This window comes from Aythya fuligula, chromosome 1 (genome assembly GCF_009819795.1).
Source record: "Aythya fuligula isolate bAytFul2 chromosome 1, bAytFul2.pri, whole genome shotgun sequence".
Taxonomy (NCBI): Eukaryota; Metazoa; Chordata; class Aves; order Anseriformes; family Anatidae; genus Aythya; species Aythya fuligula.
In genome coordinates this window covers 197639367-197711455 of record NC_045559.1, presented here as the reverse complement: position 1 = coordinate 197711455, position 72089 = coordinate 197639367, and the positions used below count along the sequence as shown (strand labels likewise).

At 39.2% G+C, this 72089-nt stretch overlaps 2 protein-coding genes across 5 annotated transcripts in view; both read left to right on the top strand.

Moving 5' to 3' along the window:
* LOC116489852 (putative N-acetylated-alpha-linked acidic dipeptidase) overlaps positions 1-19041 on the top strand; it is a 24661-nt gene extending 5620 nt beyond the window's left edge. Inside the window, exons 5-19 of one of the 3 annotated variants that reach the window (XM_032188559.1) lie at positions 2187-2312; positions 3531-3717; positions 4572-4665; positions 5926-6024; positions 7114-7199; positions 8260-8379; positions 9728-9810; positions 10054-10117; positions 10660-10727; positions 12343-12434; positions 13228-13318; positions 14114-14378; positions 15095-15176; positions 17184-17276; positions 18296-19041. In XM_032188559.1, the coding sequence (XP_032044450.1) occupies positions 2187-2312; positions 3531-3717; positions 4572-4665; positions 5926-6024; positions 7114-7199; positions 8260-8379; positions 9728-9810; positions 10054-10117; positions 10660-10727; positions 12343-12434; positions 13228-13318; positions 14114-14378; positions 15095-15176; positions 17184-17276; positions 18296-18485 (1740 nt within the window). In that variant the 3' untranslated portion in view covers positions 18486-19041. Of the gene's footprint in view, positions 1-2186; positions 2313-3508; positions 3718-4571; positions 4666-5925; positions 6025-7113; positions 7200-8259; positions 8380-9727; positions 9811-10053; positions 10118-10659; positions 10728-12342; positions 12435-13227; positions 13319-14113; positions 14379-15094; positions 15177-17183; positions 17277-18295 lie in introns of those variants that run through there. The other 2 variants (XM_032188574.1, XM_032188566.1) reach the window with 2 other exon arrangements.
* Positions 19042-26481: 7440 nt separating this feature from the next.
* Positions 26482-64226, top strand: LOC116489875 (N-acetylated-alpha-linked acidic dipeptidase 2-like). 2 transcript variants are annotated; one of them, XM_032188587.1, is made up of 19 exons: positions 26482-26563; positions 28258-28369; positions 31738-31924; positions 33230-33331; positions 34214-34339; positions 34995-35181; positions 37261-37354; positions 37630-37728; positions 39831-39916; positions 44504-44623; positions 45057-45139; positions 47690-47753; positions 50400-50467; positions 54945-55036; positions 56400-56490; positions 57143-57407; positions 60711-60792; positions 62608-62700; positions 64037-64226. In XM_032188587.1, the coding sequence occupies exons 1-19, from the start codon at positions 26482-26484 to the stop codon at positions 64224-64226; spliced, it is 2223 nt and encodes a 740-aa protein (XP_032044478.1). The 2 variants fall into 2 exon arrangements, with proteins under 2 accessions (XP_032044478.1, XP_032044487.1); XM_032188596.1 differs by lacking the exons at positions 26482-26563; positions 62608-62700 and having other exon boundaries at positions 28277-28369.
* The last annotated feature ends 7863 nt before the right edge of the window (positions 64227-72089 follow it).

Genomic DNA, 72089 nt, shown 5'->3' with positions numbered 1-72089 from the left:
ATACTCAAAGGAAGCTGGAGAACCAGGCAGGTAGCCTCTCCCCTTAGGATATGAAAGCTTTGAGCATTTCAAGAATTGCTGTGGGAATTTTGGAATGTAATGTAAGGTAAAATTACTGGATTCTGACTTTGTGTCTTAATATAATATCCCCAAAGAAAGACAGAATAACTTCACTGCTTTATTTGGTTTCTTCAGAGCTATGGTAATGGATGTGATATGAGAAATAATAAAAACAAGTTTAAAAAGCTGCAGCTTCCTTCTTCAGAAAATGATTTTATTTTAATTAAATGCGAGAACATTGTTTCTGAATGAAACAATACCTAAAAGACAGATTATCTTTTCAAAATACATTGCTTATGTTTCCCTTAATGCGTAGTACTTTGACAAAAGCTCCAGGTACCTAGCTAGTGCAGTTAGCAATAATGTTCTTTGGTGAGCACTTGTCTGCATCTATACTGCAAATAGCATAGGAGGGAGCGTGTATGTAGCTCAGCAGTGGGAATGCTCCATGGGTTATGGGCTCTTCTGAGTTTTCCCATATCCGTTTCTGTACTTCATGTTAAAAGCCATTCTATTAAACAGATCTAAGCTGTGGAGAGAGAGGTTTGCAACTTGCCAAGTGCATTCATCAGTCTCTTGCTTTCTTTGTGCTCACAAATCTTGCAAACAATTTCTGCATAAAGGTCCAAATTCAATGAAGGGAGACGGCTATACAGTACCTGCATGCCAGGGTAACTGCAGTCTTACAAGCAGGACACCCCCCTGGAAAGTGGGAGAAATGGATCAAAGTTCTTCACACTGAGAGAGACCAGGAGCTCAGCTCTCATGTTTTCTGAGTGAGTGCTCTAATCAGGGAGTTGTGGAAATACCATTGGGCACCATTACAGTTTCCTGCAGTTGCTCTTTAAAAATAAGTGGTAGTGACTGTGTTTTGAAAGTTAAATACTGCCACAGTAGGATAGTAGCTACTTGCCAGTTAGAGTGAGACCCTGCAGAGATGTAGAAATAGCTGCTACTTTCTGGTTCTCGTTGAATGGTAGATGGAATATATCCTGGTCTCCGATACGAATTGTCATAATGCATTTTTGTTCTGTGTGGTGTATTTCAATTAGATCCCAATAAACAGGAAAAAAAATAAGCTTTGAGCAGAAGTTTCTTTTAATAGAATTTTTTAGCAAAAAATATACAAAGTGGTGAAGTCACATTCTTAAACAGCAGTACTAATTTCTGTTCCTTCCTTCCTTGTTAAGTGACTGCAAAAGTACCCCAACTCGGTAATAATGGTCACAGATAAGATGTGTGTTTGAGACCTCTAACTAAGCTGAAAGAGACCAGACAAGGCATTTTATGAGTCCACACTACATACTCATAGCTTGTATTTTTTAATACTTTTTAAGGGGAGTCTCTACAAACATGAGGGATTTTATGACACTTCTAGGAAATTAAATTGTTGCAGTGCTCTGTTGAGACATTGATACCATTGGTGTAGTTCTTAGTCCTTTTAATGAAAGTTAAAGATGAAGAATTTTCAGAATGTTAAATTAATTTCATTAAGGATGCCTGATGTGCTGTGTAATCACAGAATTGGAGGGGTTGGAAGGGACCTTGAAAGATCATCGGGTCCAACCCCCCTGCCAAAATGTATCAAGGAATGACAGAATCTCCAAATAAGTACCTTTGAATGTAGTTTCGGAAATCTAGAGATTAAACAATACTGTAGAAGTTCCAGATGATTGACAATCAAAATAAATACACATTACACATAAATAAAGTATTCATGACTGTGTTTCAAACATGTTCTACAATAGTTGATGTGTCATTCTAGTGCATAGGATGCAATTACTATTTACTGTGATGTCTGGATCTAAAATACCTCTGGCTGTCCAAGACTGATTACAGCTTAAATAGACTATGAAGAGAAGTAAGGGCCATGCTCTAAGCATTTACACTCAGTTTCTGTTTCAGAAGTCACATCTTGTATTCTCCATAGAGTCTGAGGTCACACAATTTTTGATGTTATGAATCTATTAGGAGTCACTTACCTACCTAATTGTCTTAGGATCAAAGAAAAATTCATACAAGAACCTGTCCTGGAGCCCATTGTTCTCAGCTTATTCTCTTCTAGGTCACACCTTCATGGTATGTTTATTGACATTCTTGTTTCAAATTCTGCCTCTTTCTATCAGGGTGAGTTAGTATATGTGAATTATGGCCGCACAGAGGACTTCTTTAAGCTAGAACGTGAAATGGGAATTAACTGTACAGGAAAGATTGTTATTGCCAGATATGGGAAGATCTTCAGAGGAAATAAGGTAAACTCTAATAAACTCTATATAAGAATATTACTTGTGCTGTCCTTTGGTTGATTTCAAGAGACTGAAACTCTTAACTAAGGTCTTCTGGAGCTTTTAGTGCAACTGAGTTTTTCATAGAGGTGCATTCAAAGTGGATTCTTTAGTAGGAAATATAAAATACTTATTTGATACGTATATAATGCATCTAAAAGATAAATGTAATTAAGTTGGAAAATGTTAAATATTGTAGTATTCAGCTGCATACTGTATTTTTTTCCCCAAATGTAACTAATAAGCTTGGGTGATACACTCTGAACTAAGCTTTTCTTTCCTGTAGATTCAGATATGCTTTAAGATCCCCATGTTGTAGTTATTGATAATGGTTTCTGTACACTAGACAAAGGCAGATCTACATGGAGGTTATTTTAAATTCTGTATTTATTAATTCCATATCCCTATCATGTAAACATTTTAAAATGACATTTTTCTGCAAATTTCCATGGCCTGACAGGAAAGTACATAACCATGTGCATACTTCAGGTGCACACTCAAGTTATTTCCTCAGAAGGGTTGTAAAGAGACAGTCTATTGTAAGCGTGTTTGCCTTTTGTATGAAAATTAGTTTGACCATAACTTGGACAGGGCTATATTTTTAATTTCTTGATTACTTCAGAGTGTCACACCAAATCTCTTGGAATCTCATTGGAATGCCAAATCTTAACACTCTTGACTGATCTTCGGCGAGCTTTAAGTGGATAACTCACTGTTTTACATATATGCCATTTTCAGCAGTGAGAAGTGACATTTGACTTTTATTCTGGATCAGGTAATAATTTCACTAAATTTTTAAAGGTTACCACTCTTAAAGATACTATCTGAATGGAAGAGACTAAAGAAGGTATCACTGTCTGTGAATCATTTATTAAAATGAAATACAAACACATCAGAGTTACTAGTATCTAGAGGGAGGGGCAGTTGTCCTTTGATTTAGAAGTGAAATGTCCTCATTGACACGAAAGAGTTGATACCTGATATCTATATATGTACAATAATAATACATATCTATATATGTATTTTCCGGAAATTTTATGATATGAGACTATTATGGGACCTTTACTTAGTCCAAGCTGTGTAAAAGGCCTTGAGCTCTAATCACTGTAATTTTTAATACTTTCTTTTGCCCCTTGAACATTTGTGTCAAACTGTCTGGATAGGAACCAGAGATGTGCTTTGCAGGTGAGGAATGCTGAATTGGCAGGTGCCAAGGGAGTTATTCTCTACTCAGACCCTGCTGACTACTGTGCCCCAGGAGTAGATCCCTATCCAGATGGCTGGAACCTTCCGGGTGGTGGAGCCCAGCGTGGAAATGTGTTAAACCTGAATGGTGCAGGGGATCCTCTGACACCAGGCTATCCTGCAAAAGGTGAGATATCTGTACCCTGGGCCATCAAGTACTTTCTAAAGTGGTGCTGGAAGTTATTGTGGTACTTGAAATTCATCTATTGTCTGTACAGTTGCAAAGAAAAAAGCTAGAGTTGGTGATCTTACAGATGGATCTCTGTCTGCCCCCTCAATAAGGGTTCCTGTGAATGCTATAGGGAATAGGGAGAGGAATGCAGTGCCATAGGGAGTATGAGGAAAATCCATTCTTTTCCATACCTGCTAGAGAAATGGCTTCTAAATGTTGATGGTTGTACATACTGTGAAAAGTAATATCCTGGTTTGTAGAAAAAAAAAAATCATTTGTAATTTAGCTGTGTCCAAACAAAACCTGGACCTTATTTTGTTCACAAAAACAGCAAAACAGAATATTAGGTAGCCTAGTATATAACATTATATTTGCATCTCTCTGGCAAATGCTTTAGTTCCCAGCTCAGTGTTCCAAGCATCAGGATATGGGGTCCCTTTTTGTTCTTGTAGTTTCTGTCTGGCTTTTTCTGAAGTTCCTTCAATGGAGAGAAAAACATCTATCAAAAACCTTTTCAGTGCAAAAAAAAAAACCAAACACAAACCAAGAAATAATTTTAAATTTTCCAGGCAGTTCTGAATGCATAATTGTAGATGTTGTGGGAGATTGGGAGATTTTTTTATTATTATTATTTTGTCTCTGAAAATATGTTGATGAAGCATAAAGAAGGCAGTCACTGAGGAAATGTCAGCCCAACTTCTAGTGAATTGAAATGATTATCCCTGACTCTTATGTTAAGACTGTGCTGTAAATTGTACAGACACCTTCTGGAAGTTGTAAACATGGAAATACCTGTCTTCTGCTTTCAGAATACACTTACCGATTAGACAAAGCCAGTGGTGTAGGTCTCCCAAAAATTCCAGTTCATCCCGTTGGCTATCATGATGCCGAGTCATTACTGCGGTAAGTATTTGGGAGACATGAGGAATTATAAACAGACTGTTTAGTGAAAGTGTTAAGAGTATTTGAAAAGAAAGGTAAAAGACTTTTTCACTTTGCTTCCACTGTAGTTGTTGAAATAGTATGTTTGTACTTAGGTTCTGTGTAGGAAGTGGACATTCTGTTACCTATTACTGCATATCAGATACGTGCAAAGGGATTTAGAAAAGGTCCTTTGTAACACATCAAGTATGAACTGCAGTTATAACAATTAGCAATCAAGCATACTGAAGTTATAATATAACTCTCAGTTTGAGTAAAGGCAAGGATTTGTGGAACTGCCATGGTACCTGCCTTGTGAAAAAGACCAAAAATAAAATCATTCATTTATCCAGGTAAATTCATACCATGTATCTTTGAGGGGACATTATCTGCACTCTGGTTTTAGTTCTATGAAGCTTTCTTTCATCTTTTGTATTATGTTGCATAAATATGAAATGATGCTAGCAAACCAATATAACGATACTGGAAAAAAGGCAGTGTCACAGGAGATTTAGCAGACATGTATGTTTCACTACTTTATATACTAAGTATGCAAGTGACATGAAGACAGGCTCCCATCTTTCCAGAGGATGGTATTAAAATTCATAATTATCTAAACAAACTAAATAAGTTGAAAAAAAAACAAGATGCAGTTGAGTTAGCAGGTGCAGCATTGTCCTTGTATATTCACCTTAGAACAAGAAAAGATGACTTTAACTCATATTTCTTCAATTTTAGACATCTTAAAATCACATCAACTCTGTCTATGGCAACATACTAAAAAATGTCCAGAGGCAGGCACTGAAAGACAAATGCTTGTCCTGTTAAACTGTTAGAATGGCCCAAATAACTCACTCCTGAATAAACTGTAAATGCAGTTCAAGACAGTAGAAAGATCCATGGGCCATTTTCAAGAGGTGGTTTGCTTGCAAAACCCTTGCAAACGAAGACTGCTTTCCAGGATAGCTGTAGACCATTCCAAGCTGACCTCAATGTGCAGGGGAATTCCTCTATGTTAATTTACTAATATTAAGGTAGCTAAAAATACAGATTAATCCCTGTGAAAGCTTATAGTACAAAATATTTAAGACAGTGACCCATTACTCTGGTCTACATTTGTATGGGACTTAAAAAAAAATAACAAGATGGGGTTCCTGGTTCCTCATTTGTCTTTGGTGTTCTTGTAAGATGACTATAATTAATAATGGTAATACTTTTTTTTTTTTTTTTTTTTAATAATAGTAATATGGGAGGATCTGCACCACCACATAGTAGCTGGAAAGGAAATTTGAATGTGTCTTACAACGTTGGTCCTGGTTTCACATCAAATTATTCTACAAGGTCAGTTTTGTTTCATAAGGAACTTGTTTGAGATCAGAGAAATACAGGTAGAGAATCTGATGAAAAGTAGAATAGTTGGGGCTATTTGCATCATTCCTTTGATTCTGACCATTTTCTGGGACAAAATGCTCTCACTGCAAAGCTGCAGTAGGTTTTCATCTCATTGGGTGGATATGACCGAATTGCTTTAGTTTCAAGCTAATCTTGAGCCAGGTTCACTTGGAAAACATCTAGCTTTTCAAACAAAATATTTAATCAGAATGGTTAATTTTTAGAGAACTGAATTTGTCTTCTAAATTCATGTGGGTCCAGCTTTTGATTTTACCAATTGCTGTATGTAAAACATTATAAACTACACGTTAAGTTTTCCAGAAAGAAATGCTTTAAGTGCAACCTCATTTTTATTGGTTTAGTTTTGTATTTAAACTGATTTAGTAATTACAGTTTAGGATTAAGTCCAGGTATTTCACTATTGGCTGCACTTCTTTTTTATTTCAATGTGAAACATTTGACCTTTTCTCTCTGTCTTAGTCAAACCATGTGAAAAATTCTTCCTGAAAAAATAAAATTAAAAAAGGCAACCCTTGAGGATGAGTTGTTGCACCTTCAACTGTGTTGCGGATAAACAAAGTCTCTGACACAGCTCAGGCTTTCTGATTCTTGTGGTGTCTGAGGTGGCACATCAGTATGATCACACTGACTGTGTTGGAGTTGGTTCTGATTTATACCAACCTCTAGATTAGATTGAACTATTTACCTTTTTAATATTAGATGGTTTTCGTTTTTCTTTCACTCTAATTTAAGAACTAGCTCCTAGCGAAAAAAAAAAAAAAAATTGGACCTCTTGAAATCATTATCCATATAAATCCTACTGACATCACACTAAACACTGTTCTCAATAGCACAAGTATAAATCTGGGAAAAAAAATTACACTGAAATATTTTCAAATTTACTTTGGTTTAACAGTGGGTAAATTTAGCCGAAATCCTTTCATTACACTTTATATTTTACAATTTTTAAAGGTGTTGATGTTTTAATATCTAATCTGATGGATATATTCTGTTTGGATTTTCTTCCCAATGCACTAGAAAGGTGAAAATGCACGTTCATAGCAACAACAAAGTAACAAGGATTTACAATGTGATTGGTACCATCAGAGGCACAGTGGAACCAGGTAAAATAGTTTGTCTTCAGTGTAATGTGAGTGTGCAATGACTTCTACATACACTTCAGAGTTAGGGGAAATGAGGAAGATAATTTTCTCTGAAATACTGGACCATGTGATCCTTTGTGTTGAAATATTTACTGCAGCAGATTTCATATGTCTCAGAGTATGTCAGCACTTTCACTATACATGCTGATTTTTCAAGGTGGAGTCATACTCTAGACAGAAATATTTTGCTTCAGGCAGGTAATTTTGCAACTGAAAGAATACCCTTAAGTGGATATTTTTCCCTACTAATGGAGGAACAGTATTATCAATCACAAGAGTTCAAAACCAAATGGAAATGGGGTATAACAGTACAAGTCCTGAAAGAATTTGCATTCCATCTGAACACATCATTTCCACCACTATTAATTTATTGCCTGTCTTACAGTCTCCTGTAGTCAGTGTGATCTTTACACTATAAAAAACCAGATATATAGACATCCCTAGAATGATAACAGCATTTCATCTGTAACTGCAGCACTTCTCTGTTGCCTAAAACAAAACTGTTAACCGTATTGTAGTATCACGTAGATCTAGTCTGATTTGGATCATATTAATCACATTTTCATCATGATTGTAGGCATTCCTTTTTATGATTGGTAATACATATACCCATTGAAATACACGTTTTAATGCTGTGAGTTGTCATGCTGTACAAAAATAATTAGCTGGTCAACTTCACCATGAAACACAGTATTGTAAAATGTGAAAAAATGGTTCTGTCTTCAGAGGAAAGCCACAGTATTTCTAATAATACAAGTAGCATTATGGAATTTAGGAGATTTTATGTATATGGGGTTGAATTACTGTGCTTGACAAGTTTTTTAACACTTGCTGAAAATGCAGAAAAATGTCTTTGGAGATTTAAAATGTCTTTTGCGTTTCCATTAAATGTATGATAAACTAGTAAGCTTTGTTACCTGATGCTTACACATTTATATGGAAAACTAAAAATTACTTCCAACTAACAACACTATGGGGGAAAAAAAAAGTTTTTTCTAAGTAAACTTCCCTATTTCTCTAGACAGATATGTTATCCTGGGAGGCCACCGTGACTCGTGGGTGTTTGGTGGTATTGATCCTCAGAGTGGAGCAGCTGTGGTTCATGAGATTGTGAGGAGCTTTGGAAAACTGAAAAAGGAAGGTAATTGTAATGAAAGACTGAAGTACTCTAAAACCACCACTGTCAACAGTGCCCATTGATATGGCTGGGATTGAAGCATGTGCTTAAAAGTAAACGTGTATCTCTCTGATCTCTCAGATAAGCACACTGCTCTGCAGCTGTTAACTAGTTTCAGTTACAACCCATCAGTATTTCTGAATTATTTCTACTCAAGAGAAAATAGATCTGAAAGAAAACAAAACACAAAGTAGAAGATGTGAGGATAAAATAAATGAGACAGTTGGATACAATTGATTGCTGTGTATTTGATGCTGATCATACCAGATGTTTCAGTGGTCCTACTAAACTGATACCATGGTGATCTTATCAACAACACTTCAGCAGGGCAGCATTGGGAGTCTTCTCATCACTTGACTCTAGTTTGGAGACAGACTCAAGAATGAATAAAGTCTGTGCAATGCAAAGAATGAGGTGTGCAAGCATAGTATAGGAGGTAATGGTTAAAAATACCTCATGCCTAGTTCATTACAATAGGAAAAAAATGTCAACTACCAAATTTCTGTTGTTGTCAGAGCAAATGCTGTTACTGTCCCTGACATCCCATGGAAATAAGCTTTGACATAACTCAAATACTGTGCTATAGGAGCTTTCTTTGCCTACCCACTGCACTTAAAACCTATTAGCATTCAGTTTCCTTGCCATTCCATGGAAGTTATTCAATATAAGGGGAAACTCTCCTTAGAATACAAGTGGAAAATAAAATAAAAAAAATAATAAAGTTGAAAGGGAGCAAAGTTTGAAAGGTTCCAGTAACCTCAAACTTTGGGCGAAGACAAAGGCAAGGCAATATAGAGCCATTTAGAGGCAATATAGAGACGTTTGGTCTGGGTTTAAATGCAGAACTTCAAGAGAAAGATCCTTGCTTTAAAGGTTACAAGGAATTTTGTAGGTATGGAAATCTGGTATTTGGGAAACAGGTCAAAGAAATTCAGTAATGGATATGAAAATTTGCCAAACACACTTTTCTGACGAAGCAGACATCATTTAAAAATATGCACTAAGTTGAATTGAGCAAAAAGAAAAGGTTTCTTTCAAGGATTTACGCACATGCACATTCTTTTTTCTTGTTCAGAGTTAAATTTTAGAAGTTTCTGTTGAGAGAAGAGCATGTAAACATTTTTATCACATTGAACCAATAGATTGCTAAAAAAATTAGCAAGGCATTATTAGATTAGTAAGGAAGTTGTTTTTAAAGTTCCTTAAACATACCTCTTTTTCCACAAATCACTATTAAAGATCACACACACCCTCCAAGTGACACAAGCTATCTTTATTTCTGTAACACACTTTTCATGGTCTTTTATTGCAGGATGGAGGCCAAGGAGAACAGTGATATTTGCAAGCTGGGATGCAGAGGAATTTGGCTTGTTAGGATCGACAGAATGGGCTGAGGTAAACTGACAGTGTTAAAAGAGAAGTTTTCACAGTGGCAGATCTTTGAGAAATATGTGCCAGAAAGCAGCACTCCTTTTTTCCCTTGCTCTCTCTCTCTTTGTTGCACTTAGGAACTACCAAGGCTCATTTCAGTAGGTTATATGATGTTTTTCCCAGAAACAGCTGTTTGTTCTGGGGGTGGGAAAATCATTCTGGGAGAAAAAGTTGATCAACTTTTTCTTTCTCTATTCCTCCTCACAGGAAAATGCCAAACTATTGCAAGCACGAGGAGTAGCTTACATCAATGCAGATTCCTCTATTGAAGGTATATGGTTTCAATTTGCCTTTAGTAGTGGTGGTATATACAGGTGACCAGGAGGCAGTTTAACTTGAAGATCTATGAAAGCTCCAAAATGATAATGTTGTTGCCTTAGTCCAGGAGTAGATATGGAAGAAAACTGTCCCAGAATCATAAAGTATCCTTCAGGTATTCCTGTTGCTTCAGGAAAGATGTTCTTTGCAGCAGCTGAACTATTTGGGAAATCATGGGGAGGGACAAGTGTTGTGCCTCTGTCAGCAGTTTTATAGCAACTCTCGAATCTGCATCCACTCTCATAATGTATGTAATCAACATAGGGACATAGGAAGAGCTCTGAGAGTTGCTTCAAAAGGTGGGCTGTAATTCATCCTAATTAATACAAATGCATTAATTAGATCACAGGAGGAGACCCCTTCTGCAGGGAGAGTCAGCTTGTTCCTTGTAGTGTGTGTAACTCTCTAGTCCCTTTCTTATTAACAAATAATGGCACAAAGCTTTGGCTGAGAAGACGGTACTTGTTTGTACAAATAATTTTTCCTGTTTTTCAGGAAACTACACACTAAGAGTGGATTGCACGCCACTGATGTACAGACTAGTGTACAGTGTGACCAAAGAGGTAATATTGCTTGAAATTTTTAGCCAGAATATTTAGTACTCACTCACTGGCTGGGGCTCTGTGCATAAAATATGATGTCAGACATTGCTTTCTTTTCTAACTGCAGTCACCCTTTTTAAGTCAACAGCTTTTTTCCCAGAAGTGGCAAAGGGATTTCAAATGTATACCTTTAAATTATTGGCTATTCATGATTTTTTCTCTCTTCCTGTGAAAGTTCTCCTTCTGAGAACAGACTATTAAATTCCATGAGCCAGAGAACAAGAACAAGCACAAATGTAGCTGCCCAGTCCAACAGCTCAGGTGCCCGTGGTAGTGGAAGAGTCTGTCTGTCTCCCTTTAGGCAGGGGAAGACTTTAGGGTTGCTGAAGTGTTGTTTTTAACATGATGTGGCAGGTTGGGTCACTGTGCTCATTTTCCATGGATCCTGTTAGGTACTCAATGGCTCTGCCCATTATGCTCTCACACGTATTTATGTGGCACATAAAATTAAAAGGTAGGGACCTTTCTCAGGAAATAGCATTTCCATCTTAAATGTAAGATGTTCCTTGCTCTGAGAGTGGGTCTTAGAGGCTGATAATAAGGGCTTTTTGTTTCTTTTCTGTTCATCTGCATCAAAGCGTGAACATTTATTTCATCTTCTGTGTGTTTTATATATATGCATGTAATACACATTTAATCGCTCCATGTATTCTGTGAATTTACTGTATCTGTCTTCATCTGCTATGTCTGCTTCACCCATCTGTCTTTTCCAAGGTCAATACTTTGTTATCTCTTGGAAGCTGACTTTAGTCTGCAATGAAAGTAAGGGAAGGGTAGTAACTCAGTATAATAATTTTCTGGCAATTGCAAGGCAACAAATAAAATTTAACTCTGTTAAAATTAGATGCCCATTTACAGATATTTCTGTCTGGAACTGCAGAAGAGCTGATCACCTGCAGTTCCCATGGTAACTTGTGCTAAATGCGAGTGTTCAGAACTGTCAGAAAATCAGGTCATTAGAGTCTCAGTTTGGACACCAAGAGCTATCATTAAAATGTTGACCTAAATACCAGTAAACATGGTTGCATAACCTTCCCCAAGCTGGGAAACAGCAACAAAGGCTGATGAATGCCTGTTACTATACTCGCTTGGTAGCTGATTTTTGAAGGGAATGCTAATCAGGAAGGAGGTGCTGTGTAACCCCATCCAAAATGAATCTGTAGCAAAAAGCATTGGCACTGTTCTGTAAACAGTCAGCTCTGTGACCAGATAGCCAAAGATGCTTTATTTTGACTGTTATTTTGAGAAATTCATAGAAACACATAAAAAAAAAATATAGTTATTGATAATTCTTAATAAAGACAATTAAAAATGTAAATATTGATTTGAAATGTTTTGCTTTCCTTCTGTTTTTTTTTTCCATCTAAAAAGTTGCCTATTTTTAGCAAATAAATGTTCCTTTGAAAAATGCTTCGTATAAAAGGTTAAAGTGAAAATGCAGAAGGGCTGAGGGGCTTAAGAGTGTTATTTATTCATTTTCCTAGGCCATAGCCAAGTGATGGCAGGTTGTAGTTTTGTTGATTGGTAATATTTGAAATTGTACCCTTTGTCTTCTTTTACAATACATATTTTCTAGATACCAAGTCCTGATGAGGGGTTTGAAGGAGAATCTCTCTATGAGAGCTGGTATAAAAAAAATCCATCAAGAGAATATAAAGAGGTTCCCAGGTCAGTGACAAAAGAAAATCAAAACTTTGCTAGAATTTATTGTAGAGTGTGGGTTTTAAAAGAATATATACACTTGAAAAACGGAGCACTTGAAAGAAAGAGTGTTAATTTCAGCTGGTATAGATTTCAGAATTTTGTTGATTGTGGCTCATACAGTGTTGTACAACATTTTTGAGAGCTTGCAGTTGTAGAATGAACAAGAGTCTTTGTGTATGAAAAATACAATTTTGTTGTATTTTATAGAGATTTAGACAATAAGGGTAATATATACAGGCCAGTGGCAGAAGCACAAGATGGTAACATGGACCTACCCTTGCACTTGCTTCTGGTCTCCTGGAAGGCCTCTGAGGTTGAGTGGCTGAGGAAAATACAAGGCAGGTTCTTACAACACTCTCCTTCAAAATTAGCAGGGTTCCTTTAATGAATCTTGTATATGGAGTTGTGCTGGTACTGTTCTGTTTTCTCTGAGCTTAGAGCCTGGGATATTGGAAGTTTAACAGGAGTTCATTGGGTCGTTCTTCTCAATGATTAAAGACAGTGAGTTAAATTCTTCCCCTGAGTGTTTGATTTCTCTACAGTGACTCTGCCCCTCTGGGAATTACAGTTGTTGGTAGGAGGTACATGCAGTGCAGGAGTCCGGGCAATTCATAGTGTATTGACAGAAAGAGTGTGCTAGAGAAAGACTGTGTAGTGACTGTACTGGAGAATAAATAGCTATCAGTACTTGGAAACAAACTAAAAAATATATTTTGGGTATTGTCACTCAAGGCGTTTTCCTTTTTCTTGTTAAAAGAATAAATAAGTTGGGTTCTGGCAATGACTTTGAAGTCTTTTTTCAACGTCTTGGCATCGCTTCAGGCAGAGCACGTTACAGTAAAAACTGGGTAAGTCTGTGTCTTTGTAATTACATCTCCCATGTAACTGCCTGAGTAATATCAACTGTGTAATTGAGCCATTCAGTCTGTCAGCTTTTTGGAGTCAGCTTAGTGTGTCAGAGTGTTCATTACTAGAACTCTGCTACTACAACACAAATATTTAGTAAATAGGAATGGTCAGCTTGGTGTCAATCAGACAAGAGAAGAAGGAGACCTTTGTTCAGAATAACTGGATGTGCTCAAAATTACTTATGGCTGATGAAGGCTTGAGTGGCTTCTGATGACTTTTGAATGAATTGGGATGGCATGTGAAGCTTTAAATTCAAAAATGGCTCATGTTTCACAAAGAAGATAAGTTTGACTCTGGAGCATGCTGTAAAATGAGACCAATTGAGAAACGTTCAAGGAACTATCTATTAAATATGATCTTTTCTCTGAACAGACATAACCAAAGACATAAACAAAAATGGCAGTTGAGATCCAAGCAATGAGAGGAAGGGCAACATTATCTTAATTTAGCCTACTAGCAGTTATATGTCCATTCTTAGCTACCTTCTTTAGGATCTATACCCGGTCAGTGGAGAGCAGTGTCTGAGTGACCATCTCATCATAGGTTAATGTCTAGGAGAGCCACCACTGAACAGTTCTTCTCATTTGATTGTATGTAGTGGCTACAGAGGATTCATGTGACCTAAACATTTCACTTTACAGTGCTTTGAATCCCACAGCAAAGGTTTTCAAGCATACCTGCAGTATCCACAACTGACAGGAATTAATGGTTTTGTTTGGTTTTGTTTGTTTCAGAATGTAGAAAAGTATAGCAGCTATCCAGTTTACCACAGTGTCTATGAGACCTATGAAATTGTGGAGAGATTTTATGATCCCACTTTCAAGAATCATCTGACAGTAGCTCAGGTACGGGGAGGGCTGGTGTTTGAGTTGGCCAACTCTGTTGTGCTTCCTTTTGACTGCAGAGATTATGCATCAGCTGTGAGCAACTATGCTCATATCATCTATAATATGTCAAGAAATCATGAAGAGCAACTGGCAACATACAACGTATCCTTTGGTACGTACAGTCATTATCACATTCCTCTGTTAGTGTTTTATCTCATTGTATAAGCCTTGTTCAGGCCTTGGTATTTGCTTTGTGCTGTACAAGCAATAGATAATACAAGAGCCACCCCTTCAAACAATTTGAAATGTGACTGTTTCCTTCACTAGTATGCCCTTGCAGAAGCTATGCTGCTGCCATGGAGAGCTAACAGTTCCCATCACGTGATGGTCAACTCTGAGATCAGACTAGGTTGCTCAGAGGTTTGTCGTGTCTGGTTTTGAAGACCTCCAAGGACAGCGACTGCTGCTAATGACATATGTGCCTATGCACACTCGCTTTCTTTCTCTCACTGCCTCCTTCCCTCACTCTCACTAAAAACTCCTTTTATGTGGCAGGACATAATGGAAATGCATAGGTTGTTGGGCTCTATAAAACTGTGCGCCTACCTGAACAGTCTGGTTCTGGCAATCCATGCTCTTGACATTTTTCAATTATGAAATAATAAACTGTTCACAAAAATACTGATTTCTATTGTTTCCAATGAAAGTTTTCACACAGATTTACATAGTTTTTAATGTAGGAATGTGGAGTTACTTGATTTTTGTTCATCGAGAATGATCAGATCATGGTCACAATGAAAGATAAGCAGTTTTATTTTGAAGAATTTGATTTGTTAAATGGTTTCTTCCGAATTTAAAGTTAAATGCTTCCTTTTTTTCTCCCACCAGATGCTCTGTTTTCAGCTGTGAAGAATTTTACAGAAGTGGCTGCTAACTTTCATGACAGACTGCAGCACATAGACACCAATAAGTAAGTTTTTTCTTCCAGTCAAATCTATGGGCTCAGAGGGCATTGTCTTTTCTTGCATTTAGTCCCCTGAATAACCTTGAAGTCCTTATGGATTCTTCTTTTTAAGGATCTCGTTACTCTAGGAAACAAACTATAGAACTGCTGAACTAGTGAACATCAGAGATGCTGCAGAGCCTGGAAATCTAGCCATTTAGCTTTGAAAAGTGTCCAAGCTAATGAGTGTCAATTCTGCTCAGGAACAGCACCAGGATGACACATGGACATGACAAGACTGTTGGTTAGCATGAGCAGAGCCAGCCCATGTGTGTCACTTCCTCCAGATACAGACACATCGTAGGATTGTATCACTGGATTATCATTAAAGAACTAATGATAACTTGTAGTCTTCATTTGCCACTCTAGTTTTCAAGTTACTGATACTACTTAATGAAGAAAACAAACAAAACAACACATCTGTACCATGCTTGTAGTCATGGCAAGCTTTTTGACAGGCTTTCCAAAAATTCTGTATAGCACCTATGCCACAATTTGCACTTGAATTAATTCGTTCTTTGTAGGCCATGCCCAGAATTAGAAACTATGCTTCCTTTTATATATACATACGTGTATGTTGCATTTATTGGGAAGAATCTAATTTAGCTGTATGCTGGCCCTTATGGAAGACTAAGTGAGAATAAAAGACATCCTTTAATGGCAGCAACTTTCAAGATAAATAATTATCTCATAAGTAAAATATTACATTTATGGCATATGATACATATGATATTTGTATGAACTTTATATTTCTAGAGCATTTACACTGCATCATGTTACTAGAAAAACACTAATTTGTATGAGCAGAAAAATTATCTTTTAAGTAGTTAGAACACTAACTGTGTTTTCTGTTTTATTTTCCATTTACAAATCATAACTTCTGTCCCCACATCAGATCTATTCTGTTTTATTGTGATTTTGTAACTTCTGTCAGTTATCACAGCTTACATACTTGATTTACCATGTAAATTTCAATTCATTTGTTTTTCTAAATCACAAAAGTGTATCAATAAATACAGCAGAAGTTTCAAAATACGTATAAGAAAATAATTTCCTGTTAACCTTTGTGATCCAGTGTGGAAACATGTCCTGCAGAATTCTGAAGCACATTAGCGGTTGATAAAGTTCAGTTCAAAATAATTTCATTGATGGAAGTCCTAAAGCTAAGCATTAATTCAGCCAACCTGAATCAGTTTCCATTTACACCCATGTAAACTTGAAACAATTTCATTGACAGTAGTAAAATTATTCCAGACTTACAGTGATATAAATTTTACCACTTTTTCTTGGTAAGTGCTTTTGAAGTTCTACAGTAAGTTACTTTAGATGTAAACTATCAAACCCACATATAGTCAGTATATTCTTCTTCACATTTCTTGTATTTGTTAAGCATCAGTAGTATGCCCAGAGCTATTCAAAGCACACAGAAACAGATGGTCTCTGCTGAAGGGAATTTACAATCTGCTATCAGACAAATACAGTTCTTGGATGACTCAAAAGATGATTCTAACATTACAAGTTTCCTGTTCCTCAGATGTTGTAGTTTTACATATAGAAATAAATGTGATTTAATTGAAGTAATTTGCTGCTCACTGGCTTTGTAGAAAATGGAGTTTTGTACAAAAGAAGAGAATGGTTTGTCCTAGCATCCTAATGAAAAGGAGGTACAAGAATAAAATGCAGCATGAGAGAAAATACCTGAAAGGCTTTCTTCTTTTACAGTATCTCTTGGCCTTTAAGAAAAGCTTTAAGGTTTATAACTTTCAGGTTATAGGCCAGGCTGTCTCACAGTATAGAGCAGCATAATTCTCTTGGGCAGGTTAGCTGTCATGCTCTGTCTTCTGTCTTCTATGCTTGAAATTCAGCCTTGTGGATGTACTGTCCTTCATGAATGCACAGCTGTATCCATTGTGGCACTGAAGGACAGTGGGCCAAACACTCTGTAGCTAACATGTTCTCTTGTTTTGCTTTTAGCCTACTTGCTGTCAGATCATTAAATGATCAGCTCATGTTTCTAGAAAGGGCTTTCATTGATCCACTTGGATTACCTGGAAGGCCATTTTATAGGTAAGAAAGGCTTATTTTTTACATTCTGACTGGAGTACTGTATGAGAATTCCTTTATGATTTATAGGCCTCTAGATGGAATTGTAATGGTTTTATTCAATGTAGTAAAATTAGATTAAATAGGACAAATAAGATTGAAAAGCATAAACAACATCAGGGAAAACTTCAGTGAGATACTCTGTACGGAGTAGGAGTCCCATTTTAAGCCTATTCAGATCAGTAAACCCATTTCCATTGATTTCAGTGGGCTTCTAAACAGATCAAAAAGTTTGTCCGCTGTCTCAGTTCAAGTCATTTCACTGATAAAGGAGGTTTGGTTTCAAAGTGAAATAGGGTATACTTAAAACATCTCGAATTTGACCTGCCATAGCAGAACAGCCATGCTAGAAAATACACTGTAGAGGGCAGTACTCCAACAGCAGTGAAGTGAATTCACTAGTTCTCTCTTCCAGTTCAAGAGATAAATCTTGTTTGAGAGGCAGAATAGTTGAGTCAAGCCTAGCTTTTTGGTCATTCCTACCACTCTGTATTCAGATCGGTCATCTTTCCAATAAAAAGTTCCACTAAAAATTAAGTGTAGAAAGAGAATGTAAGATCTACAGTCCTTATATCTCACATGACTTCTCGTTAAAAATCTATTGAGAACAGTCCAAAGCCATAAAGCATGCTTGTATCTGTCAAAGACTGTGTACATCTATGAGAAAAGGTGCTGGCTTGCTTTTTTTTTTTTTTTTTAATCTTTCCCTTTCATCTAAAAAAAGGGAAAGAGTGCTTTATTCAACTCTATCTCAAGTCTTAGCTACAAAGTTCTTGTATTCAAATGGAATAATGTAGTTCATTTTATTTTCTTGCTTAACAGACTATAGGCAGTATTGCTATTATATATATATATATATGTAACTATTTATTTACCCCTTCATTATCAAGAATTTTAGATTTGTATAGAAAATAATATTTCATTTTCCTAATGCACAATATTATTGTGTTCTGTTGTTTTTTTCCCCCTCAACTTCCCTACAGACATGTTATCTTCGCTCCAAGCAGCCATAACAAGTATGCAGGAGAATCATTCCCAGGGATCTATGATGCCATGTTTGACATTAAAAATAAACCCGATCAACATGAAGCCTGGGAAGAAGTTAAGAGGCAAATTTCCATTGCTGCCTTCACTGTACAGGCAGCAGCAGGAACACTGAAGGAAGTAGCTTAAATATCAACAACATAATCATCAATGAAGACTACAGATAACAGCTTGCAGAAGCCTCAAAACAAGAACTTGTAAAACACCAAGAGGATTATTAGAAAGAACACAAAACTCAGACAGTCTTGTTCTTTGCAAATAATACAACCAAGTGCAATGCATTTAGCAGTGTTAAGGTAAAGTAATCCATTCTGAGAGCTCAGGCTTTAGATAATTAATGAAGAGAGACTCTATATTTAAAAAAAATCAAGATTTTTCTGTTTCCTATTTCAAAAAGTGCTAACCACTGGATTTATTTTCAGAGCTGTGAATTTTGCTTGCCTTATTAATTTCTATAGTAATCCTCATAGTGCATTAGGAAAACAGAAGACATTTAATGTTTTTATCAGTTTCTATCTTTGTTGTTGATGTTCTATTTTTTACCTTAGAATTGCATAATATATACAAGATAACATTTTCAGCTCTCCTTTTAGATGAAGATTCACATATGAAGATGGGAAAACATGCTGCGTGAGGAATGTATCATGATCTTAACAAGTTTGGGGCTGCCAGCCCAAAATTCTCATCCATGATGTTCTTCTCTTTACATGCAGTCTTTCAGCTGTTTGCAAATAGAGTTGAGCAAGAAGCCATTAGTCACCAGCGTAAAAACAAGGCAAAGCATCTTGTCAGACTATTATGATCTCACAAAACATGTCTTTCAAGATGAAGACATATTTTTATTCCCTTATCCCAAACGTACTTGTGCTAATTCTTGCCATAACAAGGCATTTTTCATATGAAAACAATTAGCAAGGAAAATTCATCATGTCCTTAATTTGAGAGGATACCAAATTATTAACATCTTCATGGAATCTGTATTTCTGGTTTTGGCATGCAGCTTACTCTTACAACAAACTACTCAAAAGAGTAGTATGGGACAATAGAGATCAGACCGAAGTCTCAGAAAATCAGGTCAATTCTTCTGACAGTCTGCTACTGGAGGATTTAATAAGCTCTTGCATGGCAAATATTTTTGTGTAATTTGATTTGCCATTTCAGCTCAGACTTCCACCATTTCTTAGAAGACTGAGCCATGATCAGGTGGATTTCAGTGTTGTGATAGATTTGGGATTTTCCATAAAATCCTAATTTATTCATAAATATTTCTGACCTAACCACAGCATGATTTCATTTTAGTTTAGTTAGGGGCCTTTTTGGCAATAGCTGGTAGGTAATAAAAAATGGCAGAGACTAGGACCTCACAAAATATTAAGCTAGTTATACTCTTTAAGTGCTGCTAGATATGGCAGCATCTATATATATATATAAAAATATATATTATGTAGGCTGTTTCCTAACCACTAGAAGTAATAAGACATAGGGACAGAAGCTCTCTCCTCTTGTCTCTGTGCCTCAGAACAGAGCAAAGGTACAGGTTGGCTGATGCAGGGTGTCATGGATAAGATTTAAACTGTCTAAAGAATCACCGCTAGAGTTAGTAGCAAAAATGGTATATTGAAATAAAATACTGTAAAGATGAAGCTTAATTAAGTCCGATGGCAAGGTTCAACTTACTGCACAGAAGATATAATAAAGATTCAAATTTACCAGTACAAGAACTTAATGCCCTCTGATACAAGTTATGCACAGTATCGGTCACTTACCAAAGATCTGCAGCTGCTAGGGTGTTCCCCAACCTGGAGGAGTAAGCATCTTTGAGAGGCATCCCAACTCGAGGGGAGATCACTGCCATGCAGCCAGCTGCTTAGCAGGGAGAGCCCAAAGCAGCTCCCTCAGACTATCGTGTTATGGAATAATGTTGGCTTGTACTCAGATTATAAAAAATGGAAAAGGTAAGCATGACTCCTTGTACCCACAATTTCTTTTGTTCCATGATAATTAGTCTTGGAAGAACCTCCTGCTATTCATGTGTTAATTGCATGATTGATATCCTGGTTTCCAATCTCATCATAGTGTGCTCATCAAAGCACACCATCTCACCTGTTCCTGTGTGGGTTTTCCAAGAAGAGGGTGGAATTAGAGAAGTTTATGGCCCAGCCAGGGTCTAGGCCTTTTACTTCCTTCAGAGCCTAAACCAAACTACCACTAGTTTGGTCAAGGAGTTGAGGGCATCCTTCACACAGAGAGGGGAGGTACCCAGAAGAGTGTTTTTAACACAGCGATTTACATGATGTTTTGGTAAGATGGAATTCAAACTCTCCAGTGCTTTCTCCCAGAGTTGTGTCTGCTTTGTGACCTGCATTTGTTCAGTGCCAACTACAACCTATAGCAGTTGAATTTTGAAAGAAAACCTTTACATATTTTTTTTGAGAGAAGATTCTCAGTTGCACTCAGTCCAGTTCTTTCCCCAAGCATTCATGCAGTCACTTAAATAAATCTGAGGCCAAAGCCCAGTTCTCCATGCTGCCTGTGGGCGTGTTGCCCCACTCCTTTGTCAGCATGAAGATTTTCTGATCTCCAACATGAGAAGTCTGACTAATACGTGGGGCTGACTTTTCTCAAGATAGGCACTGTTATTCTCAGCCTTAGCTTATCCAGCACCATGTTGGGTGTTCCTGACCCCACTACAGGAAATCACCACGATCTGCAGAATTGTTATGACAAAGTAACACTCCTTTTTTTTTTTTTTTTTTTTTTTTTTTCTCAAATACTGGGCTGCAACTTTTGGCTGTTTAGTGGCTTCTTTGAGAGCTGCTACAACATTTTCACATCTTAATCTGTGACATGCTGAGATAGGGGAAGACAGACAGCAGGTGATAAACATGATAAGTGTTCCTTGGTAACCCGTCTGAACTTGTAAATGTCATTGCCTCACAATCCTTCCTTTCTGTAAGGAAGGAAGTGCAGGTGTCTAGTTCTGTAAGCTCTAAGTTGTAGCATTTGGCTCATCCTGAAGTTCTTGATCCATTTTTAAAATTAAAAATAGAAGGCTAGGTACTCTTCAGTATTTGAGAATTGTAGTGGAAATTCTGATAGGATCATTATTCTCCCTGGATCATTTCTTATTGTCAGTCTTCCATGGAGTTAAGATAAAGGCACTGCAGCCTCCAGCTTCTCAGACTATCCCAAGCATAAGCGTGCAAGTTGTTCATGTAACTACAGATGTTTTTATCTAGAGGTTGTCAGTAGGGAAATTGCCTATTCTAACCAACTTTCACTTTTTTTTTTTTTTAATATGCTCTAATTACTACTCGGAAGAACTAACATCCTACTTCCAGGCAGCTCCTTGCTAACACTCATTTGGCTTTCACAGTCACTGCAGACAAAGCCAGTACATCATTGATTTATGTACAGTAGCAGATGACTTAAGTACAAGACGAGAGCTTTAAAAGTATTTAGTAAGCAGGAAGAGGAACCTAGCTGTATTGTTAAGAGAAATAAAAAAGCAATGCTATTTTTTTTAAAGAAAGTACTTCTTTATCATCAAAGAGAATGCTGCCAAAATTTTCCAAAGAGCTCCATACAGTAACCATTCTGTGCACTGTGTAAATCAAATGAAATGAAGGCGTGCATACCCATGTGTTGGAGAAGTCAAAGCTATTCTTCTATTAAAATATATCCTCTGTCATGAAACAAGCAGTGTCAGTGCTTTTTTGGCTGGCAAATGTGTTGACCTGGCAGCATCGTTTCTGAATCAGGATGCTGTCACCACAGATCTTTCTTCAAGTGGTAGCTCAGCTAAGACAGAACCGTCAAGATCTTTGAGATAGGTGCTCATCTCCACATAGGTAAGCTGTTTGAAGTTTTCTGCTGGACCACAGAAAACAGTGTGATGGAGCAGAACAGCCAACACTCAACAGTTGGAGTCAAAGTATGCATAAACTGTATTCTTTCACCTGACTGACAGCAGCTCCTGAGGGCAGGGGATTGCGATGAATAGAAGAATGTCATTCAATCATATGATCATAGGGTAATTCAGGCTGGGAGAGATATTATGAGGTCTCTAGCCCAAACTCCTGTTCAAAGCAGTGTCTGCTGTGAAGGCAGACAGTGTTGCACAGGGCTTTATTTAGCTGGTCTGGTCTTTAAGAACTCCAAGGATGGAGACTGCATAACCTGTCTGTGCAACATGCACCAGTGCTTCACTGTCCTCGTGATGGAAAAGCTCTTCCTTAAATCCAGACCGATCTTGTTTCAGTTTATTCCTGCTGGAACATATCTTTTGGTTTATGTTCTGTGTGCAATCCTTTACTCTCTGCCTCACTGTGTACATTCCTCTTGTAGAAGAAAGGGTCAAAGTTTGCAAGCTGAACTTAGCTGCCAGCAATGTAAACTTCATTTTAGCTGGAATCTGATAAGGGGTTTCTGAAGTTCAGGACAGCAGAGACCCCCACTCAAGGCATCAAACTCCACTGCCCTTTTAATCTGGGAGTCAGATAGACTGCAGAAGCCACGAGAGACTTCTGGGGAGACTGTGAAACTGGCAGAGCCAGAAGGAAACCACTGATTTGAAATTGCAGTTGAGCATTCCCCTGTTGCCTTTCTGCCTGCAAGATCTGCCTTCCCCACAAAGCAGGGCCCTTTGATCTTTCAAGCCACAAGTTCAACCTTTATTCAAACAACAGGTCAAGCAGCTGCACGTATTAACCTTTGGGTCCCAGTTGCCAAGCACAACTGCCCACTATTTACAAGCCGTGGCATTTGTTCTGTGTATTATGTATTCTTACGTACTGTGCTGGTTTTGATAGTTGGCTGCATAGCATTGTTACGCATTCAGTACAAAAATGTATGCTAATTTTGAATCTGCTTTGTATATCCTTGCCATTTTTGGAGCTTTGCTAGTTTACCAAAAGGTTTTCTTTGCTTTGCTTTGGGTTTTTGTTTGGTTAGTTTGGTTTTTGTTTGTTTTGTTCTTGTTGTTTTTAACTAACAATGTATGTACCTATCCACAAGTTCTGCCCAGCTTCATCTGGGCCCCACTTGTGTTTTCACTCTCAACACAAGCCATTCTCACCATTCCCAAGCTCAATACAAAGTCCATACAGTAACCGAGAGCTTTCTTTCTAGTTGTAGAAGTGCTAGTAACTTAAAGAAGTACTGTGTGTTCAGGAGTTTCTCTGCTTTGGGTCTTTTTCACAGTAATGCTACCTGGCCTGAGAAAAGGGTTCTCTTTTCCTAGTAATCTTTCCATTACTTGACATGCATAAACTTTATAACTACCTAGGATCAGTTGTGTCTCCAATCAGCCCCAAGTTTGAACTTCAATTAACCTTAGGCTAAAGTTACTATTATCTTACTATATAGATACAACTATTATCAGATAAGCACTCATAGCAGCATCTCACACTAATAATACCTTAATTCTAGCAGGAAAAAAAAAAAAAAAAAAAAAAAAACAACAAAAAACACATAAAAGAATAAGATAGTCGATAGGTGTTTGATTTGGTCAGGAAGTCACTCAGAGACATGAGTCTCATGGGATACTGATCATCTGTACAGCTCTGAGCTCACTCCTTGGCTACTGAGATGCTCAGTAGCTGCGAGATGTGCTTTGGTTTGGAGCAGCTTCTCCCACCTCCTCACAGATGTGCTGTTCCATTCTGGGCACGTCGTACCTCAGCTTTCACAGTGTCAGGGTCATTTTTCCCTGGCCTCAGTTATTCTGAGGAGCTTCAGCATATGGAAGACATGGCACTACGACTTTGGCTTTGTGGTTTGGTAATGTGTGTTGTGGGTTTCTCGGGGCATGCCTCAGGAAGCATTGAACATGCTGGATAGATGCTGCATTTGTTATGCTGTGTGTCTTAGAACTGGTAGGACCAGCAAAGGGGAGAATGTAAGAGAGGCAAAGAAGTAGAAAATGAGGGGGATAAGGGGATAAGAAATGAGCAGCAAAAAGTGCTAAAGAGAACCCCCTCTTCCAGTTTAGGCACTGAAGAAAAAGCGGGTATAGGAAGGGGTAGATTTATCCTCCTCCCTTTTGAAAAACTTAGTTTTAGCTGCTGTCTCGGCATACTCTAAGAACAATCTAGGTTGCTGCACCCTCCTCCCCCTTCCAAGACAGAAGCCAGAAGCAGTTATAAACTCTGTTATCAAGCCAAGACTTCTGTTCCTCCAGGATGAGTGAGATTTATTTAGCTTTTATATGTTTGTTTTTTTTCTCATCTTCCCAATAAGTGCATAGATGAGACAGGTCAGGTATGTTCTTGCAATGTATCAGCAAACAATTTCAAATAAATGTATGTAAAATAGATATGATCCAGGTGAGACAACAGAATATCTTATATAGTAATGCCACTCCTTACACTGTCCTCCACAACATACCAAGCTAATTCAAGGCATAGATTTATTCTTGCATTTAAAAGGAACATAAAATATTCCACCAGTGGCCAATCCATGGAGTGTAAGAATATGCCACAACTAACAAGTAACAGTGTTAGGGCTCTGTCTAAAAAGGTAGAAGCCACTTGGTTGCTGCAGTGTTAAACATGAGATGCCTGGTTCAACTTCAGTATTGCTGATGCCATTATCGCTTTAAAAAGATGTAGGCATAGAAATAAATACACTTCATATTGCCTCAGTGTTGCTATTCTTACCCTCTTCCCCCACTGATGTTATCATCATGTGAGGTCTAATTTAGGCATTAATCTCCAATAGCTCTTGTCACTTTACTGTCTATTATGTGCCAGTCCTACACCTGTGGTGCTATATAAATGCTAATAATACATCAATATGCTCATTCTTTATAATTTCTGTAGGTGGAATCCCATCTGGTTTGTACATGTCAAGTGAGATGTTGGTGTGAAAAGGCCTTGCTGTTCAGAATTTGTGATGGTTTTTGAGCAGTTGGGAAATGACATAAAAAAAAAAAAAAAAAAGAAAAAAAAAAAAAAGATCATGAAACTAGACGTGCTTATCATTTGAACAAAGACATCCAGCCATATTCTTAAAGCTGTGGCTTTGGCTGGAGCAGAATACCCAAATAGTGAAATTCTTCTCTAATCTCTGGCCTTCCTGAAAAGCCCTGGTGAAGTGATTGGTACATTAAGTGGTCTTTCCAGCTGTTTCTGAATATTTTCATCTCAACATAGTCTATCTGAGAAAATTTTGATAGATGGAGCACTGCCATTTCTTTCACAGGATCAGCCTCCTCTGGTCTCTCAGGAGTAAGCGGTAAGGCTCTGGGCTTCCCGAAAAGCTTTCCTGCTTTCATCCCCATCAGAGGTCTCACATGGGCAGCTCCTCAGTTCAAAAAGAGCAGTCTTGGCTTCAGTGATGTGCAGGAACCCACCAGCAGGGAGAGATGTGCAGGGCCATGGTGAGTTTGTACAAACCATCTTGTCTTTTCCTTGGGCTGAGGTTATGTCCTTTGCCATGAGATACTGATGGATTTGGTGGAATTAGATTGGCAAAACTAGATCTGCAGAACCTTGTAATCCAAAATTAAAAAGTAATTAAAAACAAAAACAGGAGATTATTTTGGAACTTTTCCGAGCTGAAAATTGGATGACGTCTGGAAGTGTCCCTATTGGCTAATCTAAATTGTATTCTGAGCTGCTGTATTTATCACTTGCCAAGGATTAACGTAACCACAGATTACTCGGGGGAACAATTCAGTGCTTCTTCAGTAAAGAGAAAACAAATTTTCCCTTTCCTCCATTTCTTCTCTTGGCCACTTCCACTGATTGTGATTAAGCTAAAAACAGGAACCTTCAAAACAGAAAGTCTTGGTAATTAGAAATGAGTAGAAATTAGTAGTAAGGTAGTAGAAATTAGTAGTGAGCTTGCAGTACAGGCTAGCTTTTTCTTTGTTACAGAGATACACAGGCTGTCTTGTGGGGAGAGACTAAACCAGAAGTGTTGCACTGCACTCCGAAAATCACATCTTCATCCCAGGCTTAGGGCTGGTTAGTCATGGACCAGAGCCAAGGATCACAGGAGCAAGGGGCAGCCCTGGGGCTGAGGGTGGGAGGAGGAGGAGGAAGAGGAGGAGGAGAAGGAAGGCAGCTGCATGCCTGCCCTTTTCGCTGCCTGCAGAGCTGCCTGATACTGCAGTGCCCGCATGGCCAGGAGCTGGGCCACCATCCGTACGTGGCTGGGCTGCCCCGCTCTGCTGGGCTGCTTCTTGCTGGGCTTCCTTACGGGTAAGTACAGAGCCCCTGGGGCTCAGCCTGCAGCCTTTGCCCGCTATGGATACTTATACGTGACCCACGTTGTGATTAATTCCCCGTCAGGGAGCTTTTACTCTTTTTTAGGGACCTTAGAAAACACTCACTTGCAGCACTGTTTTTCTGAAAGGTTGTTCTCTCTAGCATTTTGGGGCTGTGGGGATTCACAGGAATAGAGCGGTCTCATGCTTCAGTAGAAGATGAGCCCCAGTAATCTGACAGCTTCCCATAATGGGCAGTCAGATGTTCAAAGAGGAGAGGTTAATGGAAGAGTTTGAGACTTCTATGACCCCAAAACCTCAAAGCTTTTTTTTTTTTTTTTTTCTTTTTCTTTTTCTTTTTTCTTTCCTGATTTTTACAGAAGGTCCATGTAAATGCTCCTATTCAGTTGTTAGCTTAGAAATTAAGGACGGAATGCAGAGGAGGAGGAGTTTTGACTGACAGCCAAGAGTGGAGTTGCTGAATTTTCCATCATGTACAATGTACTTCACCAGAACATCAGAATCTTCTCTGCAGTCACTTGCAGTATTTGATTTTAAACCTGAAATTACATGTCCGAGTCTGCCCTTTTTATCTTGTGCTGCAGCACTCACTTAAGGCTGAAGCATGAAAGAAAAATCCATGAGGGCTACAAAATACACAAAGCATTAATTTTATTCAAGAGAACCCCGAGCTGCAAATTTATGTTGCTTGTGCTATTCTTACACATTTCCCTGAGTATCATCTTTTGGCTATGCTCCAAAATAGGCAACTGGGCAAGGTGGACCTTTGCTCTGATCCAGTATCACCCTTCAGAGGGCTGCTACAATTGCATTTAAGTCTAACAAGTTATATATTTTGTGCACGTGGCAGTACATACACTTTGCTTTATGGTGACAGTTTTCCCAGTTTGGGATTTCCTAGCTGTAATAGTAAAACGATTTCTTCAAATTCATACATTTGTTATAATTTCTCCTTTCAGATTTATGGCAACTGAAATATCTTCAACTAAAACTATTAAAAATAAAATTAATTTTATTTAATTTTTATTTAATTTAATTTTATTTAATTTTTATTTAATAATTTATTTAATTTATTTTAATTTTATTTAAATTTTTATTTATTATTTTTTATTTAATCAATTAAAAGTAACCAGGGTCCCCCTTAATGTTATTTCTTTAACTTTTAAACAGACCAACCCCACCCTTCCCATATTTTATAATTACTGTAATGCTGACAGGGTGACTTTTGAATCTTAGGCCTTCATTTGGAATATGCTCTTGCACAGATTTTATTTTTTAATATCCATGTAAATTAATTAAAGGAAATTAATCATGGGTATCAGAAGTTTAATTCTCCCACTGCAAACAGATAGCTCACAATTTACACTGAAGTTTAAAACTAATGAGACATGAATCTTCATATATATATATATATATATATACACACACCAGAAATTTAGGGTCTGCTCTTTTAATAATGTCACTTTTTTGCACTTCATTCAATTGCATATATTTTACTTTTCTATTTCATTTCTATGTTTGAGTCAGCAGCCACTGACAGAGGGTGCTCTAAGCCCTGTTCATCCTCTTGGTTTTTATGAGGCTGTTCAGTATTTAAGCTGCACATTGTCTCAAATATGGGAGGACTGGGATTCTTGCTAAGTGGGAAGCTTTCCAAATGTATTTCAGGATGGTTTACAAAACCAAATGAACCCCCCCCCAGCACTTCAGACATCTATGAAAATGTGAGACAGAAACTTGTGGATGAAATGAAAGCCGAAAACATCAAGCAATTTCTTCGGTAAGCCCTGCATATCTTGGTTCCTGAATAATTTTATCAGTCACAAAAGTCAGAAAGTGATAAAATGAGCTCCAAAACCAGCCTCTAGAAGTAGAGCTGTTAAGGCACTTTGGAATTATTTGCTTTGTACAGGCTGTCTGAGGAGAAGGGAAAGGAGATACAACACCACTTTTTCTTTTCCCCCCATTTTTGAAGCTGCTTTTTTAGCATGGTTGTACTTCCCTCAAGCCGCATTGCTGTTAGTGCTTATCATGCCTTTTCCTTATGAAGACACCCATAGTTTTGATTTTAAGTAGTATGACTGTTATTTTCCCTGTGAGTCTCTGAAGCTCTAGCATTAGAAAAGAACTTTGCTTTAGTCTCAGACAGATGATGTTACTGTATTTGGGAAAATCTGTTTGCTATTAATTACATTTAATTAATAATCTGCATGGTGTCTCCTCAAACGTGGTCTGAGCATCTAATAGTCTAGTTAGACTAAGTAGAAAATGCACATATTCAGAATGCTACAAAGTTTGCATGGCACTCTGTTGCATCTATAGTTGCAACTGAATGTCTTTAGCGTGACAAGATTGGATAATGTGCTGTTAATTGGGTGCTTGAAACCCCGTTACACCCTCTTGTCTTTCTCAGAAGGTAAAGGTCTCTGTCTCAAACACAGTGCGTATGAATATTTGGTAAAGTCTTGCATGTGGCAATGGTTATTAAATATACTTTTTTCCATTGTACTGAATCCATGCAGTTCTTTCAAAACATCTAAAATGCTGAAGATATAGAAATAGCTTGTTTTGCTCCATAATCACTCATGCATGTTTATATCTTTTACAAAGGTACAAATATATTCACTAAAAAAGTTCACATATATAACCTCTGGTTAGTGACATTTTGGTATTCAGAATGTAAGCCTGGGGCTGCATCATAAACATCAAAGGTTTATTGACAAATATGATTTCTGTACATTTATTCTAAAACTAAAAGGTTTCATTTCCAACATCAATTAGCTTTTTTAATCTGCAGACCTTATCTTACTTCCTTATGTTACTTTGTATTTGTTGCTAGTAGATTGGTGGGTATCTGAAGATGATGTTTGAGAGTCCAGGCAATATACAGATTGATGACAGCAGTTATGTTGAAGTTTTTTGGCCATAGGATGTTAATCGTATCCGGTTTGTCTGCTTGTCTTGATGGTGGGCCAAATGCTTCATAGTGGTTTGTTGTTGTTGTTGTTTAATTCAAATAAAAAGCAGGAACTGCAGAAAAATTATATATTTGGCAAAGGTTGCTTCTCTGTTTCCAGAAACACGAAGACATAGAGAGAGTTAGGAACAGTCAGCATTTATTTTCTGTTTATTTATGTGATCAGCCTGACCAGCATGCCTGCGCTCAGTGAGGAAATGACTGATTATATGCATGAGTGGAGATGTTAGAGTGGGCGTAACATCCTTGACTTTATCGAGGCTTTGGGCATCATCTCCTACTGCATTCTAATATGGAAGCTGTGGAGGAGCATACTGAAAAACAAGCTGTTGGATGGGTTGAAAACTGTCTGAGCTGACAGTTTCAAGTGGTACTAATCAATGGTATTCGTTATTATTTATTAACGGCAACTGATTAGCCATTAACAAGTGACCTGTTGAGAATCCAAAGGTAGTGCTTAGTACCCCACTGGCTGATCTGCATTCACCACAATTCATCTGTTCAGTGGACCAAGCAAATTGTAGACAAGCTTTTGTAGACAGGTAGTCCAGAAGGGCTGGATATTTCTGACTATTTATCACCATTATGTTTTGCATTTAATCTGGATGTAAATGTTGTTAAGAAGACTTTTGTTATTTAGACTTCTGATTAAGGAAAAAAAAAAAATGTTCAGATAACTTGACATAATGATTTTTGGGTGAGCAATTGGCTAATGGGCAGGGCCCAAAGGGTTATGGTAAATGGGGCTGCGTCAGGCTGGCGGGCGGTCACCAGTGGGGTCCCTCAAGGCTCCATTTTAGGGCCGGTACTTTTCAATATTTTTATAAACGATCTGGATGTAGGAATAGAAGGTATTTTGAGCAAGTTTGCTGATGACACCAAACTTGGAGGAGTTGTGGACTCAAATGAGGGTGTAAAGGCCTTGCAGAGGGATCTGGATAGGTTGGAGAGCTGGGCGATCACCAACCACATGAAGTTCAATAAGAGCAAGTGCCGGGTCCTGCACCTGGGATGGGGAAACCCTGGCTGCATGTACAGACTGGGCGATGAGACGCTGGAGAGCAGCCTAGAAGAGAGGGATCTGGGGGTCGTGGGAGACAGCAAGTTGAATATGAGCCAGCAGTGTGCCCTGGCAGCCAGGAGGGCCAACCGTGTCCTGGGGTGCATCAAGCACGGCATCGCTAGTAGGTCAAGGGAGGTGATTGTCCCGCTCTACTCTGCGCTGGTGCAGCCTCACCTCGAGTACTGTGTGCAGTTCTGGGCACCACAGTATAAAAAGGACATGAAACTGTTGGAGAGTGTCCAGAGGAGGGCTACGAAGATGGTGAAAGGCCTGGAGGGGAAGACGTACGAAGAACGGCTGAGGTCACTGGGCCTCTTCAGCCTGGAGAAGAGGAGGCTGAGGGGAGACCTCATCACAGTCTACAACTTCCTCGTAAGGGGGTGTCGAGAGGCAGGAGACCTTTTCTCCATTAACACCAGTGACAGGACCCGCGGGAACGGGGTTAAGCTGAGGCAGGGGAAATTTAGGCTTGACATCAGGAGGGGGTTCTTCACAGAGAGGGTGGTTGCACACTGGAACAGGCTCCCCAGGGAAGTGGTCACTGCACCGAGCCTGTCTGAATTTAAGAAGAGATTGGACTGTGAACTTAGGCACATGGTCTGAACTTTTGGGTAGACCTGTGCGGTGTCAAGAGTTGGACTTGATGATCCTTAAGGGTCCCTTCCAACTCAGGATATTCTATGATTCTATGATTCTATGATTTTCAAGTTAAACTTATTAGTACATGTTATGTCAACAATGTACTTGGAGAAGTCCTTTCTGGATATGTAGCCTTCCTACTGCTCGCATACTGTTCATATTCTTTGGATGAATGTCTGATGCTGATTTGCATTGCTAGTGTGTAGATGTGGCTATTTCTGTTATGCAAAGAGAAAAGCTGAGCAAACTTATCGTAAGGCCTCAGGAAAGATCCTTTGTTCTGACTCCATTTTGTGCTTATCCTGATACAGACTCTGATAAATAATCATGGCATATAGCCCCCACTTTAACCATAAGAACTACTTTTTATGCTTACGGCTTGAATTTGAGCTTTAGACACACTGATCCAAGCTGGTTGTTGTGTTCCTCTGCACTTACTGCTTACTAGTGACTTTCTGTTTTGTTCTAGCTCCTTTACCAAGTTGCCTCACCTCGCAGGAACCAAACAGAATCTTCTTCTTGCCAAACAAATTCAAGGCCAGTGGAAGGAATTTGGATTGGATTCAGCAGACCTTGTTCATTATGATGTGCTTCTTTCTTACCCAAATGAAACACAGCCAAACTACATCTCAGTAATTGATGATCAAGGCAATGAGGTGATCTTTTTAATGATTAAACTATGAGTATGTAAGGCTTCTTTAAAGAAACAGCATCTTCCACTGTCTTCCCACCCCTTCATCCCAGCATTGAACTTTATGATGTGATAAAAATACCAGTGGAAAGGGAACTCAAATTTAGAAGTGGTTTTCCAGACTACAGCAGAGCAGAGCCAAGTGGCTGGAATCTCAGTGCCTCATACAGCAGAGGGAGGATGTGTGGAGAAGTAGAGACTCGACACCCATAGGCCATAATGTGTAAGAATGTCCACAGAGGTTCAGATTAAGAATATGTCTAGACCAATATCCTGTTTCCATAAACAGCTCTAAGTGGATGCACAGGGAAGTTTAGGAACAAAGAACAATGTCTGATGTGCATAATTCTTCCAGTGTGTGGGTGTTTTCAGCTCAGATGTCCACTGGACATGATGCAATTAGTCTCTTTAAGAAACCTTATTAGACTTCTCTTCCAAGTATTTAACCAGTTGGTAACTGCATTATCTCTCTCTTCCATGTACATATCTAATGTCTGCTTGAATATCTGTGCATTTTTTGTTTCCATAATGTGCTGAGGTAAAGAATGTCACACAGGTGCTGCCCTTAGCCACCTTCTTCATTTTGTAGATCCAGGGGAACAAAGAAGTAGAAGTACAATCTGCCAGGGAGCCTAAGTGAAGAGGGGAGCTGGAACTGCTAGGGAAGTATCACATCATATAGGAAGGGATGAAGAGCCCTGGTAGGAACTGAGGAATATGTGCTCAGGCAAGATATGAGCTTAGAGGTAAAAGAATGGAGAAACTCTTCCAGAAACTTCCTAACACAGTTTCTGAACTAGAATCTTACAAGGTGACAAAGAGTAGAGGTAAACCTTGAGACAACGTGAGTGTTACAGATAGGCAGTGATGAAGGGCTGCACATTTAAGTGGAGCGTAACTACCAAAGGGGTAAAGACATGAGTAATAATATAAGTGGGAGTAATCACAAAAAAAATGCCTGTGATGACATGGACAAACTGTCTTTTTATTGCCACCACCTCTTGGCAATTTTCAGCTACTTCTTTGCTTAGGTTTAGGCAGTGACTGATGAGCATCTTCTGACAAGTATGCACAGCTGCATTCTGTTATAAAAAATCAGCTAGGTATCCTTAGCTGATTTTTGTTTGAAGTTATGCATGCTAGTTAGCATTCTATTTTTCACTGACAGTCTTTGGAAACTAGCATATCATTTGCAATAATCCAACTTATTGTACAAACTTGTGCCTAGAGGTACAGCAATTGACCAAAGACTTCTGTTATTTATTTATAGATTTTCAATACATCATCCTTTGAACCACCTCCTCGGGGATATGAAAATGTTACCGATATACTGCCACCATATAATGCTTTTTCACCACAAGGAATGCCAGAGGTAATAAAAAAAAAAAAGGAAAAAGAAAAAGAAAAGGAAAAGGAAAAGGAAAAAAAAAAAAAAGAAGAAAAAAGAGTGTTATTAGCTGAATCCATATTTTGTTAAACACTTGATGGAATAGATTTCTCCCACTTCTCAAAATATTTCATGTAGAAGTTTTAATTAATCACTGTTATAAGTGAAGGAAAGCATAGTTAGGCCAGGTGTTGTGGGAAGGTTAGAGTTCTATAAAAAAAAAAAAAAAAAAAAAGGTTTCTCAAAGTGCTGGAAATCTGAACTGCAAAACAAATGAAAAGCTTTTAACTTGAGGGAAATGTTTCATACATCTCAAATTACTCCATGTTACTCAATCACATGGAAAGGATTTTCATAAGTCTAAAATGGAAATAGCAATATATAAATCAATTTGGAAGACATTTTGGGTTAAGCACATATCTTCAAAGGCTACAAAAGTCCCTCACTTAATTTGATAATTCATTGTGAAGGGATCAGTCAGACAATATTGCATTATATATATATATATATATATATATATATATATATGAATAAAGTTATATAATAGTGAGTGTTTGTATATCCAAGGAATAGCACAATCTTTTCATGTCCACAGAAATTTGTCAGTTTAGCAAAGTAAGTTGTTGTAACTTGAAATCAGTTTATAGGGCTGCTGTTAAGCGCTAGATAATATAGAAAGGCCAGCAGTTTGAGCCAAGGTTTCCTATATAATACTATGAAAATATTTTGGTATTATTTTTAGGGGTACTGGAACTTACTTGTAGAAGTGCAAAATATATCATACATAGTGAATAAAACTGCATATTTTGGAAAAGAGATATTTTGTTGAATGACCAGTTCCTCAAACAAATTTTCTATTCTATGCAGTCAGATCTGGTATATGTGAATTATGGCCGCACTGAAGATTTTTTTAAGCTGGAGCGTGAAATGGGAATTAACTGTACAGGAAAGATCGTCATTGCCAGATATGGGAAGATCTTCAGAGGAAACAAAGTAAGGGCTGTGTTTAATTTTTCCCTCTATGGGTCATTGTTTCTGATGCTGATCACAGCAGACCCAATGGGAGTTAATGAGGGCTGTAAGTTGGAACATATGAGAAGAAGGAAGCCTGCAATGTGTCCAGCATGACTACCTTGTAAGAATAATTTTCAAAACTATAAAAACAGATAAATGTATTAATCTCCTGACACTGACATTTTAGGCAGTTCTTGCAAGAAGAACGAAGTTTGGGGAACTCTAGTTTGTAGAGCCAAGGTTTTTACTACTTTTCATCCACAAAGCTACAGAATTTTGAAGAAGCATTCAAGAAGGAATCTGATGCACAGACATTGAATAGCTACTCATTTGGCTTTAGAAATCAATTCCAACAAAACTGGTGATCGTGGGAAATGAGGATAATAGTTAGTTCTTGTGCCTCAGTGTTAGGCCTTGTGCTTTATCTCATAGCCTTGAGCTATGACTAAAGTTGTGACTGACACAAATAATGACTGTATCATGCTTTGCTGTGCTTTGTTCTTCTACTTAGTCTATGATCATTTTCACTCTTCCACGTATACAGCTTCTAAAACTATGTCCCCGTGGAAGTAAAGTGCATCATCTCGAGTTATTACTGCATTAAAAAAAATGTTAAAGGCAAATAATTTTACAGGTTAAAAATGCCATGTTAGCAGGAGCCCAAGGAATCATACTTTATTCAGACCCTGCTGACTACTGTGCCCCAGGGATAGATCCCTATCCAGATGGCTGGAACCTTCCAGGTGGAGGAGCCCAGCGTGGGAATGTGTTAAACCTGAATGGAGCTGGGGACCCTCTGACACCAGGCTATCCTGCAAAAGGTGAGATATCTGTACCCTGGGCCATCAAGTACTTTCTAAAGTGGTACTGGAAGTTATTATGTATTTTTGATACAGATGCAAAGGGAAAAGCTACTTAAAGTGACTTTTAGCAGTTGTTCATTTTCCTATTGCAGCTTGGGTTCTATCTGTATGTTCTTTGAAGTGGTTGCATTTGAGCTAGGCAGAGAAAATAAGTTTTTAGGAAAATCTCTTTGTATAATCTCAGCTTTATAGCTCTCAGACAAACAGGACGTGTATAGGTTTACAGACTGCAAAGCAGTAGATAATGGCTGAGAATTTATAGCTGTTTTAAAATCTCTTTGTTTCTTAGGAGGACCAGTTTAAACTAGATTATAGTCTGTCATCAAAGAGGAGTAATAGGATTGCTTGGAGGTATGTTTTCTTACTGATCCTAAATTCCTAGTAGAAAAACAGTTTAAGATTCTCTGTACAGGGAGTAAAATTTCTGTAATAAAAATAAGAGAAGCCTGGAGTCTTTTGAAACTTGGCACCATATGCATGTCTTGTCCTTGTAGGCATCCTCAAGTAAGGCACCTACCAGTTCTGTCTGCCAATGCTGGGAACTGGGAATGCTGGGGTGGTTCTGGAAATCTTGCTGGCTTGTGTGACTACTACTGGAGGCATAAGAAATCACTATACAGAAAAATAAATAAATAAATAAATAAATAAGGATGTCTGCAATATAGGTAAATCACAGGGTAACAGAATGGTTTGGGTTGGAAGGGACCTTGAAGATCATCCAGTTCCAACCCCTTTGCCATGGGCAGGGGCACCTCCCACCAGACCAGGTTGGCAGGGTACTGTATGGTCTCCCTGGAGACTTGTCTTCTCCAGGCTGAGCAACCCCAACTCCCTCAGCCTGTCTTCAAAGGAGAGGTGCTCCAGTCCCTTGATCATCCTTGTGGCCCTCCTCTGCACCTTCTCCAACAGGTCCATATCCATCTTGTGCAGGGGGCCCCATGGCTGAACACAGGGCTCCAGGTGGGGTCTCACAAGAACAGAGCAGAGCAGAGGGGGACAATCCACTCCCTCACCCTGCCGGCCACACTGTTTTTGATGCAGCCCAGTATGCAGTTGGCTTTCTGGGCTGCAAGTGCATATTGACAGCACATGTTGAGCTTCTCATCCCCAAGGTCCTTCTCCTCAGGGCTGCTCTCAATCCTTCCTCTACCCAGCCTGTATTTGGGCATGGGGGTGCCCTGAGACAGGTGCAGGGCCTTGCACTTGGCTTTGCTGAACTCCATGAGGTTCGCACAGGCCTACCTCTCAGGCCTGTCCAGGTTCCTCTGGATGGCATCCCTTCCCTCCAGTGTGTCAACTGTGCCACACAGCTTGGTGTCATCAGCAAACTTGCTGAGGATGCACTCCATTTCACTGTCCATGTCACTGACAAAGACGTTATATACTGACAATCCTAATACCCACTGCTGAGGAACACCACTCATTACTTGGACGTGGAGCTGTTGACTGCAACTCTTTGAGTGCAACCATCCAGCCAATTCCTTAACCACCGAGTGGTCCATCCATTAAATGCATGTCTTTCCAATTTATGGACAAGGATATCATGGGGGACAGTGTCAAATGCTTTATACAAGTCTCAATAGGTTATGTCAGTTGCTCCTTCCCTGTCCACCAATGCTGTAACCCCATTGTAGAAGACCACAAGATTTGTCAGACATGATCTTCCCTTTGTCAAGCCATGTTTTCTGTCACCAATCACCTCCGTTTTTCTGTGTGCCTTAGCATAATTTCCATGAGGATCTGCTCCATGATCTTGCCAAGCATAGAGGTGAGACTGACTGGTCTGCAGTTCACTGGGTCTTCTTTTTTATTCCCTTTTTTAAAATGGGGGTCATGTTTTCCCTCTTCCAGAGAGTAGGAACTTCATCAGACTGCTACGACTTCTCAAATATGATGGACAGTCGCTTAGCAACTACATCCGCCAGTTCCCTCAGGACCCGTGGATGTATCTCATTGGGCCCCATGGACTTGTGCACCTATTTTTGATAGAAGCTGATAAGAATGCTATAAACTTGACATTCTGTTCTGGTTTCTCAGAGTACACTTTCCGATACAAGCTTAAAGAGGGTGTAGGGATTCCAAAGATCCCAGTTCATCCCATTGGATATCATGATGCAGAAGTGTTACTACAGTGAGTATACATCAGTCCCCTTCTTCTCCTCAGAATTTAGTATCTGCAAATGTGCAATTAACATTTTTATACTAACTGTATTGTTACTTGTATTTATTGTTCTTTTGTAGTAGTGTGTACTTCAGAAAACATGGAAAATGCAAAACAATCTGTTGCTGGCATGATGTTTTTAAGAATTTTGTAAATTCACCATGGTTTAGGCACAGTAACTCTTCAGGGAACTTCTGTTTTCAGTCCACTGGTCAAGTGTGTTTGTCTTGGTTTTCACTTAACAGTGCAATGGGAGGACCTGCAGCTCCAGACAGCAGCTGGAAGGGAAGTCTCAATGTGTCTTATAACATAGGGCCAGGATTTGCAGACAGCTCTTCAACAAGGTCTGTTTTAACACTCACCTATTTATAAAATATTGCAAAAAATGTCAGCAAGACAAAGACTGTGAAACAATACATCTAGAGATACTATCATAGAATCATAGAATGGTTTGAGTTGGAAGGGGTGTTAATGTTCATCTAGTTGCAACTCCCATGCCATGGAAAAATTAACTTTGTTTTTGGTGAGCACCACTCAATGATAATTATTAGAATTTGAAAATAAATGGTCAAAGCTATAGTTATGGATAAACAGATGGGTAGACATATGCAGAGGGTACATATCCAGCCTATATTATTCTTTCATTCATGTTTCTGATGACCAAGGGGAAAATAGGACAGCCAATATGTAGAGGTTCAACAGGGAAGCACTGCCAATTCAGTAGTTCTCTCCTAGATTTTTCCCTTGTCCACTGGATGCCTCACAGTATTTCTTTGAACTTAAAGCTGTGAAATATCAAAATGATGTGGGAGTCCATCAGCTGTTTCCCAAAGCAGGTAGGCCCCCTGGTTGAAAGCCCTTAACAACAAGAAGACATAAGAGCACAAAACACATATATCTTACTAACTTGTTTGGGAGAAACTGGACTTTGACACTTGGACTAGCAATAGTATGTATGCTCGTTTCCTTTTTTCAGCTCTAATGGAGAAATAAAACTGGTAAGGTATTCAGCACTGAGAGTTGCTCTCAGACAGACTGAGCCATGTAACGATTGTAGTTGGATGTCAAGGATTTGACTGGCTGTCAGGGGCTGTCATAGCATTCGTTTTAGTTTATAACTGATAAGCTATGTTAAATAAAGATCAAGATCACTTTCCTATAGGAATACATTCCATAGTTTCAGTTTGCACAAAATTTTATTTCATGAGGACTGGTGAATAACAATGAGCAAATGGTGTGTAAAAATTATGCATCATTATCACTGCTCCACCTCCTGTAGAACAAGAGAGTGTCTTAATATACGATTTTGAAAAGACTTAATTGATCGTTACTCTTTTCTTCTGTGTTTTAACACCAGCTTAAAATGAATAAAGTAGGAAAAACAAACAAACAAACAAGAAGGCATATTTGACATAATTAAGGTGCTGTTTTGAATGTCTTCAAGAGCAATAGAACCCAACAGTGAGAAAAGAAACAATATGATTCATCAACCAAACATATACATGGGACATATTTTTGAAAAGCACTTTTAACATCTTCATACTTGATAGAGACACAGTTTTTATAAATAAAGGCTAATCCTGCATATACTTCTCTATCAGAGTAACTCTATATCAAAATGAGCCTTTTGAATCTAGGTAGACAGTCGCTTGCACATGAAAAGTGTGCAAGTATATACATGCTCAAGGCACTAGTGTCAATTATTTTCTGGGCAACAATCCAGTAGCTGTCCTGAAGTAGATTTTGATTTTGACAGCTATGCAGATTTGCTGCTGAAAAGATAGCTTCAAATGTGAAGCATTTGGAGTTTTGCCAGACCCAGAATAAGCATTGTTTGATTCTTTGTTTTTAATATAGATTAAGAGAAACTGAATATTGCATTATTTTTAGCTCTTCTAATACCTGAATTTCCTTCCTTTTTATAACATTTCATGAGACCTTTTTTTGTTTGTTTGTTTGACAAATCCTGATCACTTTGATCTGCTGTTCTAACCAGCAATTTCAATTTATTTGTGCAAACTATTTATAGTGACTCTCTCCCCAACTTTTACACCAATTCACATAACTGTGCTACAAAATCACAGTGTATTCTGTATAAAAATATTTATTTTTGCAGTTATTAGTTTGGTCAAAATGTGAAAACATTTTTAGTTACTGCATATGCTTTTCAGTTTCCTTCTCTACAATTGACCAATTGACTCCTATAAAAAACAATTCAATAAATTCTGTAAATGTTTGAAACTTTGGAGGTTAGTTATTTTTTTTTAAAGCCACTTTCTATCAACAGTTTAATATGAAATAAAAAAAAATAGGACACTGATACAACATGACAGATATGCTGAATACACAAAGCAGTACAGAAGTACAAACTTTATGGCTTACAAGCTGTGAATTTTTATTGTCTTCTCAGTCAGAGATGGTTACTCCACACTGTTTTTCATTTCAGAAAAGTCAGAATGCATGTTCATACAGACAGTAAAATAACAAGAATTTACAATGTCATTGGTGTCCTCAGAGGGGCAGTGGAACCAGGTGAGCATCAAGTGCTTGAGAATTTTAATTCCTTTTTTATTTTGTGCTTGGTGAAACTGTTCTAATGCTGCAAGAAGCAAAGTTTTTAAGATATACAGATAATATTGAATCATAGAATCATAGAATCATAGAATATCCTGAGTTGGAAGGGACCCTTAAGGATCATCAAGTCCAACTCTTGACACCGCACAGGTCTACCCAAAAGTTCAGACCATGTGCCTAAGTTCACAGTCCAATCTTTTCTTAAATTCAGACAGGCTCGGTGCAGTGACCACTTCCCTGGGGAGCCTGTTCCAGTGTGCAACCACCCTCTCTGTGAAGAACCCCCTCCTGATGTCAAGCCTAAATTTCCCCTGCCTCAGCTTAACCCCGTTCCCGCGGGTCCTGTCACTGGTGTTAATGGAGAAAAGGTCTCCTGCCTTTTGACAACCCCTTGCGAGGAAGCTGTAGACTGTGATGAGGTCCCCCCTCAGCCTCCTCTTCTCCAGGCTGAACAGGCCCAGTGACCTCAGCCGTTCCTCGTACGTCTTCCCCTCCAGGCCTTTCACCATCTTCGTAGCCCTCCTCTGGACACTCTCCAACAGTTTCATGTCCTTTTTATACTGTGGTGCCCAGAACTGCACACAGTACTCGAGGTGAGGCCGCACCAGCGCAGAGTAGAGCGGGACAATCACCTCCCTTGACCTACTAGCGATGCCGTGCTTGATGCACCCCAGGACACGGTTGGCCCTCCTGGCTGCCAGGGCACACTGCTGGCTCATATTCAACTTGCTGTCTATCACGACTCCCAGATCCCTCTCTTCTAGGCTGCTCTCCAGCGTCTCATCGCCCAGTCTGTACGTGCAGCCAGGGTTTCCCCGTCCCAGGTGCAGGACCCGGCACTTGCTCTTATTGAACTTCATGTGGTTGGTGATTGCCCAGCTCTCCAACCTATCCAGATCCCTCTGCAAGGCCTTTCCACCCTCATTCGAGTCCACAACTCCTCCAAGTTTGGTGTCATCAGCAAACTTGCTCAAAATACCTTCTATTCCTACATCCAGATCGTTTATAAAAATATTGAAAAGTACCGGCCCTAAAATGGAGCCTTGAGGGACCCCACTGGTGACCGCCCGCCAGCCTGACGCAGCCCCATTTACCATAACCCTTTGGGCCCTGCCCGTTAGCCAATTGCTCACCCATCGTATGATGTTTTTATTTAGCTGTATGGTGGACATTTTGTCCAGTAGGATCCTATGGGAAACCGTGTCAAAAGCCTTGCTGAAGTCCAAAAAAATCACATCAGCTGGTTTCCCTTGGTCCACCATATGGGTGATCTTATCATAAAAGGAAATCAGGTTAGTTAGGCAGGACCTACCCTTCACAAACCCATGCTGGCTGGGACCAATGACTGCTTTGTCCCCCAGGTGCGCCTCAATAAGTCCGAGAACCAACTTCTCCATGATTTTACCAGGCACTGACGTGAGACTGACAGGCCTGTAATTGCTAGGGTCTTCTTTCTGACCCTTCTTGAAAATCGGCACAACATTTGCCAGCTTCCAGTCTACCGGGACCTCTCCAAATTCCCAGGATCGTTGAAAAATAATTGATAGAGGTTCCGCGATGACATCCGCCAGCTCTTTCAGCACCCGGGGATTAATCCCATCCGGACCCATGGACTTGTAGGGATCCAGGTGGAGTAGCAAATCCCGCACACGTTCAGGGTCAGTTGGGAGTTTGTCATCCCCACCGTCCCGGTCCTCCAGCTCAGGGCACCCTGGGTCCCGAAGCCCATCATCGGCATTGAAGACAGAGGCAAAGAAGGCGTTAAGCGTCTCTGCTTTGCCTACGTCATCGTCTGTGAGGAGACCTTCCCTATCAAGGAGCGGCCCTATGTATTCTTTAGTTCTCCTTTTTCCATTTACATATCTAAAAAATCCCTTTTTATTTTCTCTCACAGACACAGCCAGCTTCAACTCTAGCTGTGCTTTGGCCACTCGAACTTTCTCCCTACAAACACGAACAGCATCCCTGTATTCTTTCCATGACGCCTGGCCCTCCTTCCAGTAGCGAAACACTCTCTGTTTCCGCCTAATCTCCATTAGAACATTCCTGGTTAGCCACGCCGGCCTCCTGCCCCGCCTGCCTGACTTGCGATATTTTGGAATTGCCTTATCTTGTGCTTCTAGGAGGCATCGCTTAAAGAGTGACCAGCACTGGTGGACATCGAGGCCTTCAAGAGCAGTTTCCCAGGGGACCTTACTGACTAGTTCCCTGAGCAGCCTGAAGTCCGCTTTCCCCATATCTAGGGATGAGGTTTTGGTGGCACTTTTCCTTCTGTCACCATAAATTTTGAACTCAACCACTTCATGGTCGCTCTGACCGAGGCGGCCACCAATCACCACATCTCCCACCAGACCCTCTCTGTTTTCTAGCAACAGGTCTAGGAGGGCACCTTTCCTAGTTGGCTCCGTTAGCACCTGCACCAAGAAGTTATCATCTAGGTGCTTCATGAACCTCCTGGACTTGCTCGTGTCAGCCGTGTGGCACTCCCAGTTAACGTCCGGCAAGTTGAAGTCCCCCATAAGGACAAGGGGAGTTAATCTCGAAGCCTCTCTTAGTTCTGTAAAGAATAATTTATCGGCGCTATCATCCTGGCCAGGGGGTCTGTAATAGACTCCCACAACGACATCCCCTTTATTCGTTCGTCCCTTGATCCTTACCCAGAGGCTCTCAACTTTGCCATCGCCGACCTGAAGTTCCACACAGTCCAGCCCCTGCTTCACATACATCGCCACCCCACCACCTCGCCTACCCTGCCTGTCCCTCCTGAAGAGCCTGTAACCATCTATCGCAACACCCCAGTCACAGGACTCATCCCACCAGGTTTCGCTTATGCCGATGATGTCGTAGTTGCGGGACTGGGCCAGGACTTCTAGCTCATCTATTTTATTCCTCATACTGCGTGCGTTTGTGTAAAAGCACTTCAGGTGCGTCTCCATACACTCAGCACCTTGTGGATCTGACCAAAGGACCCCACTGGCACACAGCCCCTCTGATTCTAGCGTACCATCCCTTAGGTCTTCACCGGCACGCCTGGTTTTAGCCCCTTCCCCCTTTGACTCTAGTTTAAAGCCCTATCTATCAGCCCTGCCAACTCCTGACCTAAGATCCTTACCCCTCTCCGAGAGAGGCGCATCCCATCCGGTGCATATTGGAATATTGGAATCTGACAAATCCTTAATAGCTTGTCCTGTCCCTCCCATCACATGTTTTTTCAGGAGCATTCCCTAGAATATATTTCAATAGGAATGCTAGAATGATAGGTGTCAAAGAATATTTTATAACTCTTTATTTCACCATGGGATTACAGCATGCATGCATTTTCTCTTAGACATCTTTACACAATGTGAAGTACAGAAAACTAATCATGATTTGAAACCTTGATATCCTATTGTTAGTACTGCATTGCAGGGCATACACGTGAAATAATTTTAAGCGGAAAAAAAATATATAAAATATTTATTTTCTTCGTATATACCCTTCAATAGACTAAGTGAATGATTGAAGATTACTGTAAAAATACATTTCTAATGCTGATATTAAAATTAATTTGTTTGACACACGTAGGGATGCAATTATAGAGTCACAGAACTGATTGGAGGTGTGAAGGGGCTTTGAAGATCATCAGCTTCCAACCCTCTGCCATGGGCAGGGACAACTCCCACGAGACCAGGTTGCCCAAAGCCCCATCCAGCCTGGCCTTGAACACCTCCAGGGAGCATCCACAGCTTCTCTGGGCAGCCTGTACCAGGGCCTCACCACCCTCTGGGTGAAGAATTTCTTCCAAAAATCTAATCTAAACCTAGTGCACCACCTGACAAAGTGTCCATCCCCAGCTTTCCTGTAGCCCCCTTTAGACACTGGCAGGCTGCTGTAAGGTCTCCCCAGAGCCATCTCTTCTCCAGGCTAAACAACCCCAACTCTCTCAGCATACCTTCACAGGAGAGGTTCTCCAGCCCCTTGATCATCCTTGTGGCCCTCCTCTGGACCTGCTCTAATACTTCCATATCCTTCTTGTGCTGGGAGCCCCAGAGCTGAACACAGGGATCCGGGTGGGGTCTCATGAGAGCAACTCCCTCTCACACCCTGCTGGTCACACTTCTTTCGATGCAGCCCAGCACACGGTTGGCTTTCTGGGCTGCAAGCACACATTGCTGGCACATGTTGAGCTTCTCATCCACCAACACCCCCAGGTCCTTCTCCTTAGGACTGCTCTCAGTCCAGTCATCCCCCACCCAGCCTGTATTTGTGCTTGGGATTGCCGCAGCCCAGCCGCAAGACCTTGAACTTGGCCCTGTTGAACTTCATGAGGTTCACACAGGCCCACCTCTCAGGCCTGTCCAGGTCCCTCTGGATAGCATCCCTTCCCTCTAGTGTGTCGACCGCACCGCAGAGCTTGGTATCATCAGCAGACTTGCTGAGGATGTGTTTGAGCCAACTGTCTGTGTCACTGACAAAGATGTTAAATAATACTAGCAGAATCAATGGAAATACAGATAATATAAATGCATTTTTAAGTAATTATTGATATTGTGTGCTTGTTTCCAGATAGATATATTATTTTTGGAGGTCACAGAGACTCCTGGGTGTTTGGTGGTATTGATCCAACTACAGGCTCAGCTGTTCTTCAAGAGGTTGTTCGGAGTTTTGGTAAAATGAAGATGGAAGGTAACTTATTTATTGCAGACTTAAAGTGATGGATATGGGAAACAGCAACAATGAGGGACTATGCTGAATGTTCCCAGAAGCAGTTGTGTTGATTTAACTTTTCACCTCTGCAGAAAGTTGTAGTTCTCATTATGAAACATGCAAATTTATTGAAGAATTGCATGTGTATCATTGCATCTTAGTTGGCTGAATTTATTCCCTCATGTCCCTCATCAGTAGAAGATTAACCTTTTGGTTGTATAGAATGAAAATTTTGCATTAGGAAGAAATTCTTCTGTAGTAATATGTTCCTCTAAGGGTTTAGAGAGGATTTTTTTTCTACTTCTATATCAATTAAGTGCTAATTTTTAAAAGTGATTCAATTAACTGTGTTGGTCTTTTACTAGACTTTCTAACTTGAGCTGAATTTTGAAGTTTAACTATGTGATTGCAGGTTGGAGACCCAGACGAACTATTATTTTTGCTAGTTGGGATGCAGAAGAATTTGGATTGTTGGGTTCCACAGAATGGGCTGAGGTAAATAAAGAATAGTTTGAGGCGTAACTTGAACATCTGTTGCAGGAAGGTGCAGAGCCTAGTGGTGTCTATCACTAGACTGCAATTGGTAACTTCAAATTAAAACAGGAGCACAACAGATTCCTCTTCAGGTGCTGCAAGGCCCTCATATATTTATGCAAATTACCTATCTAACTTCTCACAGAAACACAGTTCTGCTGAACTACATCAGTTTATTGGTACTGAATGGTTTAACATTTTTTTTGTTCTTAGAATTTTATTTACAACGCTGTATTTAGAAAACTTAGAGTTTTAAAATTCAGTACAAGAAAATAATTAAATCTTTTTATTTTAATTTATTGGCATGTATTTCGGTAAACTACAAAATTACATATCAAAATGACACATTGGAGGAGAAAACCAGGATTGTGCTCCCAATACCAAAGGGATTCCATCATTCTTCTGTTAACAAAGCTGTGATTTCTCTTCCCTTGGATTTGCACTCCCATAAACCATTTAGCTTCCAGGTGCAATAGACTCTCTGCATCTTATTGTCAGTTTGTGTGACATTGGATGAAGAAAGCATAATTTATAATATTTTTAAAATCATTTACTGAGGGATTTTAAAGGATTTGCTTTAAAACTTCATGTCATCTGAGCTCCACTGGTGACAAAAGCAAATTGTATATTACTCTTTTATTTTTGATTCTGTTCTCTATCTAACTGTTCATTTTTAGATAATGTCAAAAAAAAAAACAACACACAATTGTTCACAATTGTTTTAACTATGAAGAATATGAAAGCATGATACTTAAAAGATCTGTTTCTCTTGATTATGTCATGAATAAATTAGTTATTTTATGCTTGTTCTCGTATTGCTACTGCTGTTCTGCAGTGTTTCTTGTTTAATAATTTAATAGCTGGTAATCTATCATCTATTGCATTTCATGCAATGGCAGCTGTACTAGATTAGAAAGCCATAAACACCATTCATATCTGAACCTCAATGTTTTTATATTATTGTTTTCTTGCTTTATCTTGGTGGTGTGCATTCCTCCTCTTGACACCAAAATTAGATTTTAGTTTCTCTAGAGATTTTCCTCACAGCTTACATTTGTGTTTTCTGCAGTTGCCAGATCTGCCATCTACTAAATCTTGAGGAAAATTAACCCACTATATTTACTGTTTTCTGTGATGGTAAAGTAACAAAAAGACTCTGCAACTGTGGCAACATCCTTTTGTTGCATAAACGATCTACATTGCTCATAAATGAAAGAATTTCATTATGTTGCAAATAAGCTTTTGCGCATATATAAGGCCATGTGTATGCATATCCAAGTTTGCTTCCTCCCTTCATTTGTTTCTTTTGTTTGTTTGTTTGTTTGTTTGTTTCCAGAATCTTCTCTACTTTTTGTTTTAAAGATACCAATTGCATTTTGGAGTTATCACTTACCAATCTAATTTGCAGTTCACATGACTTACAAATGATGTGTGGTGTTATAAATTGAATGAATGAAATATCAGTTACTAACCTAATTAGAATATCTATTACAAAGCCAAGATTTAGTAAAATACCACTTAGTGATTAGAATATCAATTTCAAACATAATTGCCAGTTTTCAAAAAATTAAGCCTGCGTGTGTATATATTTAGCATGAAAGCAATGGTTGGTTGACTCAAAACAGTCAAATTCAGTGCTTTGATTCATCCCTTTTTGAAATGGAAGAGTGTAGAAATGACAGCGATACCCAGTTTATGTGTGTTAAAAATGAGTTCAGTACTGGGATCTGACATGAATAACTGGGAATTAAAAGCATTGAGGAATTCTAGATCAGCTCACAGTCGTCATATTTTGCACATTCAAAAAGTGGTTGATCTTGGACTCTCTCCAGTATGCCCAGGTCTCTCTTGTACTGGGGGGCCCAGAACTGGATTCAGCACTCCAGGTATGGCCTCACCAGTGCTGAGCAGAGGGGCAGGATCACTTCCCTCGGCCTGCTGGTGGTATTTTGCTTCATGCATGCCATGACACCATCGGCCTTCTTAGCAGCAAGGGCCCATTGCTGGCTCACGTTCAGCCTGGTGCCCATCAGGACGCCGAGGTCCTTTTCTGAGCTGCTGCCTAGGTGGGTGGCCCCTAGCGTGTCCTGGGGCCTGAGGCTATTCCTCCCCAGGGGCAGGACCCTGCACGACTCCTTGATCAACTCCATGACGTTCTTGCCAGCCTGCTGAGGTCCCTTTGGATGGCAGCACGGCCCTCTGGTGGGTCACTCCCTCCAATTTCATGTCTTCTGCATTAATTTTCCTGTCCTGTCTTGCTCCTGTGTGATGCAGCAGACAGACTTCTATTTTGTGGGTGGTTCCCAGAAAAAAATTGAGTACCAGATATAAGAGTGAATTTTGTATGCCCAGATCATTAACAACCCTGAAATACTAGTATAATGAGTAAGGTACATTGTGCTACTTATCCTGACGTGGTTCTTAAAGGTAAGGTGGTAAAAAACAGTATACTTAATATCTTGTCTAAATGTCACTAAATGAAAAGTAATAATTGCACTTTTACAACCCTAGGAAAATGCCAGAGTCCTCCAGGAACGGGCAGTTGCTTACATCAACACAGATTCTTCTATAGAAGGTATGTCTTATTTTTAAACTCATTTTACTTTACAGATGTCAACTTTAGTAGTTATTGTGTGTTATTCATTGCGTCCAGAGCTAGTAAATGCAAAATAGATAATGTGACATTCAGCATAACTGTACCAAATGCAGAATTAAGTAGAGAGAACAATTTACATTTTCATGTTGCTTCTTTCTTGCAAATAGTTCCAACCATGAGCTGCAGTTGGCTGCCAGAATGCCTCCTCTAGAATTTAGTGTTCTTTGCTAATGAATTGAGCAGTCTGAATTGTAAAACTGCTTAAGTGCTTAACTGCTTTAGCTTTGATTTACAATTACAGATTTGATATATAACAGACTGTTCCTTGTTCTGTTTGCAGCTCCAGCTCAATTTACTGTGGGAGTACAGTATCTTGAGACACTACAATTTATTACAGTCTCAATACAAATAGTGTCAAGACCTTGGGCTTACATTTTGTGGGGGTGGGAAAACATTTTGTTGCTTTGGGACAGCGTAGTCACCTTTGTTCATTGCTATGAGCAAGAAGGCTCTGCAAGGAGTTACATATTATGGCAACACTGTCCTAGAAAAATGAGCTTTCAAGAGTGGTTCACAAGAAAGTGATCCCCCATTATTGAATTTACTACGCCCTTCAGATTCTGAGAGGAATCTGGCATACAGGAATGATGATTAGAAACTAGACTTTGGAAACTGGAGGCAGCACAGTGACCTAAATCAAAATAAACAGGACATTTTCCTTCTTAAATTATTCTGAGCTTTATTACAGAGGGGCTTCATTTGCTATTGTTTATGCTGAAATAATAGTCAGTAGAGTCCTGTGAAGCTGTTCTGCACCATATCTTCTGTTATTTAGGGCATTGCTCTTCCCATGTTAAACCCAACTTATCTGGGCTTACTGTGTGTGAATAAAATGGATATCGATAGGCACATTTAAGAACTTGTTTTATTCCTGTCAGCTGAAAATTCTATCTGTCACAAAAGGATTGGAAGGAAAGAAAAGCCAAACCCAGTTTCTAAATGCTCGGTTGGAGTTGGGGTATAAGGAGAGTAGAGCTGTTCCTTCAATTATGTAGCCTACATGCTGTGTAAAAAGTGGAGCAGCATTTCATGCCTAGATCTCACAGATGAAATAATAGCTTTACAACTGCTTCATATTCTCAGCATGGATCGCAACACTTTTTTTTTTTTTTTTTAGTTGATTTGCAGCCAACATGCTGCTGCATTAACAATTTTCTTCCAAAACTTAATTATTCAAACATGTCTCTTGTTTTATGCATTAAAGAAGATGTAAAAGTAAAACTGCTGGAAAAGAAAAAGAACACCATCTTCAGAGGACTGTTTTAAGTATCTTGGACATCTTTCACTTCACTCTGAGCATCCCCTGTAGAGCCATAACATCCATATACTCTGGAATTATTTTGTTTATCATCGTGTTTTTTTCTACAGTGTTCCTTGTGGCATGTTTTGAACAGGAAATTATTTCTATTGATTGTCCTTTAGTACCCATGACAGGAATAGTGGGTTATCCTTTTAGGCATTTATGTAATTCTAATTTCCAGTTCTCAAATACAGACTCTCTTTGGAAACATTATTAATGTTACCTAGTAATTTTTTCATCACCATGGGATTTTCTGAAATTGTCAGTCAAGTCCTCTTGTGAGTGCACACCATGCAAGGAATGGCCAAAAGGTCTAAAGCAGTGTCAAAACCCAGCAGCAGTGTTATCTGACAGCTTGTCTTTCATTACATCAAAGCCTTCTCACCCCCCCTTTGCTATTGTCCATCCTAGCTGCTGTTGGGTGGTTGTAGCCTACAGAGAAGGTTGCTTTACAGCCTAACTACCTCAGTAGTGGCAATAGTTTCTTTTCAATGGGGCTCTTGCTGCTGTGACTGACAGCTTTGGGAGGAGATAGTGAGCTCAACATAGCCCCAGGCAATGTTGAAACCTCATGGGTGTAAACTGAAGAAGCTACAGCATGGTGGTAGAAGGGGATGTTTAGAAGAGAGTAGATGAAAACACTACTCTGTAGCTTTGTTGCCTTCTGTTTGGGTGAAGTTTAATACTGAAACACAAAATGCCAAAAGTCTTGCAAGTCTCTTACTCAGATGACCTGTTTTTTTTTTTTTTTTTTTTTTTTTTTTTTTTTTTTTTCAGATAAAATCTGAAAAAAAATATTGCAAATGTCCTCTTCATGGTAAAAGAAAAAACAGTTGCACTGAGAAGCTTCTTAAAAACTCTTGCAAGGGAAATGTCAGTTCCTGAATGCACTGGCTTATTTTTTATTTATTTTTCTAGGATGTTACCACTACTTCTGTTTAATACAAGCTTTGGGGAGCATGTGAGTGACAAGGATTTGTAGCAGATGAGGGAGAGTTGGGCATATTCTAGAATTATGGGAAGACTTCATTACATTACTGTGTACGTACCATAACCAATGCATTTCTGTTGCGTAGGAGCAGTAGCTTTTACAAGGTGACCAACTAAATAGTCTGTTTCTGTATAAATTCTGAGGCAAGATCTAAATTCTTTGCCTTAGAGTCAAGGAGAAGTTTGTGTAAGAAAGGACTGCAAGACTAGCCCGTTAGGAAGATGATGCTGATGATATGTGGGGGAAGATTTCCATGTCTGTGTTTCATTTTCAGGCAACTACACATTAAGAGTTGACTGCACCCCTCTTCTCTACAGACTGGTATATAATCTAACTAAAGAGGTACTGAATCAGAGTGTTTATTATTTGTGATGTTCTGAGAATTTAAAACTGGAGGTTTATTGGATAAAATTGAATTATTGTATAATATTCTTATTGTCTTATAGCCATGCTGGAAGAATCTTAATCCTACCAAAATTAGTGTCAAAACTTCCCTTCAGTGGTACACAGTCCAAGCTCATGGTTCCTCAGTATTTGTAGGAAGGCTGAAATGTATCACTAACATAAGTGGAATATTATTTGCAATTTATAATATACTATGTAGAGATAATTCTGACCTTCTCTATAATTCTGTATAGATAAGTCCATAAATAAATAAATAAATTCCAGATAATTAAACACTTGAGCAAAATCAATTCTCTAAAATAAGCATTCGAGGAAATAAACGGTGTTCCACATTTTGATTTCAAGTGCAATCTCTTAAAATCTAAAATCTATTACTTTTCACATTGGCAAGCTACCTTTTTTTTTTGGTTCTACCTGAATGTTCTCCATTTCTTATTGAGCCCTTGAAACACAATGATAAATATGAAACGATTGGGTGGGTTTGTGGGTTTTGTAATAGGCCAGATGTGTGGATCTGATTGACAAGTGGCCTTGTAGTACACTTGTCCTTTGCTTTCACCTCTCAGCATGAATTATGATAAGGCTGAAGGACTGTGGTCCACTAAGGCATGAAATTTCATTGGCTGTATAAGTTGTTAACCAGCTGAGGCACATAGCATGAGACATTGTCACTATCCTCATCTCAATTAAGTGAAGGCATCTCTATCTGACTTAAGGAAAATAGGAAAATAGGCTCCCTTTAAAGGCAATGGGTAGAAATAATTTATGTGCCCAAATGTGGTTGTCTACTCTTGTGCATACAGAACCCTCTAAAAATCTTCTTCCTCTGTTATTAAGGGAACCTAGGTGACTTGGTCTAATCTAGAAATGTGCACTGAAACTTCACTTGGTAGGATGGCTCCCGCTATGAGTATCCCTTCCCATAAGATGCATTCATTATGAGTTATTTTCAGATGTAGTACATTTTCTTTTGACACTGGAAATGCCATCATGTGAATATGAGGTAGTTTATCTATGCTGTTCCCTTGTTTTTTCTTCCATTTTCTACATTTTATTTTCTTATCAACTCTTTTTGTCATATTCTTTCTTCCTTGCAGGGGAAGAAGCTGTGCTTGTTCAGTCAGCTGCTGTCACACTTCGCACACTGCAGGGCAGTCTGTTTCACCTGTACAAATTCCTATGTCCCTAGTGCTGCAGGGTCCTGGTTAGAATAATTTTCTTTCTGTGTGCAGCAACTCGTTTACCCAGGGATTCATTTTATTTTTTTCTGCAAAAGATAAACAAATTAAAATATGCGCTGGACTAGAAATAGCATCTCATTCTTTGATCTAAAGTCAACTATTCAACTATTGCTGGCTTTGGGTAGGAAACTTCCTTTAACATACCATATGAAGTTCTTAGGACTGGCATTTTTGAAAATCTTGTGTTATTTAAGATTTAACAGTAGAAGTGTAATACAAACAACAGAAAACCTGACAACTATTCCATAATTCCACGCTGTTTCCTTGCTAAAAAGCTCCTAGAAGTACACTTTATTTATTCATATTCTTCATAGCTTCATTTGTTAAGGGGTTGAGTTTAAGGCAGAGAGGTGTCAGTGAGAAGTCTGACTATTGCTTGAGTTCCTTAACGCTACTGCTGAAACATCTTAGACTTTTTTCTTTTTCTTATTAGTTTCTTATAGACAAAAAAAAAAGGCAACTATTTTTTTTTTTCTTTTATGTTTCTTTCACAGAGCAGAATTCTGCAACAGCATTCCAATTCAGTGCTGTCCTCTACTTTCTGTACACATTCAAACAGTTTTTGCAGTTTTCTTCTATAGTATTGTCTCTGTCCAAAAAATATCATTTATAATCCCTTTTTTCTTTAGACTATTTTTTCCATTGTTTTGGCAAATACATTTAAGACACTCCTTACCATAAATATATTTATATATATTTATATTATATTTATATTATTTATTATTTATAAGTATATATATATTTTTTTTCATAGGAAAATTTTAATTTTAAGTTTAAGTTTCCAAACCATCTTTAATTTAATGATGTTGATGTGTCACAGGTGACCTCCAGCGAACCATGCCTCACAGACTGTGAAACCTTTCTCTCACACCCTTTTGAACTTTCCTGTAAGATCATTAATAGAGGTTGTTGATTTTTTCCCAAGGAAAAAGATGTTTTGATGAACTCTGTGAGAGAAAGAATACCAAGGGGCATTTATTGAAAGACCAGTTCTACCTTGACCATGATTTCTGGTGGCATAAAAACATGTATACAGATGAGTGAGAGACACTCTAGAAATATGTCATAAATTTTCCTTGGCTCACTGATTCATCACAGAATAAAATTATTTTAAGGGATCGAACATCTTCATTTTCTGGAGCTTTAATTCCAGTGAATTGAATTAACAAAAGAGGGAGAGAAACTAATGTAACAAGTAAAACATGGAATTTTTATTTTGCAGAGGGATCAGCTTGTATTTAGGTAGCTTGCTATAAAGACAACTAAGATCTATACCTCTACTAAGCTGTGTCTTTTCCAATAATCTTAAAATAAGAAGAAGAACAAACAAACAAAAATATTAACTAAATTCTGTAATGACTAGAAGGATTCAGATGAAATTATTATATTCTTAGTTTTAATATTCTGACTGCAGTGCTGTTTTTGGAAGAGACTGGGAGGCTAGATGTACACACCAAAGCCTATGATTTGCATTAGGCTTTTGCATGGGATTGGATTTCATTCAGAAAGCCCAGTAAGTGAAAGAACATTAGTGCAGATGTGGGTGATTATGCATGTCTGAAAGAAAGTTATTTCTGTTCACATGAAACAGTCCAACATCCAAACTTGGGATATGTGTTTAGACCAAAATCTTTGACATAAACCCCACGAGCTCTTTGCTCATCCTGTTTTTTTTTTTTTTTTTTTTTTTTTTCAAGGAGTTCTGCATTTAAGTGCAGTCCTTAGCATACAGATGGGATGTTTAGCAGTTGGCAATCTCTTTTGGCCCAGCAGTACTGCTAGATTTCTCAAAATTATTTCTCACCAGCCGACATCTGCAATAGTCCAACTCCAATTCCCCTTTTCTCATCATCACTTTTTACTTTGCATTTATATTTAAAGAACTCCATGTCTTCTTTGAAGTAACAGTGAGCTTGTGCTGATTCTAGATTTGGATCTAAGTCAGGATGAATGGTTTTGACATGACCAGAGCTGTCAGAATAACATCTCTGCCAGAGCATGGAGTATTGTTACTCACATATGTCAGAGCTCAGCTTGCTCTTATTAATATGCCATTTTCAATTTAAGCCATAGAACTTGACCAAAGTGCCCTGAAAATGACAGCAGTCAAACAGTTGCTTCACAAAGTTGTTATTTTTTTTTTTTCTGGTAGTTGATGCCATAACCCCAGAGGTCAGAATTCCTAGGATTTTCAATTTGGAGTCTGTATATTTTTCAGTGCAGAATTTAAGACTCAACAATACTGTGAAACTATGTATCTAACCATGCATGTTTATGCTTTGTATTTTGAAAATAAATAAATAAATCCCAAGCCTCTGCACATGATAGCCAATGTGATATTTAAAGGACCATACTGGCTTTGGCCATAACTAACAAAGATTGATAAGCGTAGCTGGAGACTAGGGCCAGAGTTTTTATTTATGTGTAACTCTGCCACAGATTTTCTAACAGCTTTGGTCAATTAATTTCCTACTGCTTCATAGTTTTCCCAGCTGTATTATGGCTGTACTAGTATTTACCTTTCCCTTCATGATTACATAGCTTTCAATTTTTTTAAGGTAGGGGTGGGACCTGCATTTGTACTCACAATGTCTTGCACAACAGGGCTCCAATCTTGGTTCAGTTCCCCTGACACTTCTGTAATATAGTTAGTGACTGGTTATGCCCCTTCTTTCTAACGTAATTCCTATAACAAAGAGCAGGCAAATTTCAGGCTTAACCTGTTGAGAAAATGTAGTTGCTGTGTGAAGCAAACTTGTGATGGCTCAGGGCTCTCTTCTCCCCTTGCCTGCTGAAAGGATTGCTGCTGGAGCAGCTCCATAGTGCTATTACATGTACTTGTGCATGTGCATACAAAGGGCTATAGTAAAGTGGTAAGAAATCCTAAAAATCCCAAGTATTCTTCCAATTTCTTCCAAAACCTGATGGGTTCAAGCCAGTATTCTTCAGCTGTACCTTGCTGTACTGTCTGTGATTGGGTCCAAGTGCCTGTCAGATGCTCTTAATGGTTGGGATCCGTAACTGTATAGAAGAAATGTAAATGAACTATGCGTACCTCATTGCATACAGCAATGCTATTGATTAAGAATGATGCAGATAGCTGTAAATGTCTCCTTTAACACTGATTTCAGTTAGAGATACTTCCAGTGAGATTATAATCTTTTTGTTTCCAGATTTCAAGCCCTGATGAGGGTTATGAAAAGAAGTCTCTCTATGAGAGTTGGCTTGTGAAAGACCCTGCACCTGAAAATAATAGTTATCCCAGGTAAGTTGTTAATTTGCTTTTATTTTCCCAATATTTTAATCATATCATAGCACAATTCCTCTACAGAATTCTTCAAGATGTATTGCTATTGATAACAGCAATACAAAAACTTTTTAGTACATGGTGTCTCCAACAATGTTTGATTTTAAAATCAAATAAAATGGTATGACCTCTTTTAAAAAAGATGATCTATACCCACTGCAAGATGAAACCTCACACTCTTTAAAGGCTTCTTACGGATAGAAGAGCAATCATGGAAATGAAGGGCAGGGAAAGAATTCAAAGTGTAGTTTAGTCACCCTTCTAGATGAGATAATATACTATTGTTAGGCTAAGCAAATGCTCTGTTGAAAGAAATTGCCTAGAGCAGTAATGAAAAAGCTCTTATGATAATTATTTTATTTATATAATGGATGTACATTAAAAATCTTTATTTGAAGGTATTAAAACTTCAAAACATTGTTTAAGCCTGTGACTGTAAGGCTAAACCTTATATTCCCATAAGGTGAGTAGAACTGCCCCCTTGTGTGATTTGACCCAAATGTTCTGGATGTATGACCCTATAATCTTGCAAGCCTTGGCAATATGATCTCCTAGATTCATTAGACTCACTAAGATCTCTTCCTTTTGAAAAAACCACTAAATCTAATCCTCAGCTGAAACAAATAGTTTCTTGCAGAAATGTATACTAATGGGAAAGCTTTAGCTGGGTTATTTATTTATTTATTTTATCTGAGAAATGCCAATTATTCTTCTGGCTAGATATTTAACCCTAAAACTTAATATAAAACTCAAATAAATATTTGAAAATACTGAGAATATTTCAGGTTTTTATTACTGTTTTTCTTTTCCTCTGTCTTGCCACACCTACCCAGCAGATGGCAATATTTACTTGTAAGTCATAAATGCTAATCTGCTGTGGAAATTATTTACCGGTCTTTGTACTGTGGAATATGCTGAGTATATAAACACATCTGTCTTTGCATATATTGCCTCGCAATTCTTATTAGTTTGGAAATAGATGTTTAATATTTTAAGATTGCAGAGGCTTATCTGATGTAAATCTACAGCTCTTGTGTATACTATGTACATTTTTTTCCTAACGTGGCCAGTGTCATAATCAGGGTCGCTACCTTTAAATGACTCTCCCAGTAATATTGAATACCGGATTAGTGTGTTAGAATAAAACCAGTTACAGTAATTAAGCTTGCTGCTCGTCTACTCTCTGATCTTATGAGTGTCCCTGGTGTGCCCTTCAGAAGCCTTGACCTCCATTTCTTTGAAAATCTACATTTTGCATAAATTACCATCATATTATAAAATAAGTACTTCCTCTATGACATGTTGTCTTTTCTACATGTAGAATAAACAAACTGGGATCAGGCAGTGATTTTGAAGTTTACTTCCAGCGACTGGGAATTGCATCGGGCAGAGTGCGTTACACCAAGAATAGGGTAAGCCATGTAGATTGCTTGAAGGAATTTGATAGGGCTGAGCAGTCATCTTTTAAGAGCATTTATTCATAATTAGTAAAGAAGCTTCAACATTTTTTTTTTGTCTCATTTGTACATCAGTGCCATTTTTTAATTAAATAAGAAACCTATTAGCTTGGAGAATAAAACATTACAGTGATATGTTTATTTTATAGGCTGTCAAGTACTGAAAAGGATATTTACAGAATCTGTTTGGGGGTGTGTATTTCATTCCACCGTACTATTAGTAGTCCCCTTAACATACACATCCTCCTTGATATTGTTTGGAAAACCATGCAACATAAAAAGGGATCCATGACAGGATTTCTGCAATCCAGAACTGCAGGCTGATTTCACTTTCCATGGAGGCACTCTCTTTACAAGGGAACTGAAGTCATGTCTGTTTAGATGGAGAGAAGGAAGCCTGCTCACTTAATCGTGTGTGACAGTCCGTGGATTCAGGTTGTTTCATTATCCTAAGACGAACACACAAAAATGGGAAGGATAGCAAATTGTGTTTTGTAGGAAATAGCTTTTTTGATTTGGATGCTGTGCAAAATATCATACCATCAATAAAACCCTTAACTGCAGTTAGAATACATGGCACTGACAAATTTGCTTGCTCTTTTTTCAGAAAGCAGACAAATTCAGCAATTATCCTGTTTATCACACTGTGTATGAGACCTTTGAGTTAGTGGAAAAATTTTATGACCCCACCTTCAAGAAACAGCTAGCAATTGCCAAGTTACGAGGCAAACTGGTTTATGAACTTGCAGATTCCCAGATCATTCCATTCGACTGTAGAGATTACGGAGAAGCCTTAAAAGGATATAGTGATAGAATTTATAAACTGGCCAAGAAACATGAAGAACAGCTGAAAACTTACAAAGTGTCATTTGGTGAGTAATAGCCACAGCAGAATTTATTGAGTGCATTAATTAGAATTATGCAGAGACATGATATATCTGTCCTCTCTCTGAAACTGAATTCCTTTTCTGTTTTAGTTCTGCCATCATAATAAAGAAAAGTCTTCTAAAAAAATCTTTCTAAACCTAACACAGTATTAGCACGTTATTGGTCAGATGAGAGAGTTAAAATAATTTTCATGCATGTTATTGTGTTCATTATTACACTGCTCATGAGCAGTCATGAACCACAATCAAATGCAGAACAAAAAAATAGTATTGACCTGCTTCTCACCCAGGACTAGATTATTTCATCTTGCTTAAAAGAAGAAGACAGGTTAAACGTTTGGGGCAACTATCTGAAACCTGGGAGATGCAGGTGTCATTTCCTCCTCAGGCAGAGGTTTAATCTGTCTGACCTTGGGAAACCTGCTTACCATCTGTGTCAGTGGCTGGTACCACAGTTAGGCAACAGAACCCTTCTCCAACTTCTGCATAAATACATTCACTGAGCGCTTGAAAACATTTTGATGAGGCACATAAAATAGAATGGAAGAGACAGAGTACTCTGGATCACAAACTAGGATGGTTTCCACAATCATTTTTTTTTCCCTCTCCGTCTGTTTCTTCTTTCTCCTTGCCTTGTTCACCCCTTGGTTTCTGTACCACGGAGAATTTTCAGTCAGTCCTAATCCACATGGTATCTGATGGACCCATGGGTTAGAGACATAAACTGGCTTTTCAGTGATGCAGTACTCGTTTGGGTTGTCTGAAACGTGAAGTAATTCAAATCAAATCCTCACTTAGAAAAAAATAAAATGACATTTAAGTCTTGTTAGGCAGAAAGTTCTTGAGTATTTTGAAAAGACTTCATTTTTTTATTTTTTATTTTTTATTTTTTTGTAAAAAGGCTTCTTGGAACAGAGGAAGCATATTTTGATGGATTATCTGGTCTGAGATATCATATAAGAGATTTATTTCAACACATTCTTGTGTTAACTGTAGCATATCATCTGGGGAAACATCAAGATTGGACTTTCTTTTTGCACTGTTAGAACAGCTACCAAATTTTCTGTTAAATAATTTATTTTCATTGTTTGTGTTTCCTTCTCATTTCAAATTAGAACTTGCCCAAATGAATTTCCAACTAATGTATATACTTTTGTTTTTATGTCAATTAGGTTTTAGAAGCAATCTTTATTATTTTTTTTTTGGCTTTTTTTCCCTAACTATCACTTAACTCTCTCCTTAATAACTTTATAGACGTGGCACTTTGGCCATTTTTACAAGTTTTCTTTTTTTCCAGTCTTTTCATTATTTTCATGTCTCTTCTCTGATGCCTGATCAGTTCAAATTTATTTCTTTAAAAAAAAAATATGATTTTTATTTTTTGTATATTCTATTGCACCAGAGTGCATTACAATGAATAGATAGCTTTTATGATACTTTGCAAATTGAAATTCATTTCACTCAGAACTTTCATAGAACTACCTATTGACAGCACTGAATGTCAGAAAGCTGTTAATTAAGCCTGAATAAATCACGTAGTTGTCCTTCACAACAATTGATGAAGCTTTTTTTATTGCCTTTATATTCACATTTCAGCTGCTTCTCTACAACAATGAACACTGGAAACCTTTTTTTTTTAATTTATTTTTTTACATGAAATAGTACTTGTAATAATATACTATCAGAGCTAAGGTCTGTAGGGGAAATGAATAAATAAAATTGATAATATTTTTTAAAATAACCAAAAGTGGCAGCACTGAATAGCTCATGAACATGAGCACAAATTGTCTTATATATTTTCAGATGACCTTTCTTTTTTCTCTTAAATCCCCTCCTATTGCTTCTGAAATATAAACTGTAGCCTTGATACAGCCATGATGTCAGCCCTGTCCTCTGCCAAATTGATAACTACTGCCCTGGGCAAATGCAGTTGCGGACAAGCACTGTCCATAAACAGGTTGCAGAGGCAAAATCTGTGCCTCTGATTATGTAAGCTAAAGAAAAATATTAATGCAAGAACAAGCAAGTGTGGGCTGGTGATGGATAAATACGTTCGCTGGAAATAGAAAGCAGATGAGACTGCAGAGCAGCTTTCAACAGAAGTCGTGGGAACAGACAGCCTATGTGATTTCTAAAATAGTGTGATGAGTTTACCAGCACAGCAGGGCTTCATTCCCTGTAGGGGATAGGGTTTAGGAGATGACCTAATCCACGTTCCTGTGCAAAGAGAGAATACTCTGCATTATCTAAAGTTTCCTGAAACTTTTGGGCAAAATGTGCAAGTTGTGAAACTATGTAATGAGCTGTGGTAAGGCCAGAAGTTCTCCTCAAACCATCCACCTTCCTTTTGTTCCATGAAAATTAGCTGTAGAAATCAATACTTCTTCCCAGGTCTGTATCAAATCGACCCTTCTACAGGAAAATCATCACAGTTGATGTCATTAGCAGGAGACAGTATCTGTAGCTGCTTCTGAGGCCAAGCTATCCCATGTGGCTCAGACATGCTGCCAGGGGCAGAGCACAAGAAAGCAACAGGACTTACAGCCCAGAGTGAGGTGTAACAAGCAAAATCCTGGAGTCCAAGCAGCAGCACAAGGGATGGCACAGGGTTGTGGCACAGACACCTCGTGGGCTGCACCTTAGCAAGCATGGGGCTTGGTAACTTTACCCTATCTATCTCTGGCTGTGCACCACCATGACTTTTTTTTTGGTTTTTTTTTGTTTTGTTTTTTTTTGTCTTTCTCAGTACTACTCAATAGGACACTCTTCTGTTATGATATGAATAGGAAATTATGTTCCAAGAGGAAAATCCAGCTGCTTTTGCACAGCCAGCTGGAAGAGCTGGTATTTTTGATGTCAGGCTTTTTTTTTTTTTTTTTAACCTAAACTCTGCAGTATGTCCCGGTGTTAAAAGGGTAACAGCAGAGTTTTCCATTTGCAATGCCAGCGTCTTCTCCTTGGCAGGCAGAGGCAAGATGTGGGCTTGGGAAGGCCATATCCAGCACCCTGCTCTGCTGTTGGTGTAGTTCCACTCTGTCCTTGTCTGTTACTGCTGGGAGTGCAGCTCTTAAAGTCTGCTCTGGGGAAACTAATGGAGGCTAAAAATCTGAACTTCTAGGAGAGACAAGAAAAAAAAAATTTTTAATAAAAAAAAATGCAGGTGTAACAGCAAAATAATGCAAGTGGAACAGCAAAACAAATGTAGTTTTGCTCCCCCTGGGCAACTGAAAGGTATATTGGGCTCTGTGGATCCTCTGAAGTTGTTCAAAAAAGTCTTTCCTTGTCTAGATGCTCTTTTTTCTGCTGTGGTGAACTTCTCAGAGGCTGCTGCTGAATTTCACAGGAGACTTGAAAAAGTTGACAAGAAGGAGTAAGTCTGGAAAAATCTATCTCTATCTTAGTAAAATCTCCCCCGTGGTGTTTTCTTTCTTTGTCCAGGGGTGTACCTGAAGCCCTCCATCAGCCTTTGGGTAGAGAAAGTTAAAAATAAAAAAACATCTAAAGCCTGTGTCAGTTTGGGCCTTGCTCCTAGGGCAGTCTGCATGTCTGGTCACTCCTTGGGGTGGCATTCATCTTGCTCAGTTTTTAGCTACCTTGAAGATATAATTACTTGTCCTGATTCCCTTTATATTTCATGGAGTGAAATTTGTATTTTGAAGGGGCAATTAATCACATCTCCTCAGGTACCCAGGTCAGCTCTTTCTTTCCAGTGACTACACAAGGAGCCTGTCTGATTAGCATGGACCAGAGCCCTTGAACTCTGAGACACGCAATATCTGCCAAGATTAATTCTGCTTTCAGTGATGAATAGTATCAGCTGTAGAGCTTATAAGTATCAGCTAGTCATTACAATTATTGTAATAAAGGGAAAAGCAGGTAGCAGTGGAAGTTTAAGTCTGATTGTGCTCTGTATTTGGCTTGAGTGCTGTAGGTGTGTGGTGGTTTTACCGTGCTGGGCAGCTAAACCCCACAACCGCTCTCTCACTCCCCCTCCTTTAGATAAGGAGGGGGAGAAGTAAAGCAAAGAACAACTCACGGGTTGAGATAAGGATAATTTAATTAAAGGGAAATAATTATAATAATTAAATAAAGACTACCATGAACTAAACAACTTAACTAAGGGGAAAATAAAAGGGAAAGGGGAAAAAGGGAGGAAAACAAACAAACAAAATAAATGAAAGCTATATGGAAGTGCAGAGGAAAGAAATTACTCTCTACTTCCCACAAATGAGCGATGATTGACCACGTCCTTGAAGCAAGGCCTCAACGCATGCAGCCGGTGTTCGAGAGGAGGACCGACGTCTTCTCAACGAGAGCCCACCCCTCCCCTCTTCTTCCTGTTTCCACCTTTTATTGCTGAGTGTGACACCACATGGTATGGAATATCCCTTTGATTGGTTTAGGTCAGCTGCCCTAGTGATGTTTCTCTCCTCACTTTTTGCCCACCCCCTAGGAGGGTTAGAGAAAGGCCCAATGCTGTGCCACTGCTGCTCAGCAGTAGACACAACACTGGTGTGATAACACTGCTGTTCCAGCTACAAGTACAGAGTACGGCACTGAATGGGCTGCTGCCGGGAAAGTTAACATTCCAGCCAGACCCAGTACAAGGTGACACAAATGTTTGTACTTTCAGCACACCTCAGGAAGACAGGGTGATGCTCCAGAGTATTTAAGACTCCTGCATGGTGCTTGTGAACCTATGGGCCCTGTGGGACTCCCATGCCCTTTGGGTGCAGTGGCTGGAGGCCAGGCTCTCCTCAGTACCTTGTATGGTACATAGTGGTTGTGTTTAGGCAACTGAATCCCATACTTAGAACATTGTTCTATTTATCTATGTATGTATGAATATTGTAGAGAGTTTAGACCCTTGATTTGGAGGTGGACAGTAAAAATCTAGATATCTTGACCTAAATCTCTGCCTTTCTGTCCCTGCTGTTAAGTGGGATCCTCCTAGAGCCATTTAATACTAAACAAGTTTCTACTGAGTTGTCTAATGCAGAAATCTGAATGCATTAATAAAACATGTATTACTTCCATTTGAAAAACCTCATCTTTTTGCAAATGTAGATATTCTTTGTCACTTTTTTTTTTTTTTCTGTCCAAAGAAGAGGAAAAGTGCTTGAATGAAAATGAGCAGACCTGTTTCCTTACTGTGTGAAATGTCTCTTGTCTACATTTTCTGCAGTCCTGTTGCAGTGCGAATCGTGAACGATCAACTGATGTTTATAGAAAGAGCTTTCATCGATCCTCTTGGCTTACCGGGAAGGAAGTTTTACAGGTAAGGCAACAAGTTTCTGAACTTGTCTAATTTTTTAACTGTGTAAAGCACTGTGGTTTTGCAGATGAATCCCATCCTCACAGGCTGATCAGTTGGACTGCTGTATAGGCCCTATAAAGCCCAACAGATTCTGGTTCAGGTATAATGCAGTGAGTAGCAGACTTTGTTGATAATCTCCAAGGAGAACTTTTTGCCTGCACCACCCTCACGGTGCCTAATTCTTCTTCCCAGCTCTGGATCTCTATTTTTATTAGCCTTGATAACTATGTGAACTTGATTTGAGAGTATGTGATAGATACTACTTCTGTTATACACCTTGTTCTTGTAAATCTGTACCAAGTAATGACTCAGTGGATAAACAACTCTATGGAAAGAAAGGAAAGAAGGGAATACAGTAAAGGGAAGAGGACAAGTATGTAGTGAAGAGAGATGTCCAGAAGAGAGAGACTGGACAGTGTCCTCTCCCCTCAGGATAGATAGCACAGAGATCACAGGATGGAGAAAGGCCCATGAGCTGTGCTGCAGGGTCCCATCTCTCCCAGCTTTGGCTGCTTCCCATGAGCTTAAACCCTTAACTGGTTATTACTGAAGTTTTCTCTGTACGAGTCTGCAGGGCTGGAGAAGGACAATACATTATGCACCACCACATCCTTTATAAAAGTGCTGTGCAGTTATTAGGAACACCTGCTGGAAGCCAGCTTTCAGCATCAGGTGTGTGAGCGCCTCCCTTTGCTCTCAGCATCCCCCTTTTCCTGATGCCTGGGTGCATCTGACTCACTGCCTGGTGGCTTTCACACCACACCAGAAGCCCCTCAGGCAGGTAGAATTGAGAATCACACTTCCAGCCTCCTAGGACAAACTGTTGTTCACACTTCTGGAAGAATGAAATGGTTGTTTTCTACAGTTCTTATTTTTGGGTGTTAGGTAACATTTAGAGATATATATATTTTAAAATACATTTTATTTGTGCTTGCATCTATTATTGCAGTTTTAGTATTTATTTTGAGTTGGGGGGCATCTTTTGCATCTATAAATGTGTTTCATTACTTCATGTGAACAAAATAAATTTGAAAATAAATCTGCAATTATTAATTATTAAAAAAATAAAAATTAAAAAAAAATAAGCCATGGTTTTGCCAGCTTCAGTTCCAATACAATCACTTCTACTCTGAAGAATCTGTTCTTCTCAATAATTCTCCCATAGTTCCCCCCCCCCCCCCTTTTCACATTCCTTTCCCAGCTCTATCACCATTCAATTGCTCAATAATTTTCTGAGGTTTCTGTTATTTATTTATTTTTTAACTTAGCATACCTACATTTTTCCCTTTCCCCACAGACATGTCATCTTTGCTCCAAGCAGTCACAACAAGTATGCTGGTGAGTCCTTCCCAGGGATCTATGATGCCATGTTTGATATTGAAAGCAAAGCAGACCAGCAGGAAGCCTGGGAGGAAGTGAAGAGGCAGATTTCCATTGCAGCCTTCACCGTGCAGGCAGCAGCAGGGACACTGAAGGAAGTAGCATAGGATGATGGCTTTGAAAAGCTGAAATAGCAAAGTCTGAACGCCCTGCAGTCAGGCTGCAGTGATCCAGTCTCTGCAAACTGCCTGCTGTACCTGAGCTCCCATCGCACAGATGTACTGGTAGGGGGAGCAGGAGCTCTGTGCTCCAGAAACTCTGCAGCTAGGAATTACTGCTTCTCTGATACTGGCAAAACTGTAACTTTAAGAACAACCCTGGATAGAAGACAATCTGTGGGGCAGGCAGGTGGGGAGAAGGAAGATTCAATTCTCAATCAGATTTTTTTCTGAAGGATCTGCCAATTTTGAGATCCCACATCTTTTGGATGTACAGTCTGGTTATTTGCAAAGCTGTCTGCTAATCTTGACCGTAGCACTGATCAACAGCATATATTTCAGCAAAAAAAATCAAGCAGTCCTCAGCATATACATTTCTCTTGTTCTACTAATGATGTTTATCATATAATACACCAAAAGCATTTCTGCATTTTAGCATCCATTCTGCAGGACTAGTCAGCACTCATTTTGCAGACTTGCTTTCTTTCCCTGAAAAAAATATAATAGTGGTCCTCTGGCTAATTGCCAAAAGGGCTACTAGCCTTCCCTGACAACCAGAGAAAACATCTGCTTTTATGAAGAAATCCAAAAACATTTTATTAAGCATTTATGCAGAGACCTATGAACAGCGTGTGACCACCCCTCTGAAAATCACTGACCACCTCTCTCCTTTATTTGCACTTTCAAAAATACAGAGTGTGGGGGATAACAGAACTGATCTCCCTGCTGTTGGTGCTTTCGCCACTAGTCTCAGGCCAATGGCAGCTTTTGATCTTTTTCTCTCTCTCTCTCTCTTTTTTTTTTTTTTTTTCTTTTCCCTTCTTCCCCTGTGAGGGCTTTTTCATGCAGCGATGTCTCATTCCAGTTGAGGGAGATGGATGGCAATGTGGTCACTACTGGAATGGGGCTTGAGATTATGGAGTAATTCTGTTTTCTAATAAGACCTGAGACAGCTTTCCATCAGGAGCTGCATATACATTCAAAGAGAAACTGAAATGCATGAGAAGGATAATTGTACAAAACTGTGTAATTTGTAAAAAAAAAAAAAAAAAAGAAAATAAAAAATTGATTCTTGCTTCATTTGCCCTTTAAATGTACTTCTCATCCACTTGCCTTACAACTAATAAAGTTGCTAGAATTTTATTACATCACATTCCAATTTGTGAGGGAGCTGATAATAACTGGTATTTTCTCTTGTGCAAAATATACTACAGCTTATCTCACAACCATAAATTGCAGCAGGTTGTGGGAATAAAATGCTTTCTCTTTTATGGGGAGTAGAACAGATGGGGTACTAAAAAAGACGGAATTGAGAAACGGGGTAGTGGACGTAACAGCTACTAGGCTACCGAAAGAGTTGTTTTCATCGCAGATACCTTGAATTCAGATAAAGAAACCAGTAATGCCAATCACTAGTCTTTTGAGAAGTTGGCTTGAGGGGAAGATACCACCTAGAAGAAGGGTGTGCATTGGCATCACTTCCATAAGCATCTCTGGAATAGGAAGGACTATGTACCTATGGACACCATGCTCATAACATACTGTTACTTTGCTTTTCACAAATTAAGCCTTTTGCACCTGAGGAGACCACACTTCCACAGTCCATCCCTTACCTTTTCCTCTGAAAAATGCAGTCACCTTAGCTCACCTCATTAGCATGCACATAAGAGAGCATTAAAGTAGCACAATGAGTGGTCAGTACTGAGGACACCAGAACAGTGACTACATTTTTGTTCTTTTTACTTCTCCTTCGTGGAGGCTGCCCATTACATTTGCTCATCTCCCAGCAGCAAGCTGGGGAGCTGTCAGTGGTCACTGCCCTAGGCGCTATCAGAGGATAAGGCAAACAAGGAATGTCTATAGAAAAAGGAAATTTCTGATGCAGCATGCATTCTTAACTTACAAATATCTCAGTAACAAAATAAACCACCTGTCATTTAAGTGAACTGTTTCACCAGTAAACATACTGATGGGGACCAGTACCATACATTGGGGGTTGTGGTTGACAGCAAGTTGAGTACGAGCCAGCAGTGTGCCCAGGCAACCAGGAGAGCCAACCGTATCCTGGGGTGCATCAAGCACGGCATCGCTAGTCAGTCGAGGGAAGGGATTGTCCCGCTCTACTCTGCGCTGCTGCAGCCTCACCTCAAGTACTGTGTGCAGTTCTGGGCACCACAGTACAAAAAGGAAATTAAAAGTGTTGGAGAGTGTCCAGAGAAGGGCTACAAAGACGGTGAAGGGACTAGAGGGGAAGGGTATGAGGAGCAGCTGAGGTCATTGGGCCTGTTCAGCATGGGGAAGAGGAGACTGAGGGGGGACCTCATTGCGGTCTACATCATCTTCGTGAGGGGGAGTGGGGAGGCAGGTGACCTATTCTCTGTAAACACCAGTGATAGGACCCGCGGGAATGGTGTTAAGCTGAGGCAGGGGAGGTTTAGGCTGGACATCAGGAGGAGGTTCTTCACCAAGAGGGTGGTTGCACACTGGAACAGGCTCCCCAGGAATGTAGTCACTGCACCAAGCCTGTCTGAATTTAAGAAGCAATTGGACTGTGCACTTAGTCACATGGTCTAAACTTTTGGGCAGACCTGTGTGGTGCCAGGAGTTGGACTTGATGATCCTTATGGGTCCCTTCCAACTCAGGATATTCTATGATTCTATGATACCCTTGCAGTGAAAGTTTTTGCAGCCCTGTGCCATGACACTGCAGCTGCAATGTAGCGTATTATCTTGTTACTTCCATGTGCTGTTTTGAAGCAGTACAAAGAAATTAAATCTCACATCAGGATAAGTGCACAGCTGGAATCTATTGCTTCCTTCCTCTTCTTGACTTTATTGGTAACTATTATGAAGGCATATACATCCTGAAAACTGTATGAAGTAGCTTAAATCTCATTCTCTTCCTCTCTACTACATTCTAAAGGTAGATTGATTACCAAATCCATATTTAAAAGCAAACCAACCCACGTATAAATGGCTTACGCTGATTTCCATAAAGTCCTGTACTGCTGGTACTGAAAGGATCAGTTGCTCGGAGCAGATGTTGCCTTCCATGCTTTTCGTTAGTCACATCTCCTTTTTGTTAGATGTGCAGCAAAGCAACTGCTCCTGCAAGTTATCTGTGTAGCTCCAGCTGCCCACCATTTCAAAACGTGCAGGGATTTCTCAGACCCTCCTTGCAAACAAATGGATAGCACTGGGTCACCTGCTCTGTCCTTTATAAATTCTGTTTGCACCATTCTTTCACACACCCTGATGGGAGCAGGCTGTCATCCTTCAGAGCATAGGGACACGGGCTGCAAAACAATCTGGCAAAATTAAACTCAGATGAAACTTGATATTAAGTTAGCTCATTGTCCCTTGGAAACAGGTTTGAAAGGAACTGGGCCATGAAGTTTATCACAAATTCTCTTGAGATTGAAATACCTTTGGTTTGCCTTTGGAAAACCAGCTGTAGCTATTGTTCAGTGTAGAAATGGTTGGAAGGTGAGGACAACCATGTGCTTCATTCTCTACTGTGACAAGGGATAATACAACAACACACATTCCTTTGCACTCGAAATGGATGTAATTTAAAATAGCTCGTTGGCTGTGCTTTTCAATAAATAAATAAATAAATAAATAAATAAATATTGAACAACCTCAAAAATGTCTTGTAGATGTTAAGCTTAATAAAAACAAAGCTAATTGAATACCTTTGAAGATGAAGTGTTTGGGATTAAGTGAGGCCAATTCTTCTCATTGAGTCACGCATTGAGAGACTGCTTTTGTGAAACGAGATTAAAATTTCGCTCTTCCAGTGTCCTGACAACTGAAGTACAAGCACACCATCAATTTGTAATTTCTGGTGAAGAGGGCTGGAGAAATTTCATGTCTTCTCAGTAACTACACTGCTCATCTGTTAGAACAGGGCCTTTGGGCTTGTCCGCGGTCTTGATTTAACCAAAGCAATTTGTCGGGCCCAGGTCAAACTTTTAAATTGCTTCAGCTGATCTAAAATTGCATTCTTGTATAGCAGTGATAAACTGCACTGTGTAACTCAGTGTGTCTATTAAGGAAAAGGCATTGCAAGAGAAAGGTCCAAAGCAGTGCCCAGCCCATGAGCAGATGTTCACTATCAGTCCCAGTGCCGTACGCACTTTCTGCACCTCCCGTTTGTATCATTCAGCCCTTCTTCAGATAACCTCTAAAATCTCTGTGTGTTCACATGTACAAAGGGACTAGCCACAAAATATGTGACTGTACAGTGAAACTCATTGCTACAGGAGCTTGTGAAAGGTGAGAAGTGTTAAAAAAAAGACTCAGAAACATGCAAGGAGTGCTCATAAAAGGACCAGCCTCATGATCCAAATACAACCTTTGAATCGGAAGGCCCTACAGCACTGACTTGGGAATTAAAACATATGCATACACGGAGGGATTAAACATGCCTGCTTCATTCCTTTCCCTGCTGGAAACATTTGTGATGGAGGGGTTATTAGGAAAGACAGCTCTTCACACTCTCAGAGTAGCGCTTTTCTCCAAGTAGACATCCCCTCTGGGTCTGCTGCTGGTCCCCTATTCATGTGCACTTGATTGAAACCCATGAAAATTAATAAATATATCCTTTAAAGTTTGCTTGTTCCCCTCTTTAAGCAAAGACACTGATCAAAAATGTCAGTCACGGGTCTTCTGAAAATAACAAAATTGCTTGAAAGCAGAAATAATTTATCCTGCAGTGATGCCACTGGGGGTTTAGAGCTGCTGTGCAGCATCCGCAGAGAGAAGCTACACAGTGACCCCACATTAATCCTGAGAAAAACAGCAGCAGGAGGAGATTCTGGAAGATGCCAGCAGGGTCTGAAAGGGTCTGTTGCCATTACACCCCTGAGACTTAAAGTAGCTCCAGTAAAATACAAGTGGCTGCTGTTTAACCCTGTAATTTAGCTGTGTCTATAGCATGGTTAGATTTCAGCTCTGAGTAAAGCTCTCCAAGTCAAGGCAGCTCACGACAGTACCAACAGTGTTTTCCTGATGGATCCGACACCTTTAAATATTTTCTTCCTCATCCAAGAAAACTTGTTTATTCTTCAAGTCAATGTCAGGCACAGCCATTTTGGGGATGGAAGCCCTTGGGGAGCTCCAAGAATGGAGGAGGAGGAGAAGGAAGGGGAGACGGAGGAGAAAGAAGAGGAGGAGGACTGGCTTGCAAAGCACCTCATGTAGGAGGGGGCTGGACCTGGTTCAAGTAAATGTGTATGATAGTCTTCCATAAAGGGAAAGAACAGGAGAAGCGATAATGGGAAAAGCATTTCACTGGAGGGGATCAGATAAGAATAGACCTGTTATGTTTACATGGCACCTTCCCCAGATGTGCTTTGCTAGCTTGCTTGCTGGCAGTGAGCTGCTGACACATTCCTGAGGCTGCCATCCACATTATCTCCAAACTTGGCTGTATTTTTAGAAGGAAATTCAAGCCACAGTTGCTGGACACAGCAACTGTTGTGGCAACACATCCTTAGGTAACCCATACGCAGTAGGACATCAGACTGGGGAAGCGCGGTCAGCTGCGAGCACTGGGCACTGAAAGACTTAGCTCCGAGATCACTTTTCCCTTCTGATTTTCCTGGAACCAAAACACCTCCCTCCTGCACAAAGTTACACTGTTTTGCTTCCTCAGTTCTCTGCTTCTCTCAGGCCACGTTTCCATACTCTTTCCATCTGAGCCTGCGTACTGTCACCTTGTGCCTAAAACTCAGTCTTTAGCCCACAGGTCAGTTCAGAGGGAATTATTTTAGCCCTTGGCCCTGCGGAAGCGCAGGAACTGCACTGGTGTATTGTCACCTACTGCCAGGGCAGAGGAGTAAAACACAAGCATCCCCCTGTCCTACTAGGGGCAGAAACACTTTACAAGTAAAGACAAGTTTACTGTTAGCGTAATTAAAATCTTAAGTGTCCAAACAAGTGTCTATTTATTATAGAAAAACTGAATCCAGTTAATATAGTTAAATATATACTGCCTAGTATCTACCCTTTCCACTGCCTTGCTGGCTCCTGAGTTCACTGGGTTCAGCCTGCGTGGGACAGCTGCAGCCAGCAATCAGCAGCCCCAAGCCCTTCACAAGGAGTGTGGGGTTATTAATGTGGGGTCACTGATTTTTCCTCATCCTGGTGTCTGGGGTTACTACATGTTTCCTGGCATATCTTGCACCCTGTGCCACAGCTTTCATGCCCCCTGCTGTATCGGGTTTGTATTTCTCTGCAATAAAATGCAAGGACCACAAATATGTTGCTCCACACAGAACAAAAGTGTGTTACTGTTATCTATATAAAAATATTTTATGCTATAAAGGAGAATCAAAGATAAAACAGATTAGGCAATAGTCAGGTCATTATAAAATTGTTTAAACAGCCAAATGAGCTAACACAGATCTCCAGGTAGGTGATGAGCAGTTCAGACAAAGCAGGGCTGGGAAGTCCCAAGGCCTTGCAGAGTTGGAAGGAGCTGGTAGCTGGTGCCTTGCTACCAGCCACGGCAGTGCTGTATTTACTGAGCCATCAGCAGGGACCTGCACTCAGGGACTACTTGGAGGGAGAGCCCAAATTTTCCAGAGAACAATCAGTAAGGACAGCTACTTATATATAGTCTTATACATACTTTGTATATGGTCTTGGCAAGTCTGAGAAATTGGGTGTGAGAAAGCTTTTTTTTTTTTTTTTTTTTTTTTTCACATTTTCTAACCAGCCCAGTTCACATAATTCAGCCTGATTGGATTTTGCTTTCGCAAATATCAATCATTTTTAACCACCTGCAGTCTGACAAGTGATTGCCTGAGTGCTATACATTTATACAGGACTCCGAGTGTAACTGTAGAACTCAGCACTTGCTTCTCAGGCAGTATTACACTCAGTTTTGTACCAAAAACCTATTACCAGATTATGGAGAAGTTCTGACATATAAGCAAGGTGTCATTCAGTGATAAAACATCATCTCTCTCATGGCTAGTGCTTGTTCTGCAGACAACAGTGAGTACCTAAAATGCATGGAGGGAAAATGAGGGCATACAGTGCTGCCACAATGCAATACTAACATATTTACATTACATCTGAACCACTAACACAACTGTGAAATGGAAAAACTCATGAAAGCAACACATGCTTCAGTTTAAGAACCATACGCTCAGTGGTGCTGCCACTCAACCACCTCCAGGTTTTACACCACTTTTCACTGGGCAAACCCAACCACACTGCAGTTTTCAGGCCCTGAGGATCAATATAATGGTGCAATAAACAACACAGTCTGTGTTTTAAAGACATTATTGGAGAGAAATAAAAGGAAAAGAAGAAACGCTCCAGTGCCACTGTGCACACAGCAAAAAGGTGAACCTTTATGAAAAAAGGGGAAAATTACAAAGCCCTATGATTTCATATATTCAGTGCTTTAGATCGTTCACAGTTGGAGTTGCTGCTTTGTATTAACCTTCAGTCTTAATGTTTTTTCTACAATTTATATTGTATCTTTCACAAAATACCTAAAAACCTTTAAGACTTAAACATTATTTTCCAACTACATTTAAACATACTCCATTCATTGCTTCCATTTTATCCTTCTTTACAGTTGTTAACACACTCTTGGCAAGCATAAGAGCTCCATTTAATTTATAAATTCATTTAAGTAAAAATCTTCTAACAGAGCTGCTGACAGGCTTCTGATTTTCAGAGCTCCAATCAAAGAATAATTCTGAACACTTCTGTTGTACACTATATTCGTAAGCAAACAATCAAAATGTTAACTACTTTCACAAGTGAAGGCAGAACTTCAAAAATTTGGGT

Excerpts from the sequence above, each read along its gene's own strand:
- LOC116489875 (XM_032188587.1), top strand. The coding sequence starts at position 26,482 with ATGGCCAGGAGCTGGGCCACCATCCGTACGTGGCTGGGCTGCCCCGCT. Across the intron at positions 31,925-33,229 it reads TTGATGATCAAGGCAATGAG|ATTTTCAATACATCATCCTT; the intron begins GTGATCTTTTTA and ends ATTTATTTATAG. Across the intron at positions 60,793-62,607 it reads GAAAAAGTTGACAAGAAGGA|TCCTGTTGCAGTGCGAATCG; the intron begins GTAAGTCTGGAA and ends CATTTTCTGCAG.